The 72,089-nt window shown below is 41.8% G+C and overlaps 1 protein-coding gene across 4 annotated transcripts; it reads right to left on the bottom strand.

Moving 5' to 3' along the window:
• Positions 1-32,462: 32,462 nt before the first annotated feature.
• NUDT7 (nudix hydrolase 7) lies at positions 32,463-54,180 on the bottom strand. 4 transcript variants are annotated; one of them, XM_034940766.3, is made up of 5 exons: positions 52,085-54,180; positions 49,123-49,276; positions 39,173-39,286; positions 38,694-38,852; positions 32,463-33,138 (listed from the first exon to the last, which is right to left on the bottom strand). In XM_034940766.3, exons 1-5 carry the CDS (start codon positions 52,117-52,119, stop codon positions 32,770-32,772), a joined length of 831 nt encoding a protein of 276 aa, XP_034796657.3. In that variant the 5' UTR covers positions 52,120-54,180; the 3' UTR covers positions 32,463-32,769. The 4 variants fall into 4 exon arrangements, with proteins under 4 accessions (XP_034796657.3, XP_003820953.5, XP_057155973.1 ...); XM_003820905.6 differs by lacking the exon at positions 39,173-39,286; XM_034940768.3 differs by lacking the exons at positions 32,463-33,138; positions 39,173-39,286 and adding an exon at positions 36,205-38,028.
• Positions 54,181-72,089: the final 17,909 nt, after the last annotated feature.

Genomic DNA, 72,089 nt, shown 5'->3' with positions numbered 1-72,089 from the left:
TGAAAAGAAACAGGAAAAGGGTTCATTTTCAAGCAAGTAGGTATCTGGGGCTAATCCCCACTGGGGAATTCTGGAAGATGGTGGGAAAATGTGTATTTTGAGTTATTCTACGTAGCCACTGGTGAAGCTGGGATATTTATGCACCAATAATTCCCCTTCTTTCATGGGTTGAGGGCTGCTTTCACAGGAATTAACTTTTCAGAACCTCTGGCTTGCTCTACTTTCAGGCCAACCAGGCTCCCATAGCAAAAGCCCTCAGGCAAGAAGTAGCAGATATTCACAGTGAGCATCTTTAGCAGTAGAGAGTTGAGAGACGGGGCTATGGGTGGAGAAGTGATGGCACCTGCTGTTTGTAACACATTGATTTAAATTGTAATTATCATCATACAACTTGTATGACTGTAAGCCAGCTGTAATATCCTCATGCTTATGGCTCTTATAAATAACTCTAAAAAGCAAGGTGTGCTTACACACTACATTTGTAAAGCAGTAAAAAGTAATACAGGTGAAAATAACAATAACGCAATGTGAGGCATGGTGGTGTTTGGTCAAACAAAATCAAGGTTTGCAACACAAGTATGGTACCGACTACTAGGGGGCAGGTTCTGTAGAATCTACCCTGCCTGTAATATTCTGTAATAACTACACTCCCTCCCACTTTTCTATCTTTCAGCTGCTGCAAAAAGTCAATCCTGGAGCTCATTTGCTCTTCACTTGACATAAGTGCTTCCTTTGGTATTAATTTTTTTTTTTGTACCAGTGAAGGTTCTTACTTGAAACTGATTTAACATATTAAGGAAAGGGATCAATTGAAAGAATGTTGGGTAGCTCACAGATGACTGGGAAGTCTGCTTTGGATGCCTGCTGAAACAATGGAGGTTGAGAAACAGCTAGGACCCCAGCTGAAATCATGCCTGTCTGGTAAGGATGTTGCTTTTACCATTTCTGCTACCACCGCCATCACCAAACGGGGTACCATTGCTGCTTCATTGCCACGTTGCTACTAAAACCTCAACCATGAAGGTGGTTGTGAATCTGCAGTAGAACTTGAACCATAAGCCTGTATCCAAACTTGGGAGAGGCTGGCAAAGCCAATGCCTCATGTCATCCATATTAGAATGGGATGTGGGCCTTCCTACTTCTGGGACTCAAGGTGCGGCATACCCCAGACATAGTAAAGAGGTTCCGTTGCTAGGCAGCCAAAAAATGTGACTAATGTCTACTAAAGTGTCTTTCTTGTTAGTGTGCACAATTAAGGAGGCAAAGGAAAAGCTTGGTGGACAGGTCCTAAAAGATTACTGAAATGTTCAAATAAAAAAATTTTAACAGTTCAAATATAGGGAAATGAGAAGTGCTAAGTACATAAGGACAGTAGAATCTTCTCTCTGTGTGCCTGTGACCATGTCTTGTCTTAGAAGGCAGAAGTTATGTCTATACATTTTTTTTTTCTTTAGAGACAGGGTCTTGCTCTGTCACCTAGGATGGAGTGCAGTGGTGTGATCTCAGCTCACTGGAGCCTGGATCTCCCAGGCTCAAGTGATCCTCCCACCTCAGCCTCCTGAGGAGCTAGGACTACAGGCATACACAACCACACCTGGCTAATTAAAAAAAAAAATTGGCCAGGCACGGTGGCTCATGCCTGTAATCCCAGCACTTTGGGAGGCCGAGGCAGGCAGATCACAAGGTTAGGAGATCGAGACCATCCTGGCTAACATGGTGAAACCCTGTCTCTACTAAAAATACAAAAAAAAAAGAACATGAACTCATCATTTTTTATGGCTGCATAGTATTCCATGGTGTATATGTGCCACATTTTCTTAATCCAGTCTATCATTGTTGGACATTTGGGTTGGTTCCAAGTCTTTGTTATTGTGAGTACTGCCGCAATAAACATACGTGTGCGTGGTTGTGCGGGATGTACCCTAGAACTTAAAGTATAATAAAAAATATATATATATTAAAAAAAAATAGCCAGGCGTGGTGGTGGGTGCCTGTAGTCCCAGCTGCTTAGGAGGCTGAGGCAGGAAAATGGCGTGAACCCGTGAGGTGGAGCTTGCAGTGAGCCGAGATTGTGCCACCGCACTCCAGCCTGGGTGACAGAGCGACTCCTTCTCAAAAAAAAAAAAAAAAAAAAAAAAAAAAAGTAAAGACAAGGTTTCACTATGTTGCCCAGGCTGGTCTCAAGCAATCCTCCCTCTTTGGCCTCTCAAAGTGCTGGGATTACAGGCATGAGCACCTTGCCCAGCCTATGCCTACACATTTCTTAATGGATAAGAATAGGTCTTGAATGTGTATGTGTAAAGAAGGGGAATGAGCTGGCAAGAAAGGGAAGGAAACAGTTTATATTGAGTCTTCAACTCCCAATCATGAATAGACTGGGGGCATTGAGTTAATAGGAACCAGAAGAGAAGGCAATTTTTGGAATAGAACAGAAAATAATTCTACTTGGTAGGAGAAAGGAAATCAATAAAAGGTATATTGAAGCCCTGGGAACTTCTGCTATGAAGAAAGAACACATGGGTATAAAACTAAGAAAGACCAGGGTATTTAAAAGAATACCAAAGATTCTACAGAAGAAAAGGTACTAAGGGAATATTCAAAGACAATCTGGTTTTCTACGACACTTGCTCTGGAAATAAAACTCAAAGGAAGTTAACCACGACCTCCTGAGCAGCTGCTCTTCCTGACCTTGGTTAACACACTAGAGCTTCTTGGGGGCAGATGAAGATTTTATTATTTTTAATAAAAAACTATGGGGTCCCAGGTAAATTTATCTTACCAAGTTTTCTCTGATTATACACAAAATGAAATTATTCCCATAAGAAGAATATTGGAACAGGTGGACTGCATAATCTACTTGAAATTTTTTCCCATCTGTATTTTTGGGCATCTGGGTATTAACTGGGGATTTCATGGGAAGGCATATGCTCAGAAGTGGAAGTCATTTTGAGATAGACACAGCTCAGTTGAGAAGACCATCATCATTCCTAGAAAAGGCCCAAGACAGGGCAGCAATTTAAGAATGTTCCAGTTGGTGAGCAAGAAGTGTCTGAAAAAATAAACTTCAATAAATGAAACTTTAAGTGCTGACCTTTCTGCTGTTGCCAGCAGATTGCAAAATTGTGTGAGAGTGTGTTTGTGTGTCTTTGAATGCTACAATTCAGTTGGTTCTACCTATGGGGTAAGGGACCTGCGTGGAGTATTTTTGGAAGTGTAAAGTGGTACAAACATGTGAGAGAGTGATTTGGGTATATGAGACAAAAGCCTTAACAAGATAAAACTTTGGACCCTTTTTAGTAAAGCTATTCTTAGTAAACAATTAAATATATGTGCAAATATTTCAGCTCTAAGTATTTCCATTGCAGCAGTAATTAAAATACTCCAAACCTGGAAATCTAAACTTCTGATAATGGGAGTCAAGATAACAGATTTATTTTTTATATCCATACAATTGAAAACTGTGGGATCTTTGAAAATATTATTCATGGAAGCCTATTTTGATCAGGTTTAAAAAGCACCCCAAATAATATGATAAAAATAATATAAGTAAAATAATATATCTTACCTTTGAGGTATGTACATATGCATATGTATTGAGTATTAAGATTTGGAAAGATCAATGTCTTCATGGTGATTATCTCTGGTTGGTGATTTTATGGGTGTCCTGAAATTTTTATTTTATTTTTGCATTGCTGTATTTTCTAATTTTTCTACAGTTAACATACATGGCTTTTATAATCAGACATTTTTTAATGACCATGTTTTAAGGGGAAAAATATCCAGCATAGTTCTTCCTTTCCAGCTTTATCGATGAGAAAAGCAAGACATAATTTTTAATAAGTGAATAGCTGTGTGGTTTGCGATGTTTAATATATGTCTCATGAATGGACACAATACCCTTTGAAGTATAAAATCCTTTTATCTTAATTTTACCCTTATTTATAAGAAGCTGAGAGGTAAAGGGATCATATACAGCTTGAGAATAGAAAAGCTGAATTCAACCCAGGTGGGCTGGTTCCAAAACCCGTATTATTTTCTCCACACCAGCTGTCACCCAGTTCCCAAATGATCTTCCAGAGAAGCCCCTTTACCCCTGCTTTTGATTTCCCAGAGTTCTTGCCTCAAATTGGCTTTGAGAGGCCAAGGCTGCCTTTTAGGGGGAAAAAACCCACAAGAGTTTATAGTCTATCTTATTTTGAATACCCAACAAATATTAACCTTTGGAGAAGGATTATTTCTGCCCTTGCTCCTCTTCCTAGAACAGAGAGTGTACTGAGCCTAGGATAATAGCATCTAGTAATAGGACACAGGGTGAAGAAAGAGGCAGGCTCTTCTGGGACAGCACAGAGGGAGCGTTATACTTGGCACTGGACAATCTGGCCGCCTTGTAAATGCTTCACTGGCAGGGTCCAAGGTGAACCTGCATCCCCGTTCCCAGTGGCCCACCCAGAAGAAATTCAGTGAATTAACAAATGAGAAGTGGGTCAACCTTCCTCCAAGAGTGGGGTAATCTAAAGGATTAAAGGTACCAAGGGCAGTGGAGGAGGGAGTAGAGAGAATGTCCAAAGGGAGAAAATAGCTTTTAACTTTCTAACTGCAAAATAGGCAATACTAAGGCATAACGATAAACACTTAGATGAAAGGGCCTATCTCTATTCAGTTGCTGGGAGAGACCAAAGAAATAGGGGAGCCATTGGCTCTGGGCTTGGTCTGAGTTGGAATGTACATCTCAAACCCAAAGTATAGGATTGTTTGACACATGTCGAGTCTTGTTTCACATTGATCCCCAGTGTGTAAGTGACTGACTGATGCTAAGTTACCAATAGATTTTACCACTCGTCTCTTCTCATCCTGGTTTATTTTATTTTATTTTCTGAACAGGTGGAGCATTAACATGCTTCCAGAAGTCAAAACTATATAAAGGATATACTCCGAGAAGCATTCCTCCCTTCTGTACCCACTCCATCTTGTTCCTCCTAGCCAGCTCTTGAAGGTAGCCAACTTCATAGTTTTCTGGCTTTTCCTTTGTGTTTCTTTTTGGAAAGATGAGTGAATGTATATGCATTTTGTCTTTTTTTCGTCTTCTAACACAAAAGGTAGATTCTATATATTTCTTTAAGCCCTTTGCTTTACTTTTAACCTGACACTATCTCCTAGAAATCACTCTATAATCATTTTATACAAATTCTCCTTATTTCTTTCTTTTTTCCTTTTTCTTTTCTTTTCTTTTTTTTTTTAGACAGAGTCTTGCTCTTGTCACCCAGGCTGGAGTGCAGTGGCGCGATTTCGGCTCACTCCAACCTCCGCCTCCTGGGTTCAAGTGATTCTCCTGCCTCAGTTTCCCGTGTGGCTGGGATTATAGGTACCCACCACCATATCCAGCTAATTTTTGTATTTTTAGTAGAGACGGGGTTTCACCATGTTGGCCAGGCTGGTGTCAAACCCCTGACCTCAGATGATCCACCTGCCTCGGCCTCTCAAAGTGCTGGGACTACAGCCGTGAGCCACCGCACCTGGCCAAATCTTCCTTATTTCTTTAACAGCTGCCTAGTAATCCATTGTGTGTATGTACTGAACTTTATTTCCACCCAGTTTTTAACTCTTGACAACTATTAAAAATTCTTTTTAAAAAATAGAATAAAACACATCGATGGCCTGTGAGATTATCATCGCCAGCCTGCACATTTGCATAGAGTTGAACATGTCTTCAAGGGAAGGAGAGGGCTCTGGGGTTGGGATATTGGGATGTAGAAGCAACCAGTTCCTGGTTGGGTGTTGAGAACATTTCCCAAGACTGAGAAAGGGTCACGGGTACATGAATGGTTGGGACACACTTCTCACTCTTTCACAGTGCACCAGGGAGGAGACAGATACCAGAGGAAAGTGGCTGTGGGGAGGACGCTCATAGGGAGGCAGAGCCCCAGGTACCAGGACCCTCAGCCTCACAAAGCACCTGCACTCAAGCTGTGCATGGAAACAACAGATAAATCCTCCTTCAAGGAGCACATCAGTAAGAACCAAGAGCCTCCTGAACAGAAGTTCTGCTCTTGGGAAGACTTCTAGTGCCTTCACAAGTTGGAGGGAGATCCATTATTGTATTTCCTGCCATCCCAATGGAATTGGGAGGATCAGCGTAGACTATTCCTTTATATATTTGTGTATTTGTTTATCGCTGAGATGCAGAAGACTGTTAGCAGATTACATTTTATTCAGGGAAACAAATGCGACATTTCTTGTATCCTGTGTATTGAAGTTAGATTCATTCCTCCTTCCTATGTACTATCTTATTTGATTCTTACAAAACTACTGCTGAGAAGATATTATTCCAACTTTATAAGTTTTGACTCTAAGATCCTCAGAGACTAAGCTTCTTGTCCAAGACCACACAGCATATAAGTGGCAGCACTGGAGTTTGTACCCTATGTCCGACTCCAAACTCCCCAATTCATGTTTTCCAAAGAGTAGCACTTCTCAAAGTAATGGAACCCGTAATGAGTTCATGGTCACAGAAATCACACTCCTTCGGAGTGTTAAAAAATATACTTTGGCATGTTTTGTTCCTTCCATTCAAACTCAGGAAACTCAGGAAGTACACAGAAGTACAAAGTATTATGTGCTTTAAAGTCTATATAAGGAAATCTGCAAGTGTCCAGGAGTATTTTTGAACAATCGGATGAAGCAGTCATGGATATTTATTTGTCATGTTTTGTGAATGACACAACTCAATTTCACTTTTTGCTTGGTAGAGGGGGAAATTCACTCTAAATAGGAGAAGCAGCAATGAGAACTTCAAGAAGAGATATAAGGTAAATCAATTCAATTGACTATCAAAGTAGCTTTTTCTTTCTTTCTTTTTTTTGAGACAGTCTTTCTCTCTCACCCAGGCTGGAGTGCAGTGGCAGGATCTCGGCTCACTGCAACCTCCACCTCCTGGGTTCAAGCAATTCTCTTGCATCAGCCTCCTGAGTAGCTGGGATTACAGGCACCCACCAACACACCTGGCTAATTCTTGTATTTTTGTATTTTTAGTAGAGATGGGTTTCATCATGTTGGCCAGGCTGGTCTTGAACTCCTCACCTCAAGTATTCTATGCGCCTGGGCCTCCCAAAGTTCTGGGATTATAGGCATGAGCCACTGTGCCCAACCTCTTTTTTATTACTGTCTTTGATTAAAAGTAAAAGAAAACCTTTCACAATGAGCTTAAGGGAAAAGTGAGGTGGTGTTTGGAAGGAAGCTAAGGGCAGACAGGAGAGCAGAACAGGGAAGACGTCTGAAACCCAGACTGCCATTTTTTCAGTCTCTCTGGGACGATGTGGTGTTTTGTCTTTGCTTGTCTCTGAAAATTTGCTTTTCTCTTCCCTTTTTTCTTTGCTTCTCTGTGCATGTGTTGGAAAAGTATTATTTTGGCCTTCAGCATGTCTCCTCTTGGCTTCTTTCATGGAGGAGAAAGGAAATAAGTCAACCATCGTGAATGAGCACAAATGAGCTTAGTAGAAAATGAAGAATCTAAAAGAGACTTTCTCCTCCCAAGTTCTAAATGACCTTTCGGTGGGTGCAGAGCTGGCTCTTCAATGGAGGGGAGTTCAGGAGGCAGTGGGGGCAGATAGAGGCCTGGAAGTTCAGGGAGGGTACATTTGCAAATTGCCCAAGGTCGTGCTTTTCTAAGAAGCAGAAACAGGGTTTGAACCCAGCTGTCTCTGACTTAAAACCATTAGGCTAGAAGCAATCAGTTCATGGTTGGGTGTTGAGAACATTTCCCAAGACTGAGAAAGGGTCACGGATACATGAATGGTTGGGACACACTAGGACTGTATGACAGGAGTTACTTTCCTATTCCTGACTCTCTCGTGTGTTGTTGGGAACTTCAAATAAGGTAAATAGCTGCTAATAATATCTTGGGAATTAAGGCGTACCCACCATATGTGACAAGTTTGTTACTGACAAACCCACCAAGCGCCAGACACACCTACAGTAGCACAACCCAGATTCAGAAGACAAGTGAGGCTGAGTTGTGCAATGCAGGGACGGGGCCCATCTTGATTGAAAATATTGATATTTCATTTATCTTGGAGTTTTTGCATCAATTTTGATTTTTTAGAAATAACACATTTAGACCATTACTTATCTTGATTACTAAGGTTTTTGATGCCCCCTGAAATTTTGCATCTGAGGTGAGTGCCTCACTCTCCTGACCCTACTCTTGCCCCTTGAGCCTTTTATCTTAGCAGGTTTCCCAAAGTGTGGGACACATAAAATTAGAAGTTCACACATAATTTTAGGTGCTACCTTGCCGTGATGTTACATAACACGGGGCACTTCATGAGAAAGTTATTTTTCCTTTTTCTTTCCCCATTCTTTTTCACCTTTGCTCCAAGTGAAAAAGTCTCAAGTTGAGTGCTAGCAAATATTCTGACACTTTTCTGACATTTGCTAATCTACTCTTTGAACAGTAAGGATTGGACTTCAGGCTCAAATCCCCAGGAGGCATCCTAGGTATCTTTCTGTTTGCCTTCTAGATCCATGCTCTTCCTTTTTCCATGCCCTCCTCAATGCCCTGGAAGACCTATCTCCATGGAAACCATTGGAGCAAGTCAACAGGCTGATCTGGCCTCTAGTTTCTGGATTGTCCTAATAATCAGAGATACCAGCAGACAATTGGAAGACAGGAAGAGGAGAGCAAGCTCAGAATCCTTATTTCTCCAGCTCATTCCCTGTCCCATTTGGCTTTGTTCCTGTAAGGCAGGTTGTAACTCCCACTAGGCCGCCCTTCCTTTCCAAATATCTCCGACCCTGTGTGTTCCAATAACCACCCTCATTCCTATACTCTCATGCCTAGGGTAGTGTTGCCAGAAAAATACAGAACATCCGGTAAAATTTGAATTTTAGATCAATGACAAATCACTTTTGGTATAAATAGGTACCATACATTGCAAGAGACATAATTATACTAAAAAAAACTTTATTGTTTTCTGAAATTCAAATGTCACTGGACATCCTGTGTCTTTATTTACTAAATCTGGTAAACCTGGCCTCGTGGATAATTGCCCTCTAATGTTACCAGCTCTTTTTTTTATTTTCCTTAACTTTGCCCACATCATTGTTAATAGTTTCTCCATTAAACTCTCCTCCACTTCCCCATTTGACGATGTCATCTATTTTGTGATGTGCCCCAGACTCGTCACACTTCTATTAGTAGGCATCAATACTCTATCTGGCTAGAATTTTCTAACGTTGTTTTGTTTCTCATTTTTAGTTTACCTTCTCTTTATGGCAAGTGATATTTGTTTTCCTTTCATGGTAGTGAAATATATTTTCTTTTAAAAATAATTGGCTGGGCATGGTGGCTCATGCCTATAATCCCAGGACTTTCGGAGGCCGAGGCAGGTGGATCACTTGAGGCCAGGAGTTTGAGACCAGGCTGGTCAATATGGCGGAATCCTGTCTCTACTAAAAATACAAAAAAAAAAATTAGCTGGGCATGGTGGTGTGCACCTGTAATCCCAGCTACTCAGGAGGCTGAGGCAGGAGAATTGCTTGAGCCCAGGAGGCAGAGGCTGCAGTGAGCAGAGATTGTAACACTGCACTTCAGCCTGGATGACAGAGCAAGACTCCCTCTTAAAAAAAAAGTTTGAAAATAGCAGTAGAGATAGAACATAACTATTTCAAAATTCATAGAGAAGGTTTACACGTGGACTTCCTTTGAGAAATACTCAGAGACAAAAACCATGACCTCTGGAGGCCTGCTGACACTGGTTCAAATCCCAGCTCCATCAGATAAGGCTGTTGCAAAGATGGAAGGAGATCCTGAATGCAAGGCCCTCAGTAGGGTGTTGGGACTGGGATCATAGCAGGGCCGTATTTAAGTAAATGCTTGCACACACACACACACACACACACACACACACACACACCATCACCCACCCCAAAAGTAGAGTGTTTCACCCAAGGACACACAGCAAATGTGAGGACTGAGGCTGGAGTGCAGGAACTTGGCCCTGAGCCCAGTGTTTTTCCATAAGACTACAGGCCCCGTTGCCTGGTGTGCCAGGGAACTTCCACGTCAGCTGGCCCTGCTCCTTGCCCTGCAGCCTGTCTGGAGAGAGTGGTCAGTCCCCATGACGTGGTGTTTTGGGAGGCTAGAGTCAAGGCATCTGAGTCTTGCCAAGTTGATGTTTCAGAGGGAGTTGTTGAAGACAAAAATTTTTCATTGGGCTTAGTAAGCTCAGAGAAGAAAAGAAGAGGTCTTGCTTCACTAGTGAATGAATGAATGGATAAATAAATAAATTCAGGGAGGTGTGAGGTAAATCTCAACCTGCCAAACCCTGGCTGCAGTGCCCTATCCCCATGCCTCCTGTATACTCCCCACCAGCTGCAAGCTGACTTCATGTGGCATCTTCTCCCCTTCTGGGAGAAATTTCCCACTTTAGGAAATTAGGTCTGGCCTGGGCCCCTCAGCTCTCTGGAATGTTGGTTAACCTGCTTCTGAAGTGGTGTTCTGACCTGATCTAAGAATCTACTATGTGCAAAGCACAGAGATGGTGCCCAAGAATGAGCAAGAAGGATTGAGGATTCATAAATGTGTTCTCTAGTCAAGGAGAAGAAGCACATTTATGGAGCCACTCATGCTGCCATGGACAGTCCTAGAAACCTCACACACAGTCTTTCCCTCAGTCCTCACGATAGTCCTGAGATGGGGAAACTGCACCTCGGATACCAGTGGTGTTACCATCCAGTGTGCCCATCCTGTTAACTCACTCATCCTTACAGCTGCTCCTGAAAGAAGACACTGTTATTATTATTATTGTTGTTTTGAGATGGAGTCTTGCTCTGTCGCCCAGGCTGGAGTGCAGTGGCACAATCTCGGCTCACTGCAAGTTCCGCCTCCCAGGTTCACACCATTCTCCTGCCTCAGCCTCCCAAGTAGCTGGGACTACAGGGGCCTGCCACCACGCTCGGCTAAATTTTTTTGTATTTTTTTTTTTTTTTAGTGGAGATGGGGTTTCACCGTGCCAGGATGGTCTCGATCTCCTGACCTCGTGATCCGCCCGCCTCAGCCTCCCAAAGTGCTGGGATTACAGGCTTGAGCCACTGCGCCTGGCCAGAAGACACTGTTATTGCCTCAACTTACAGGTATGGATGTGGAGGCTTAGAGAGGTTAGTGACGTGTCCAAAATCACACAGATGCTACGTATTAGAGCCAGGATTAAAACCTAGCACTGCAGCCCCAAATCCTAGCCTCTTTATGTCAGATTCTGCATGGCATGTGGTTAAGGAATTTGCTCACACAGCTGGTGAGAAGCAAAGCAGGATTTGAGTCCATGCACTTTCCTCTATATAATTATGCATCTCAAGGGATTTATTGTGTTGTAATCTTGGAATCCACATTTCTATTGAATTGGGTTGAAGTACCATAAAAGTGCTGTGGGACCAAAACTGGGGTAAGAGAGGGAAGGAGGAAGGGAAAAGAAAGATGGCAGGTTGGCATCATAGGAGTTTATACAGAAGGCAGCGTTGAAGGATGGCCTGGATTTGATGAGATGGTCATATGGGCTGGACATTAACTGGGAAGGGACAGTGTGAATAAAGATTGGAGGTAAGGACAATGTGGGGACACAACTGAAGAATTATCTAGATTGTCTGCGTCTTTGGTGCATGCCCATATTGGCTGTCTCTGTAGGTAAAGTTTCTGATGCGTGTTCGTTGGGGTCCATTCTGTAGAGGTCTTCCTTCTGATGTTCGACTCCAGACTTCTCACTCATAGGCACCAACCACATGAATCTTCTACCATTTTGTCCTTAAGTCTTCATGAGCCAAGGATTTGCCAGGAAAGCTAAGAGCAGGCAGAACTGGCATGAATAGAGACTCAAACTTTCTCAGCCAAGAGCACTTTATATCAAACATCCCTATCTTTCCTGGGTAGGTGGTTGTAGTAATGGGCTTCTCAGGCTTGGCACTGATGTCTCAAGTGTCTCTGGAGCGGACAAACCTCTGCTTAAAGATGCATGTCTCTTAGGTGGCCAGACAGCTACATGCATTGGCTTCTTTGGAAAGAAATAAGTTAGTTTGTTTTTTGGCACAAAGCCTTGTTGTGTCAGGTCGTGTTTTCTGAAGCAAGAAACATGATGACTTTCATATTTGCCTTCTTTGATGAAAGAACAAAGCTGAGAGCTTTGCGTTTTTCCAACCTCTTTGCAAAGTGTGCCTTTCCAGAATTGTAAACAAGTAAGTAACTGATATCTGTCCAGTTTGCAAAGGGCTTTAGCACTTTTGATCCTTAATATAACTATTGGGAAAAATGGGTGTTAGTGTCCAAAGAGTCATTGATCTCTACAGACAGTTGACTAAACTGAGGCTGGAATTGGTTTGTAGAAATCAGGGATGAGAATCCAGCACATGCAAAACTTCAGTGCTTGGTTCAGTACATGTGTCATTGTGTGATGGTATCTCTCAGGTGCTATTTCTCCATCATTTAAATTTGGTAGCACATTACACTTCCACTTAGCACATTTCAAATGTAATAAGGGTTTAAGAAGTGTTAGCTACACAAGACAACAAGTGTTGACAAGGATATGGAGAAATCGGAGCCCTTGTACACTACTGGTCGAAATGAAAAATGGTGAAGCCACCATGGAAAAGAATATGGAGGTTACTCATAAATTTAAAAATAGATCTACCAGGCTGGGCGCGGTGGCTCTCACCTGTAATCCTGTCACTTTGGGGGCCCAGGCAGGCGGATCACGAGGTCAGGAGTTTGAGACCAGCCTGGCCAACATAGTGAAACCCTATCTCTACTAAAAATACAAAAAATTAGCTGGGCGTGGTGGCACATGCCTGTAATCCCAGCTACTCGGGAGGCTGAAGCAAGAGAATGGCTTGAACCCGGTAGGCGGAGGTTGCAGTGAGCCAAGATAGTGCCATTGCACTCCAGCCTGGGTAACAAGAATGACATTTCATCTTAAAAAAAAAAAAAAAAAAATAGAACTCCCAAATGATCCAGTAATTCTACTTCGAGGTATTTACCCAAAAGAATTGGAATCAAGATCTCGAAGAGATATTAGTATCCTCATGTTAATTGCAGCATTATTCACAATGGCCAAGAGGTGAAAACAACCAAGACCAACACAAACCTGAATCTGAGAAACACTGAGCAGGCAGCAGGCTGAGCTTATCTTGAATGAATCCAGGTGCCTTCCAGGCCTGCTGCCCTAAGAGCTCTCTTGCCACTTAATTCCTGGTGTCCCCTCTCCAGTTAAAAAGGATTGAAACAGCAACTGGCATGTTGATTACCACCAAACAGCTGCACCCCCAGCTCAGATCAGAGAGGCATCTGCTTGGAACAGAACATTTTGTTATTCTGGGTGCCTTTTTCTCCAGCAGTTCAAGCGTGATGGTGCATATGAGAGATATTGAGCAGATATTTATTCAAACACCTACCATAAACTGAAAAGTTAATTTAATTGCTCTGAGCTTTTGAAATAGCCTCCATACTGTTACCAGAATGACCTTTCTTCAATTACCTCTGACCTTGTCAATGACCTGATTTTAACCCTTTAATGGTAGCCTCCTATCTACAAGATGAACATCAGTGTCCTTGGTGAGTCATTCAAAGCATTTCCTAATGTGATTCTTACTGACTTCTTTGCTTTATCTTCTGATCTCTCTGGCTTCATACATACACTCTAGTTTACCTAATCGCTACAGCTCCCTGGATGGGCTTTGCTGTTTCATGTCTTCTTTTATGCACTTTCAAATGCTGTTTCTGCTGTTTGGAATGTCTCTCCCTGTCTTGGTCACCTGCTGCATTTCTAATCATTTTTCAGGACTTAGCTCACCACTTTTGTAAAGCCTTTGAGATTAACTACTTCCTGCCATTGGAAACATATAAACCTAAGGGATACATTCATTCATACTGGATTACGATAGGTTATAGTCAATTTATTTACTTGCCTTTCTCCATGAAGGCATCTCCAGGTGAGCATATACTAATTATGATAGCCACTAAATGAATACAAATTTCAACTTTTATTGAAGACCTACTAAGTGCCAAATTAGAGACCCAGGTATAACAGGCTGTATAATAGCCCCCCAAAACACCCACATTCTAACCCCTAGAACCTGTGAATGTTTCCTTAAAAGGAACATTGCAGATGTGATTAAGTTAAGGATCTTCAGATAGGAAGATTATCTTGGAATATGCAGGTGGGCCCTAAGTGTAATCACAACTGTCCTTTTAATGGATGGTAAGAGGAGGGACCACGTGGCAGTGTGAATACTGAAGCAAGGTGCTATACTGCTGGCTTGGAGATGGGGAAAGGAGGCATGAGCCAAGAAATGAAGCGCTAGAAGCTGGAAGGCAGAGGAACAAATTCTCCCCCAGAGCCTCCGGAGGGAGCACGGTCCTGCGAACACTTTGGGTTCAGCCCAAGAAACTGATTTCAGATTTCTGGCTGCCAGAAGTTCAAGAGAATACATTTGTATTGTTTTAAGCTGCTAAGTTTGCAGAAATCTGTTACAGTAGCAATAGGAGCCTAATACATCAGATAACAGATATAATAGGACAGGAATGACAGATGGTAATTATAGAGGAAGTGTGAAATAGAGCAGTGCTTCTCGAACTTCAGTATGCACAGGAATCACTGGGGATCTGGTGAAAGTCAGATGCTGAGTCACTAGGTCCAGGGAAGAATCTGAAGCTCCGCATTTCCTTGCAAGCTCCCGGGTGAGGACGTTGCTACTTGTCCAGGGACATCACTTTGAGTAGCAATAAAATAGCAATGGCCAAATGTAGATGAGACAGATCAAAACAAAGAGTTTTGGAGAGGCAGCTGTGATTCTTGATATAATTTCTGTTTTTTTTTTTTTAAATTTGTACACACTTGTTTTGTGGCCTAAGATATGGTCTATTCTAGAGAATGTTCCATGTACAGGTGAAAAGAATGTGTATTCTGCAGCATTTGAGTAAAACGTTCTGTAAATGTCAGTTAGGCCTACTAGATGGAGTGTGTAGTTTAACTCTACCGTTTTCTTTGTTGATTTTCAGTGTGCACGGAGTTTTAAGGACACAAATCAGATGGGCATGAGTGATGTGCCCAGGATGGACCTATGTTCATACCACCGATGACTCAGTGCCCCTCCTGGTCAGGTGTCCAGAGGCCTCTCACTTTTATTATGTCCATTATTCCCAGCAACCCTGCAGAGTAGGCATCCTAATGCTTGTTTGACAGATAAGGACATGGAGGCCTAGAGGATTAATGGCTTTGGCCACACCCACATGGGACTAGAATTGTGTAACTCCAACATATGTGGGTTACTTTTTTTTTTTTTAACTTTACTACCTTTTCGAAATCATGGATAATATACATGTGCTATGGGGCTTTGCAGAAAGATTAGTGATCCCAGCTAAATGGAGATTTTCATCCTCCAATGAAACATGCCCATATTGCCAGGGACAGAAATTGGACTTGCTAAACCTAGGCTGAGAAGGAACCACAGTTTTTATCAGGGCATCTTCTTAGGGCAAGTGACAGCCCAAACGCTCAGAAGGCAGAGTGAGCCCTGCGCAGACAAGAGGGCTGAGAGGGTGGAGAAGGAAAGGCCTTGCCTCCCTGTTGGTGGTAGAGAGGATGTAGAGGAAGGTGCATGAGGATGAATCAGCCCTGTAAGAGACCCCACAGGGTCAGATCAGAGAAGCTAAGGGCAGTCAGCAAATCCAAGGAGCAAGGAAAAGGCAAAAATAGGAGGAGAAATTAAGACTAGTTCCAGATCCAGGACTAGATCCAAAACCAGAGACTAGATCCAATGCCAGGACTAGATCCAAATCCAGGACTGGATCCAGAACGGGGACTAGATCCAGAATGGGGACTAGATCCAGATCCAGAGACTAGACTTGCATCCAGAGACTAGATCCAGACCAGGACTAGATCCAGAACCAGGACTAGGTCCAGATCCAGCACTAGAGTCAGAACCAGGACCAGACTGAGAACCAGGACTAGATCGAAATCCAGGACTAGATCTAGATCCAGAGACTAGATCCAGAACCAGGACTAGATCCAGAACCAGGACTAGATCTAGAAGCAAGACTAGATCCAAATCCAGAGACTAGATCCAGAACTAGGACTAGATTCAGATCCAGAGACTAGCTCCAAATCCAGGACTAGATCTAGATCCAGAGACTAGATACAGATCTATAACTACAGAGGGACAGCAATGGTATCAAGAGCCAAACATCAGCCACAAAGGGAGCCACATCCTTTATCCATCACCAGCTCTGCAGCCTTGGCAGGTCTCTTCTTCTGCTGCCTGAGAATGGTTACACTGATGCTGAGTGGCGGTGAGGAATGGAACGAATCTACACAAAGCTTCGGTCATTCTAAGCTGTGATGAAAGTGACCAATTCTCTTAGAATCACAGTGTCTGCTATTGTTCTTTATGAGTTAGTGGACTTATGGTCCCAGATGGAACAAGGTGACCTGACATACGAGTTTGCCACAGAGTTCCTGCAGCTTCTGAATGAACAAGCCCTATATTAGCAAGCTTTTTCTTGGTATTGTTTGGGTTATAGTTTTATGGCATAGAAGATAAAGAGAAATCTTTGCATTTTTTCTAAATTATTGAATATCATCAGAGGTTAGGAGGAGAAAGGAAAAGTAAACTTTGGGTAGCAAGTTTTAATCTTTTTGTTTGTTTGTTTGAGACACAGTCTCGCTCTGTTGCCCAGGCTGGAGTGCAGTGGTGCGGTCTCGGGTCACTGCAACCTCCAACTCCTGGGTTCACGCCATTCTCCTGCCTCAGCCTCCCGGGTAGCTGGGACTACAGGCACCTGCCACCACGCCCGGCTAATTTTTTGTATTTTTAGTAGAGATGGGGTTTCACCATGTTAGCCAGGATGGTCTCGATCTCCTGACCTTGTGATCTGCCTGCCTTGGCCTCCCAAAGTGCTGGGATTACAGGCGTGAGCCACCGCGCCCAGCTGGAGGATTGTTTTTATGGAAGTGCTGGTAGGGATGGGATGCATTCTTTCCTTTGGACTTTAAACTTGTGAACAGAATTCTATAATCCAGGTGTTTTGCGTATTGTTTCTAAAAATACTTTGGCCCTTTAATGATTTAATTTTTATTGATCAACTTTAGGGTAAAGGAGGATAACCCAATAAATTAATAACATATTGCATGGTTCATTTCTCATTAGCTCATCCAAGATCAACTGCAGAGGAGGACGAGGGAAATTTTATATGGGAACAATTATCTGAAAAATGTGAGTATCTCAAGATAATCTGATTGCTTAGTTTTAGCTAACCCTGAGGTCTAAATACTTACAGCAGAGAGAATTTATCTGATGAGTTTAGTCCAAGAAACACAACTTTATTTTCCCACTACTAGCTGAACATAAGTGCCAATTTAAGAGTGCTACATGCCCTACAAACATCGATGGCCTCATGTTCCAAATGAAAAAGTTCATTAGTGAGCTTCTCTCCTGATGTGTTATTATTAACTGGAAGCTAAAATTAATGAATTTTGTCGGATTGCCTCGAGTAGTGATAGGGAACGATAGAATTCTTCAGCAGTCGATTTCTATTCTATCATCTGCTTAGTTTTGTTGTTGTTGTTGTTGTTTTCTTTTCTTTTCTTTTTTTTTTTTTTTTTTTTTGAGTAGTCTTGCTCTGTTGCCCAGGCTCTGGAGTGCAGTGGCGCTGTCTCTGTCTCGGCTCACTGCAAGCTCTGACTCCTGGGTTCACGCCATTCTCCTGCCTCAGCCTCCCGAGTAGCTGGGACTACCGGTGCCTGCCACCACGCCTGGCTAATTTTTTGTATTTTTAGTAGAGGCAGGGTTTCGCCGTGTTAGCCAGGATTGTCTGGATCTCCTGACCTTGTGATCCACCCGCCTCGGCCTCCCAAAGTGCTGGGATTACAGGCATGAGCCACGCGCCTGACCTTTTTTTTTTTTTTTAAATAAATGTCACTCATAGGGGTCTTCTGAACTTAGTATGGCCTGGAAATCTCAGGGCACAATGGATAAATTGCATTATATTTCTCCACTGCTGTAAATGTATTTGATATTGGGGTTCCTTTGGTTGCAAGAGACAGAAATCCAATTCAGACATGCTTAACAAATCATGTTATCCACATATATAACTTGGAAATTCACTGATGATCAATAGCCAAAGGCAATATGAAAACATGCTGTATAGATGAAAAACACAGCTACCACCAAGCCCTTAACACATCTGATTTCTCTTCTTTTGGTCTTTCATGGGAAATGTAACATTAGTGGGGCTGGAATATAGGTTCTGTAATAGCAGTCCTCACTTAAGTAGCCTTGTGTTCTTGGGCAAGCATTGAAATTCACCAAATCTCCTTTCACTGTACAACAGAGCTTGCCATTCTAGTCTGGCACATAGGATTATAAGGACAAGTAAACAAGAAGCCAAGTGACAGAACTCTATGAATATATGTAATTGTCCATTTCATTTGTTCTTTGGGTCCTTTTAGACCCAACTGTTTCTAGTAGAAGTGGGTGGAAGAGGAAGCCATGGAGAAATAGTTGCCTACTCAATGTGGGCAGAGAATGAAGGTTTTCAAAATCGACAAGTCCCATGAAACGATGCACTCTTAGTGTTGTACTGAAAATCTGCAGAATGAGAGACACATGTCTTCTGCATATGATGGCTCAGACTATTTCTTAGTTTTAATATTTTCCCAAATAATTTCTCATATTTGGCTGTAATTTAAATCCATATTTTCAGGTCAGGATGCTTGTGATCGTTTAGTGGTCTTGAAATTTTGCACAATGATGAACGATTTTTTTCCTGTCTTGATAAGCAAGTCATAGGGGATGGTCTGGGGAGATACATCAAAATTGTTTAATACAAGCACGTGTTTAGAACCTCAGAGCCCTACAGAGGCTTCCTACGTTTATCTGTATGAAGATACCTGTTTTCTCCCCTGAGGCTGCACATAGGAACTGCTAAAGCAGTACAAGAAATACCAGCCACCGCAGTCTATCTTATATCATGATTTCCCTTTCAGTCTCAGGTTCTTCTGCCCAGACTCAGCTTGTTATCCCAGGCTTTATTCCTTTCAGGTTGATTTTGCCCAAACTCAGCTTGTTATCCCAGGCTTTATTCCTTTCAGGTTGATTTTACCCAAGGGGACTTGTGCTTCTGGCATCTTGTTTATAGCGGGATACCCTACAAAGCTCCAACATGCCTGCGCATGGCTGGACTCCAATGCTGGCAAGTTGCAGTGTTCTTCCTGGTACATGGCTCAGCCCCCATGTGAATCGGTTAATGAAAATAGATACCCAAGAGAGGGAGCAGCCACAGCCTCACATATCTTCCTTACATTTAGAAAACTTTCTCAAACTTCTCAGAGTGTTTTATATGTGGCCATTTTTTACTGCAGGTGTGAATATAGTAAACTGGGGTTAGAGGGGTGATGTTATGGCGCAGGCAAGCAATGGACTTGGAGGGAGAACGAAAGGGAGGGAAGATGGTCTCGCAGCCATGAATATTCTACTAAAGTGTGGCCTGGGCAGCTAAACTGATGTACTCCAAAGATGTGCCAACGATGGCCTCCCTCTGATCACCTTAGCTGAATTCAGTCTCTGAAAATTCTAGTTTCAGAATTTGAATTTTTGCTTTCTATCTTTTTAAATTTAGGGATTAGGTTTTTTGTTTTGAGGGGATTTTGTGTTTTTAAGTTAAAAAAAAAAAACTCCTCGTACTCAGACATTCCAAGTCCTTTTTTTTTATCCTTTCAAAACTTTGTTTTTAAAATTACTTTTATGGATTATTAAAGCAGTGTGTACACATTGTAGAAAAATTAGGAAAAAAGCCCCCCAAAAATAAAAACTACCAAAAAACAAAGAATGTAAGTGATAATTATAATCCCAACCTCCTCCCTGAGAAGACAATTTTTAACACCTCTATGAATATCCTTACAAATAGAGAAGTATGGATAAAACTGACAAAAATGAAATCATATATATCTTTCTATAATTTACCATAATTTATTTAAACTGTTTACAACTTGTTTGGTGTCTAGGTTGCCTTCAATTTTTCCTAATGTATACAAATATAAAGCTGGACTAATTAGCTGAGAATAAATTAGACAATCTTTAAAATAGAAAAAAATGAATAATTCTAGAACATAATTAAATATGCATGAATAGTACTAAAATTAGCCCATGATGAAACAAATCATCAGTATTAAAAAATAATACAAATTAAAGTAAAGTAACAGTGCTTGGGAATTTTATTTTTACCTAATCATTACTGTGATTTCATTCTTGTATTGACCTACTTCTTGGCAATAAAATGACCTTGACCATCTAGTTTTCAGCCAAATTAATTCATTCATCCACTCAGTACTTATTTATTGAATTCCTAATGGAAAATAAAATATAATTGAAAGTCCCCACACTCACAGAGCTTGTGTTCTAGTGTGAGAGATAGGAAAAAAAAACCAAGTATGTACCCAAAAAATACCAGATATGGAAGTAAAATATGGGTGCATGAGAGAGAATGACATCAGGGTTAGACTCTTCCAGGAAACGACAGGTGTACTGAGAACTGATGATAAAACAAGTGCCATCCATGCAAAAACCAGGGTGAAGACAATTGCTGGGAGAGGGGCATCTAGTGCAAGAGCACTATGGTGGGGGCAAGCATAGCGTTTCCAACAGGAGAAAGAAGCACAAGCTGAAGGAAGTTCAGTGGCCAAGATCAAGAAGGGTCAGAAGTAGGCAGAGTCCACAATGTGCCAGTTTTGTCAGCCAAAGACAAAGGTTGAACTTTATTACAGGCACAGGTGGCTGGGCGCACTAACCCACGCCTGCAATCCCAGCACTTTGGGAGCCAGATGAGAGAGGATCATTTGAGGGCAGCCTGGGCAACATAGCAAGACCTTGTCTCTACCAGAAATGAAAAATAAAGAAAGAAAAAAAATAAAGTCAGTCACAGTTGGACGACACTAAGACTTGGCCCAAGTCTTAGGCCAAGAAATGGCATGACTTTATTCATGACTTCAAAAGATCACTCTGGATGTTGGGTGAAGAAGGGCATGTAAGGAGCAAGAATAGGTGCAGGGGAGGTAAGGGGTTGAGGGGGATGATGAGTCTGGGACCAGGTGCTACAGGTGGAAAGGGGGACAGGATGCATTTAGGGTGTGAATCAGAAGCAGAATGAACAAACTTGCTGATGAAGTGCAGGGAGCAAAGAGGGAGAAAAACAAACTGAAGCATAGCGCCTCTGGGACTACTAAGAAGAATTATTTTGTCTGGTGAGTGTTTTTGGACAAATAGCATAACACGTTTGGGCACCTATTATAATATAAAGCATAGTACAAAAATTGTTTCTGATAATAATAATTGTACTTTCCATTTATTAAGTACATGCTATGTACTTAATGCTGATCTCTTTTTTTCTTATTGAACATAGAGGGGATAAAAATATGTATGTTTAATTAAATACTATTCCTCTCATCTCACTTATTAAATTGCCAAATAACCCATGTTTTCCATATGGCCTTTGCCCGTTTGAGGATTGCATTGCCAAGGAAACAGATTGTTAAGCACAGGCTCTGCAGGTAAATCCTATTAAATATGTCATAATTCAAACAAAATGCACAAAGCCAACTAGGCTTAGGTTTGGAATATTAGCTTCCAAATGTCCCCCTCCTAAGGCCTAACTATATACTTAATAAGGTTCAACATTTAGATGCCTGTCTAATTCTACCCAGAGCCCGGGACTTGTACATTCCTGCCCCAAATCCCTGATCTGAATGTCAGAATTTTTAATTAACCTCCCCAAATGGCATTTTCACATAATAAACTCTATGCATGCTGCTAGCTTCGAACAGTAGACAAAAAGTGATCCTTTTCTTTTCCTCAGTCAGATTTTTCCTTTGTAAAACATTAAGCAGAATGGCTTCATTACCTGGATATGCTTAAATGAGGCTGGGGAAAACCCAGAATTGGAGATTTCAAAAGCAGAAGGAATTGGAGATTAACTAGTTCCAATCCGCTTTATACATAAGGAACCTGAGGTTCAGCAAGATTGTGATTTCTGTCTGCAAGGTTACAGAGCATATTTATGGACAGTACTAGGGGCAATGCCTACCTCCCCTGGCTGGTGATGTCTTCCTTTGTCTCAGGGTTCTTCCTTTCACCACCCTCCTCCTAAAAGTCATCCTTGTTGTTCCTTCAGTATAAATTCTTCATTTCCTCCTCCCTCACCTACGTCCTTTGCTCCCCAGTCGTCTCTTCTGGCCCTCATGGCCTTAGCTCTACCTTTCTTCTGCTCATTTCCTAAATGCAGCTTATTCCTCCAAGTCCCACTCCTGATCTTATCATTCACCCCTCTCACTGCAACTCAGGCTCAGGCTCATCAAGCTCGTTACTGGATCAATGAATTCACCCACCAAATGTGTTTTGCACAGCATGTTTTTTTCAATTCAGTGCCCATGGCTTTTGCTAGAAGGCTGTCCTCATTTGACCCTTGTCATTTCATTAAAAAATATCCAGTGGAGTGAGAAAAAAGTGTAATTGAAACCAATGTACCACAAATAAACTCTTCTTGTTTAGGAAAATTCACTGCTAAGCTTATTGAATGTGGAAGGTGGGTCCTAGTGGGCATGAGATGCATGGAGCCAAATAGACACCATCCTCTGAAAAGGAAATGAATGTCACTTTGGTGGTGGGAGCAAAGAGAAAAGCAAAAAGGAAGAACAAGCATGTGGAGGAATACAGCATCAGCCTGATACCCAACTTGGTAGAATGGACAGGACTTTTAAAGAACAAGAAAAACATAATATTCAAATTTAAGTTTGGCTCTCTTATGTTGCAATCAAAGTTTACCTGGCTGATATCCCTGTGTCTCCAACTAAAGCCACTCAATGATTTACATACAAGTTACTTTAGGAAAAACAAGGAGAAGCAGTCTCTGTCCTGGATTTGGGTTAGCACTAAGGAAAAAGACCTCAAGATGCAGAATACAGAACTAACATTCACTGAAGCTGGAAATTGAACCTAAGGTCATTAGAAGAAAGGTACTCTCTGAAGGATTTGAATAAATCTTGGGGAGAATATCGAGCTTTCCACTGGAATTACAATGGGGATTTAAGGCAAGTTTTTGTAGATATGAAGGGGCATGGGTCCTGAACATATGGCTAGCATTGAGGCTAGAAGGGTAACGAAGAGCTAATTCTGCTCCTCTGGTAGTTCATAGTACATCAAGACAGCTAGGTATGGAAATAACTAAGTTACAAGGCAAAAACTGGTTAAAGATAGGAGCCACTCACTCATGTCCACTCTGGTAGAGCACTTTATATACCTTATACGGTAAATGCAGGAGGGGGTGATTTACAACAATGCTAGACCACCTTAGGTTGACCTTTGTCAAGCAGTCTGTTGGGAAGAGACTGAATTTTCCTTAGCCCACTGAATTAGCTATTTGAGTAGAAAGAGCTACTTCTCATTTAGTTGTACTCTTTTATTTAACAAATATCCATTGAGCATCTACTCTTTACCCAGTGTTGTGCCAAGTGCTAAGAGTACATTTGTGTATGGACCAAAATTGAGACATGACTGTGCCATTATGGAACTTGAAGTCCAGAGGATGAGGGGACATCAATCAAAGAATCAAAGGGATATCATCTTGTAACTATGTAACTATGACAGGAGTTATGAAGTAGAGGTACATGGCACCAAGAGAGCTTATAACAAGGAGAACTAACCTAGCTAAGGTGTCAGAGAAGGCATCCTTCAACAATAAGTATGAGGTAACCAGGCAAAGGGAAATGATTGAGGGATCAGCTTGTGCAAGAGTCCTGAGGCACCCATGGACTGAAACTGAGCCTCTACAGGCCAGTGCTGTAGGAGTGGATGAGCAGGGAGGGGGCTCATGGTACTACACATAACCAGATAGGTACAGGAGCCAGGACACGGCCTTGTAAGAGCCATCCATCTGTTTCATAAAAAACAATGGGAACCCATTTGAGTGCCTCAAGAAAATATGATGATATTTATATTGAAAAATAACTCTGGCTATAGAAGAGAGATGGTGCAGGGTAATAGTTACCAGATAGATGCAAAAGTTTTCAGACGTTTATGACAGCTTTAACTAAGTTGATGTCGGTAAAGATGAGAAGATCTAGATTTGATAGATATTCAGAAGATAAATTCAGTACGATTTGGCAATGGATTAGATATAGGAGTGTCTTAATTTGGTTTACCTAGAAACGTAAAGACAAAGATTCAAGTTGTTTATTTGGAATCTACAGGGCACATTGTTATGGGAGTGGAGAAATGAGACAAAGAAGGGAAGGAAGCCAATGAAAAGAGGTGTGAAACTTGCCACCACACCAGGCACCCAGAGTTTAGTTCAGTTTGGGAGCAAGTACAGAACACCTGTCTCAGAATTATCCCACCCAAGGGGCAAAGAACCTGAGCTACTGATATGCAAAATCCCATCAGTCATTGGTTGAGGGTTAATGCGGGGGACGTTAATTCCCTGACACTTCCAGTTGGCCTGCTGTGGCTTTGGAAAAAGCCTGCAGGAACACAGATGCAAATGTTGGCTGTTGGAAGTGATCTGGAGCTCACTGCAATGGTAGGGTCCTAAGGATGTGGGTAGGACACAGACTGTATCTGTACATGGGGTGATCATTACTTCTCCAGTGTCCTAGTGTCCTGGCCACACATGAGTCATCTAGAGCCACTCTGTCCAATAGAAATATACTGTAAGCCATGTATGTAAATTTAAATTTTCTAGTAGCCACATTCAAAAAAGTACTAAGAAACAGGATAAATTAATTTTCACCCTATATTTAACCCAACATCTCTAAAACATTATCATTTCACCATGTAGCCAATACTAAGTCTTTGAAATCCAGTGTGTATTTGACTCCTACAGCATCTCAATTTGGACTAGCCACATTACAGGTGCTCTGTAGCCAGACATGTCTTGTGACAGCTTCACAGTTATCTCATGGGCTAGCCCAGACCCAAAGCCTTCTCCAGGAATGTTGATTCAGACTTTGATATATTTTCTTTAGCTTCTGTTTACTGAACCAACAAAGAAGAGGTGCAAAGGACACATATGTTATCAAAGACATAAGTGAGTTGACTTGGGTCTCCATTGTCCCTCTTTGTTCCTTATAGAACCTAAAGGCAGTCTATAGAGGAGTCATGGGGGCAACTGTGGTGGGGGAGAGGTGAGAAGAGCCAAGCAAGCAGTAATCTGTCTCCCTCACACACTTAACTGTCAGAGCAGTTTCACTTCTATATGTGGCAGGCAGGCCAGGCATGGTGGCTTATGCTTGTAATACTAGCACTTTGGAAGGCTCAGGTGGGAGGATTGCTTGGAGCCAGGAGTTTGAGACCAGCCTTGGCAACATAGCAGGACCTTGTTTCTATTTATAAAATAAAATATAATAAACATGATGTGGCAGACAGTGAGTTTCCCATCATCCTCCTCTTCCTTGTTAGCTGGCTCTGCCTCTCATAGTGGAGGAGAAAATGTCAGATGCCTATTTTCCTAATTTTTCTTGCAATTAGCACATGGGCTTAATCTGTCCAATGGGTCATATAGCTAGTGATGAGAGCAGACTGGGTTTTCTGTCTTCAGTCTTTCCTACCATACCCTATTGCACTTCCAGAAGACTCTACATGTGGATAGGTCCATTCTAAGTTAAGAAAGAATAGAACCTAAGGTCCCCATAGTGTAAAAGGGTGTGAGAAAAGAGAAAAGAGAAGGATATAAAGACGTGTGTTTGTGATATGTTAGGACATTTTCCAGTGAAAGTTATAGAACTCTTTCTAAGCTTGCTCAAGCACGTTAGGGAATTTAACTATGAAGGGCGGGAGCATTTCATGGAAACCATGGAAACATCTGGGTCTCAAGAACAAACATCCAGGGATTCTAATGCCTTCGCAACACACGACTGACTTTCATTGCTCTTCCATTCTGGTCATTGACTTTGTTCTCCTCTCTTGTTGCAGACAAGCTTTCTCTGCTTCCCAGGGAAATGGTGGAACACAAACACCCACATACGCTCTCTTCCGGAGGGCAGGCAGACAGACTCCGGTGTTGCTTGGTACTAATCCCAAGGGAATTACTGAGGGACTAAATCCGATTAACTGAGTTTATGCTGGGAGGTCAGCAATGTCCTGTTTCCATGGTAATCCCAAGACAGAGGGCAGAGCTATTTCTCAAAATGAAGAGATGTTTCAGAAGGGGGCTGTGTAGTTTCCTAGGGCTGTCCTAACAATTTGCCACAAACTTGGTAGCTTAAAACAACCGAAATTTGTTATCTCACGGTTCTGAAGGCCAGAAATCTGAAATCAAGGCGTTGGCAGCATCACCCTCCCTCCAAAGGCTGTGGGGAGGACCCTTCCTTTCCTCTTCCAGCTTCCTGTGGCTTCTGGTGTTCCTTGGCTCGTGGCAACATAACTCTAATCTCTGCCTCTGTCTTCACATGGCTTCTTCCCTGTGTCTCTTGCAACTGTGTGTCTCAAATTTCCCTCTTTTTTTATTTATAAAGACACCAGTCATTGGATTTAGGGATTACCCTAAATCTAGGATGATCTCATTTCAAGGTCTTTAACTTAACTACCTCTGCAAAGTTTTTATTTCCAAATAAGCTCACATTCACAGGCATTGGAGTTAGGATTTGGACATATCTTTTCGGGACCACTATTCAATTCACTACAGGGGGCTAAGATGGGTTAATATATGTTTGTAACAAGTTTAGAGTTCTAGCAAAATGTTTCCACTATCTTCAGTTTATCATTTAGCCTGATGTTAGACCATACAGATTTATAGTTAGAAAAAATAATGTAGGCAAATTTTCAGAATGCTGTTTGGGATCCGTGAAATATAGCTGAAACTGAAGGCTGATGGAAGAAGATGAAATGAGACTAGAGTGAAGAAACACGTGAAGAAAGTGAGGAGAAGAAAATAATCGGAAGGAAAACTTCAAGTTTCACATAAATGATAAGTGAAAAAGAGAAAAAAAATTGACACAGAGATGTCATTGACATCCATGATGAAGTAGAGAGTAAGGGCTTGAAGATTTAAAATGAAAAATGAGGAAAGTTATAGTTGAGGAAATATTAAACCAAGTCTACACCTATAAAATAAAAATTTATGGGCTTGAGTATGAGATCTTAAAGAAGGATAAATTGCTTCAGGAAATATTTCTTCTTCTTCCAGTTGTATCTGATGAAATCCCTGACATGACAACTTAGAGCAAAGACATATTTCTACCAATTATTGGCTAACTAACTTTAAACTCTGACTTCTTGGGCTTACTCATCAGTATGTACATGGGCCAAAATATTTCCCAAGCATATGTTACCTTCTGGCATTGCTCAAAGTTTTTTGAAAATCGAACGGACTTTAGATCCGGTATTTAAGCAGATCATCCAAGTCATAGGCCATTGAATTAGGGGCCACCTATGGGTTGGCCATTGATCCTTGGTCCATTCATTTGAGGATAGGGGAACTCAGAGTGAGGGGTCTTATGGTGCATGGATCTGTCCCTTCCAGGGTTAGGTCTGGAATAAACACAGAGATACACATGTATTATACAGATATGCAAAGGAATGCAATGAAGTGGTGTCCATGCTATTAATATAAAGTAAGGGGTAGTTGAAGAAGTGTGCATGGAGAAATTGGCTCATAAATTCTGAATTGTGTTCAATGTGGCATGGCCCAGGGAGGTGGCTGAGTGGGGATGGGAGGGCAATGAAAAATTCTTAACTGAGGCCGGGTGCAGTGGCTCACTCCCGTAATCCCAGTACTTTGGGAGGCCGAGATGGTAGGATCACTTGAGGTCAGGAGTTTGAGACCAGCTGGCCAGCATGATGAAACCCCGTCTCTACTAAAAATACAAAAATTAGCCAGGCATCATGGCACGCACCTGTAATCCCAGCTACTCAGGAGGCTGAGACAGGAGAATTGCTTGAACCCAGGAGGTGGAAGTTGGAGTGTCCCAGCATCAAGCCACTGCACTCCAGCTGGGGCAACAGAGCAAGCTCCATCTCAAATAAATAAATAAAGAAATAATTTTAAAAAATCTTAATTGAGTATACACACGGGTCCCATTAGGAACCACACCAAGTATGTCACATCTGAGACAACTGGACTGGGAGATGATCACTCTAGCAATTTTAACAAAACTTCATGCTATTCTCAAATAAGAAAGCAACTGTTAACAAGAATGAACAGTTGAATAATATCTAATCATCTTGTCTAAGAGGTGGAGGAACGTTTTCCCTTCTCAGTCCTTTAACTGGAAAGCTGGCACCATGAACAAGTTGTTAAATTAGCAAGTATGCCAGCACTTTCATTTATTAATTGGTATGTTCCATTTTAATTAAAATCATCCTGGCTAATTACTCATTTCACTGTGTGCAGCACCAGCTGAATAAGCTGGAGGACATGATGAAGGAAAAAATAAATGCGGTACTCTCTCTAGTTTATTAACTTGGAATTGTTTTCCCTTTCATATGTGGTGACTCAAGGGAGACGTAAATTTAACCTTCTATTCTTGCCTCATCTTCAAGTTTGTGGTTATAGCAGAAGTATGGGCTATGAAACTCAGGCAGGTGGGTTTGGATGTTGGCTTTGCCATTTATGAACTGTGTGACAATGAGGAAATATTTAGCATCTCTTATCTTCAAGGTCTCCTATCTAAAAATAGGAATAATAATAGCATGTACTCACTACAAAGAGTTGATGTGAGGGTCAATGAAATAAAATGAAAGACTGGGTACATAATAGATAAATGTTAGTCTAACTCTGAACTAGAGAAATAATGATTATTGTTATTGTTATGATATAATGTTACAGTTATAATAGTACCATAATTAGTAGCCAACAGGTAACTGGGCACTTATTTCCCAGGCACTGTTCTGAGCACTTTGGTATGCTTTAAGTAAAGAGGTCACATGTGTTAACTCATTTAATCCCTGACAGTGCTAAAACAGAATTTATTTCTCCTACATTACAGAAGAGGAAACTGAGATCTACAGAGAAGGAATAACTTGCCCAAGGTCACAGAATAGGCTGACACTGGAGCTGAGATTCAAAGCTAGGCATCCAGACTCAGCACTCTTAACCGCTTTTTTTTTTTATTTTTTATTTTTATTTATTTATTTATTTTGAGACGGTGTCTTGCTCTATCACCAGGCTGGAGTGCAGTGGCGTGATCTTGGCTCACTGCAACCTCTGCCTCCCGGGTTCAAGTATTTCTCCTGCCTCAGCCTCCCAAGTAGCTGGGACTACAGGTGCGTGCCACCACGCCTGGCTAGATTTTGTATTTTTAGTAGAGATGGGATTTCACCATGTTGGCCAGGATGGTCTCCATCTCTTGACCTCGTGATCCACCGGCTTCGGCCTCCCAAAGTGCTGGGATTACAGGGGTGAGCCACTGTACCTGGCCATCTTAACCACTTCTTTACCAAGATTGCAGGGTTGCAAAGAAGACAGAGTTGAGCTGTCTGGATGGCAGAATCTAGAGCATTTATAAAATCTAGGGACTGGAGAGATTAGATGTTTTGGGATGTCCATCTAGCCCCCACTTAGCCCTTGCCTTTGAACATATTTTTGGGTTCCTGGAAACCTTCCAGGTGACCCATGTTAGGCCAGATAGAATTGGGGACTGAGGCACTGAGTGTCTGTTGTTTTTCTATGTCTGTGTCAATCAATTCAAGATATTTCTTGTAGCAATAATGACAGGATACAAAAGAGAAGGTTCACATCCTTCTGGCTTTGAGGTAGTTAGCTGTGTTTGTTCCTTACTGCCTTTTTTTTTTTTCTTTGACACAGTCTCACTCTGTCGAGTAGACTGGAGTACAGTGGCACAATCTCGGCTCACTGCAACCTCTGCCTCCCAGGTTCAAGCAATTCTGCCTTAGCCTCCCAGATAGCTGGGATTACAGCTGTGCACCACCACACCTGGCTAATTTTGTATTTTTGGTAGAGATGGATTTCACCATTCTGGCCAGGCTGGTCTTGAGCTCCTGACTTCAAGTGATCCACCTGCCTCAGCCTCCCCGAATGGTGGGATTACAGGCATGAGCCACTGCACCCCGCTGTCCTTCTTGAAGCTGATTTATTCAGTCGCTTCAGAGAGTCCCTGAGATCCGTACCTTGCCAATAACTTATTTTATTTGAGCCAGATATATTTAACTAAGACTCTGAACATAGAGACTATAAAATACACCACTAAGAAGGAAGGGGGCAATACCTCCTTTGCTAAGCATCCAGCCCCATAAATTCTGTGGCCATGGGTGTGCTCAGATTGACTTCAGCTGGACCAGGCAGGTCTGGGAGAGTTTACATAAACAAACAGTTTGGAAGGGAGGCTTTCTGCACTGTCGGAGAGGTCAACCATCTACCCGGCAATTATACTGCTGTCAGATTGTAAATACACATTTGCAAATGCTTCTGTAATTGTTCGGAAATAGTTCAGTCCTGTTCATGCAGGGCTGGTTACAGAATGTTAATGGGGTAACATACCCAACGTCTGCTTTCACAGTTGGAGCCAGATATCTGCCGTTTAAACATATATGGGTATAAAGCAGCCAATCAGGTATTTGCCTTTGCCAACTCTCAGAAAAGAAAAACTCAGCCGCAATGGACAGTCGCATGGCTGATTGATAGGTCTGGTGTGGGCGTCACATTTTCAACTATAACAAAGTCTTATTAAACATGGTTTGGCTCTCTAAAAAGCTGATAACAACAATAAGATGTGAAATCGCCATCACGGAATTGTGGTTAGGTTGCTTGACTCACTTGCCTCTCTGGCCTCATGAAGGATGATGAATATAATTAAACAAAAAAATCCATGCTAACTCTAAAGCATGATATAGGCAGATACCCACATAAGAAGTAGAAGATCTCAAGGGTGCATTACAGAATGTCTGTCTGTCTTTTGATTTGGGGCTTATGCTTTAAATCACTATTTTGCTGCCCTCATCATCTCGAAACATACATCATTATCCCTCCCAATTGGTAGGCATATAAGCCTCTTATATTCCTCAATTTCAGCTGTTTTGGATGATTGCTGAACCCCACCTCCCACCCAGGGAGGTCATCCTATGTGTTCCCCAGAACCCACATGTAAGGTGTCAGATTGGCCAGGCTCGGTGGCTCATGCCTGTAATCCCAGCACTTTGGGAGGCCGAAATGGGTAGATTACCTGAGGTCAAGAGTTCGAGACCAGCCTGACCAACATAGTGAAACCCCATCTCTACTAAAAATACAAAAAAAATTAGCTGGGCGTGGTGGTGGGCACCTGTAATCCCAGCTACTTGGGAGGCTGAGGCAGGAGAATCACTTGAACCCTGGAGGTGAAGGTTGCGGTGAGCCGAGATCACGCCACTGCACTCCAGCCTGGGTGAAGGAGCGAGGCTCTGTCCCAAAAAAATAAAATAAAATAAATAAAGTGTCAGATCATCCCCATTTCTAACTGCTTGCAACACTTCAAGTTCAGATGAATATTCTGGCTATTTTCAGGTGCTGGAGCATATTGGTTAGCTCTGCTATAGAAAAGTGACTCCGAATTACAGTGGCAGACAGATGATACAGAATTTTATTCTTTTCTGATGTAAAAGTACCAAGTGAAGAGCCCAGGTTATAAGGTTACTTTGCTCCACAGAGTCATTCATCGATTCAAGCTCTGACATCTTTCGGTTCTGCCATTCCCCCAGAGAATGTCCTCATCTGTATGGTCAAGGCTGGGTTGCAGAGAAGTCCATGTTGCAGCTCATGGAAAAAAACAACCAAAGGGACTCAAGGAGACTGGCTTATGTCTTAAATTGGAGATGACCTGGAAAGTCAACTTTCACCCATAACCCATTGGCCTAAAGTAAGTCCCAGAGTCAACTTGAATGGCAAGGGATCCGGAGTAATGCTGTTTATACCTGGAGTGCTGTGGACCCAGCTTAAACTCTACCGCCATATTAGACAGGGAAGATAGATTTTGATGGATGACCAGAAGTTTCTGTTACATGTAACAACAGATTAAAAAATATATATTGCCAGCTGGGTGTGGTGGCTCATGCCTGTAATCCCAGAACTTTGGGAGTCCAAGGCGAGTGGATCACCTGAGGTCAGGAGTTCGAGACCAGCCTGGCCAACATGGCAAAAACCCATCTCTACTAAAAATACAAAAATTAGCCAGGTGTAGTGGCAGGCGCCTGTAGTCCCAGTTACTTGGGAGGCTGAGGCAGGAGAATCGCTTGAACCCAGGAGGTGGAGGTTGCAGTGAGCTGAGCCAAGATTGTGCCACTGCACTCCAGCCTGGGTGACAGAGCAAGAGTCTCTCTCCAAAAAAAAGAAATAATTATATATATATATATTATAAATATATGTGTGTGTGTGTATATATGTGTGTGTATATTATATATGTGTATATATATTGCCTTCTGCAAATAAGGTAAATGCCACATGGTTATATATTCAAAAAATCTTTATTAAGGGCCTACTATGTGCCAGATATTCTTTCTTATATGTGTAAGAAAAATATTATTAACATATTGTGGGTGAAAATATGCAGCACTATGAACATAGTTTTCATTTTTGAATGGCTTTTACTTTTTCAGACAATAGAAGGCAACTGGAAAAGAGGCAAGGATTTTAACTACATACTGCAGAAAAAATATTCACACCTGTCAAATTCCAACAGCTGGCATTGTTGTTGTTCTATGAATAAGCACACACAGAATCCTCGTGAATAGTTCTCTGTCTCTTGCTCTAGTAAATCATAACCTGCTTGTAGCTTTTTTATGAACCTTCAGGAATAACTCTTCAGAGGATGCTAATACATCATTAAGATTAAATTGAACCTCAAAGGTGGGTTTTTTTTCCAAAATGATAAAGGCCACCAACACTGCAAGGTTTGCCGTCATTCCCTTGATCTGGTAAGTGACACCATCTTCAGGGTTTGTGTACTCAAAGATATGATTAATAAAACGGTGACCAAGACGTGTGACGTAATGCTGGTCATGGACCTGTGGATGCAGGAAATAGGCCAGAGGCACCAGGAATACATCCTTAACTTCAGCAGGATTCGGCTGGGCCTGGAAGTTGTGGTCTATTAAACCTACAAATGGAGTTATCAATGTATCTGTCTAAAAGCAGAAAACAAAATAGACAAATTAAGAAGTGAAGTGATACTGCTTCAAATCCTAAAATCATGCCACTTCTAGGTGAGCTAAGAAAATACACCGAACCTGGGAGAAGGGGAAGAAAGCTTACTCTGGAAACAAATTTATGTTCCCCCTAAAATGGGAGTCATCCTGCTCTACCTGAGGTGACATCTATGAGATGACTCTGAAAATGATTTCTTGTATGAACATAAAGTAGTACAATCTTTTGGAATGGCAATTTGGCAGTATCATAAAAATGTGTTCGCTTTGACCTGGGAATTGCATTTGTGTATCTGTATGATAAATTCCTACCAGTAAGAAAAGACACAAGTATAAACCTGAAGAATTAGTTTCAACAACAGCCCCAAATTCTAAAGTTATCACTCTTCAATTTATAGGCATTTAGGTTATATAAATTAGGGTTATATCCATAAAAGAGGATACTATGTAGCCTTTAAAAAGAATGGGATAGACATCTTTCCTTCTCAGTAAAGAAAAAAATGTGCTATACTTATGAACAGAAAAGTAAAGTGATATAATACTAGTTATGACATATTCCCATTTATGGAAAAATTTCATAGTACATACACATATATATATATAATTATGTGTCTTATATATAACTATATGTGAACTACTTTATATAACACACATGTATATATTACATGGGAGAGGGATTTCTATTTACAACCACAACTGCTTGCAAATGAACATGAGTGGCCGGGTGCGGTGGCTCACGCCTGTAATCCCAGCACTTTGGGAGGTTGAGGTGGGTGGACCACCTGAGGTCAGGAGTTTGAGACCAGCCTAGCCAACATGATGAAATCCCGTCTCTACTAAAAATACACAAATTAGCCGGGTGTGGTGGTGCGTGCCTGTAATCCCAGCTACTCAGGAGGCTGAGGCAGGAGAATTGCTTGAACTTGGGAGGCGGAGATAGATTGCAGTGAGCCGAGATCATGCCACTGCACTCCAGCCTGGGTGACAGAGAGAGGCCCAGTCTCAAAAATAAAAATAAATATATAAAAGTAAAAAAGCAAATGAACATGAGTGCTGTCAAATGAAAGACTGTTTTGTTATACTGGAAACCCTGAGAGGGAGGCCTAGGGCTGAGTGAGGATGTGGGAACTGGTAAGAGCTGCCTGCCTTTGTATTAGAAAGTGAGAAGAACTGGAATTCCTGGAGCATCCCAAGAGGAAGTGGGTGGAAAAAGCCAGAGAGGTAGACACATGGTGAGGCTGGGACCTATCCGGCCTGCAGAATGTTCTGAGGGACAGCCAAAGACAGGAAACCAAATTTAGGAACAGAGACAACTTGGACCATTAACCAAAATAATAGTGAAAGTCAACATTTGGACCAGGAGGAGACAAGAGGAACATAGACTTTGTATGTCCTTGGGGCAGGAAATTTGGGGTCATTAAGTTACCCGAGGGCAGAGGCAACATTCTACCAGCACGTAACACCACGCCTGGCATTGGGGAAATGCTTAGTCTCTGAATATGGAGTTTTCCAGGTGGACTCTGAGATAAGGACTCAGATGCAAGTGATTTTTTAAGAAAGTGCTCCCAGGGGAAACAGGTAAGGGGAAGAGGGGAGCAATACTCATAAGGGAAGAAGGCTGGCAAGGGCACCATGGGGTGTTCTGGAGGGTAAATTAATATGCAGTTTGTCCCACATGGAGACAAGGGAGCTGGGATTTCATGCTCCCCAGCCCCAGTCAGTCACTGGTTAAGGACTACCTTGCCAGAGGTGAATTCACAGGCACTCCCAGCTCTCTGTGCAGGACACATGGCAAGGTGGCTCCAGTATCAAGCGTACCAGTATTCAGAAGAAAGCTGCCAAGTGTTGTCAGAGGCGTTTGAACCAGAGCAACTCCATCTTGAATAGGGGCTGGGTAAGATAAGGCTTGGACCTACTGGGCTGCATTCCCAGGAGGTTAGGGCATGCTTAGTCACCAGATGAGACTGAGATACAAGTCATAAAGACCTTGCAGTAAAGAAGGCCATCAAAACCCACCAAAACCAAGATGGCAACGAAAGTAACCTCTGGTCATCCTCACTGCTCATTATACGATAATTAGAAAGCATTAGAATGTTAAAAGATACTCCCACCAGTGCCATGACAGATTACAAATGCCACGGCAATGTCAGGAAGTTACCCTACATGGTCTAAAAATGGGAGGAACCCTCACCTCTGGGAATTGCCCATCCCTTTCCTGGAAAACTCATGAATAACCCGCCCCTTGTTTAGCATATGATCAAGAAATAACCATAAAAATGGCCAACCAGCAGCACATGCTGTTGCTCTGTTACGGAATAGCCATTCTTTTTTTTCTTTACTTTTCTAATAAACTTGCTTTCACTTTATGGACTCACCCTGTGAGATCCTAGAACCCTCTCTTAGGGTCTGGATCAGGCCCCCTATCTGGTAACAGTGAGTTATCAGAAACTCTGGGGTTGTAAGAGGAATATGAAGGGGCCTGGACAGAGCCCCAACAATGTATGCTCAGTAAATATTCGTGGTTGCTGCTACCATTGGTGACCACAACTTACGGGCACCTAGTCTAGTTCCCAACACCCTCTGATTCCTTACAACAATCTGATCGCGAAGAAGCCTTAACAACTACAATTAGAGACGTGAAGAAACTTGCCCAAGGGCATATTCTGCTGATACTTGGCAGAAACTGGATTCGACCACAGATGTGTTGCTCATACTCCTGGGTATATTTCAGAGACCTTTGCAAAAAGTAGTACATAAATGTCTGACAAAAGGGAAAATTGGGGTGGGGGTTGTGGTGTCACAGCCTGCCTGGAAGGTTTATGTAGCGGGTACATACATAGGTGCATACATACATAGGTAGCTACTCTGGAGGCTGAGGCAGGAGAATTGCTTGAACTTGGGAGGTGGAGGTTGCAGTGAGCCGAGATCACTGGGACTCGAGATCACTTGAGAAAAGCCAATAGCACCCTCCCCCTCCCAGCTATGATCTCCAGACATTACCAAATTCCCCAGGGTTGAAAAATCACTCCAGGTTAAGAGCCACGTAGATTAGATTATGCTTATAATTTTCAATAAATGGCATTTTTGTGATACATTTTAAAAATTAGCAGGGGCCAAAAAACAAAGCAATCCTCCCTTGCGCTTCCAAACAAAGCAGACCTTTTTTTAAAGCCTTTGTTTAATCTTTCAATCACGCCATTTTAGAAATCTCCTGTTCCAGGAGTATCTGGCCCCTAGGAATCTCCCGGAGACACTTTCCTGTTAATGCTGCTGAATTCTATCCACCCACATGCAGAACTCAGTAGCACCTGGGGACCTTGGGAACAGAGTTAGTCTCATTTTGGAAACTTTTAATCAGTATAGCTAAATTAGTTAATTGATTTCTAAAGTAAATCCTCCAAATGCTGGTGGATTTGCGGAAATCAACTGTAAAGAGTTCCCATTAGAAAACCAAATGGAAAAGTAATTGACACATTTCGTGTGTAATCCCATGTCTCCATCTCGCTTTCATACACACACACTTAGAAAACATTTATTGAGTGGCCACTAGCTTCTTGCAAACAAAACCACCCTTGGGTGCTGACCTTTCTATTTTTAAAAAGGACCCAATTAAGACAGACATTGTCTCAGCATCACTGATCTTCAAAACACTGCCCCACCAAGACTTCAGTCAAGTGGAACATAAAGGATCATCTAACCCACTGGTTTTCTAAGTGTTAGGCAACAGTGGGACTGTTGTTTTGAAATAAAAACTTACCCGAAAGCCCAATATATAAAACATTAAGGCTGGGTGTGGTGGCTCACGTCTATAGTCCCAGCACTTTGGGAGGCCAAGGCAGGCGGATCACGAGGTCAGGGGATCGAGACCATCCTGACTAACACGGTGAAACGCCGTCTCTACTAAAAATACAAAAAATTAGCCGGGCGCGGTGATGGGCGCCTGTAGTCCCAGCTACTGGGGAGGCTGAGGCAGGAGAATGGTGTGAACCCGGGAGGCGGAGCTTGCAGTGAGCCGAGTTTGCACCAGTGCACTCCAGCCCGGGTGACAGAGCGAGACTCGTCTCAAAAACAACAACAACAACAAGAGAAAAACCATGAAAAGTTTATACCTACCTCTGATACTGTGTGATGAGAGCACTTCACCTCTGTGGTGTTCCCAAATTATGACCCCAGCTTAACGATGAGAAAAATATCAGACAAACCAAAATTGGGGAACATTCTACAAAATACCTGACCACTACATCTCAAAACTGTCAGGGTCATGAGAAGAAGAAAGTCTGAGAAACTATCACAGACCAGAGGACTAAGGAGACATGACCACAAAATACAATATGGTATCTTAGATGAGATCCAGGACAGAAAGGACATTAGTAGAAAAACTAGTAAAAAGCAAACAGAGCATGGAGTTCAGTTAACAGTAACATGCTGACACTGGTTTCTTTGTTGTGACAAATGTACACAGTGATGTAAGATGTCAACCACAGGGGAAACTAGGTCTATGGTCTAGTTTCCTATGGTTTCCATATGGTCATATGGAAACTAGGTCTACATAAGAACTCTCTGTACTACCTTCACGACTTTTCCATCAGTCTACAGCTATTCTGAAATTAAAATTAAAGGTTTTATTAAAACATTTATATGGTAAAATCATGCTGTTATCCAAGATCATACTTCTTAATACAATATTTACCCCTTCTAAAGTCAGTTAGTAAAACAATGAGGTTGTTGTGGTGAACCGATAGAAAGTAAGATCAGAAGCTGAGCACAGTGGTTCACACCTGTAATCCCAGCACTTTAGGAGGCTGAGGTGGGAGAATCACTTGAGGCCAGGAGCTCGAGACCAGCCTCATCAACATAGCGAGACCCCCATCTCTATAAAAAATAAAACAAAAAAGAAAATAAGATGTGGTTATATCAGCTCCAAAATTCATTTTTAAAAATATTTTAAATATGTTTTGATGTATATTATACTATCAAGGAAATCCTGATCCAACACAAATGCAGTTATGAATAGTAATAGTTTTTAAATAGCTTGCCTAGTGATTTCATGGTTCTATTCAATTAATGTATTACAGAGAGGCTTTATTCTATAGTATGTAGAAAAACGAATATCCTTATGGCAGAAGTAATGCATTGGTGGTCTCCAAGGGGCTAAAATTTGGTATCTAGCACATTGGAGTGTCTGTTATTTTTTCAACTGAACTCTCAAAACCAATGTATACTGGAGAAAAATAAATGTGAACTGAATGTTAATAATTCTGAAGCATCTCTCTAGGGTTCTATGGCATCCAGTTTGAAATCCACTGATGGGAGTTCAACCCTTTTATTTCTGGATGGGGAAAGAGGGGTCCGGAGAGGCAAAAGGGGTTGCCCACAGCCACTTGACTCATGAGGGGCAATGTCTGTAGGAGAACCTGTTCTCTTGACTTTATGTACAGTACTCTTTGGGGTTATGTTTGGAAAATGTGGAATCCTGAGAACAGTAGATCCACCTTGGGGTGGGGACGGTGCTCATGAGTGTCTGAGGAAACCCTTACATCAATAAGACATGGCACCAGGCAGCAGACAACTTCCACTTGATGAGGACGGAGACCCACTTCCTCCTGGGCTTCCCGGAGAGCTGTGGCTGCATCATCCATGTCTGTAGGGTCACGCTTACCTCCAGGGAAGCAAACTTCTCCAGGGGCCCTTCTTAGCTGGATATAGAAAGAAGAGCGCTACAATGTGGGATTCTAATTTTGGAACTATTTACGCATTCAACAAATACTTACTGAACTTCTATTTTGTACCAGAGACCATTCTTACCCAGGTGGTGGTATCAAGACCCCTATTGCCCAAAAATGTGTTTTCTTGAATCCTTTTTAAGAAATGAACCTTGAAAATTTTTCTCACTGCTAACTTTCATTCTATTTGTCCCCAAAAGATACCACACACTGTATTAATCTGTTCTTGCACTGCTATAAATAAATAACTGAGACTGGGTAGTTTATAAAGAATAGAGGTTTAGTTGGCTCACAGTCTCGCAGGCCGTACAGGGAGCATGATGCTGGCATCTGCTTGGCTTCTGGGGAGACCTCAGGAAACTTACAATCATGGTGGAAGGCAAAGGAGGAGCAAGCACTTCACATAGCTGGAGCGGGAGACAGAGAGAGGGAGGGGAGGTGCTACACACTTTTAAACAACCTTATCTCGTGAGAACTCACTCACTATTGTGATGACAGTACCAAGGGGGAAATCCGCCCGCATGATCAAATCACCTCCCACCAGGCCCCAGGTCCAATATTGGGGATTACAAGTGAACATGAGATTTGGGTGGGGACAGGATCCAAATCATATCACACACACACAGATTGACACTGCTAGGGGGAAAAAGCTGAAAGAATAATATAAGGGGCAATATTATCAACAGATAATTTTGTTGAGTCCTTTACTGGCTGCTTATTATGTTCTGGGCATGTTGTTTCATAAAGATTTTTCCCACTGGGTCCTCAGAACAGTCCTATAAGCTACTAATTTTTGAACGAGGTGAAATTCACGTAAAAGTAACCATTTTAAAGTGAAAAAAGGCAGAGACATTTAATACATTTACTGTGTTGTACAATCATCCCTACTATCTCATTCCAGAATATTTTCATCATCCCAGAAGGAAACCCCATACGACAGTTGATTCTCATTCCCCTCTCACTCTGTCCCTGCTTTCTGTCTCTGTGGATTTACCTAGTCTCGACTTTTGTGTCTGGCATTTTTCCCTTCACATATGTTTTTGAGGTTCTTCATGTTCTACGTGTATTGGTACTTCCTTTTTTATGGCTGAATAGTATTCTATTGTGTGTATAGATCACAGTTTGTTTATCCACTCATGCATTGATGGGCAGGTAAGCTACTCTTTTCTTTTCTTTTTTGACATGGAGTCCCGCTCTGTGTCCCAGGCTGGAGTGCAGTGTGCGAACTCGGCTCACTGCAAGCCTTGCCTCCTGGGTTCACTCCATTCTCCTGCCTCAGCTTCCTGAGTAGCTGGGACTACAGGTGCCCACCACCATGCCCGGCTAATTTTTTGTATTTTTAGTAGAGACGGGGTTTCACCGTGTTAGCCAGACTGGTCTCGATCTCCTGACCTCGTGATCTGCCCTCCTCGGCCTCCCAAAGTGCTGGCATTACAGGCGTGAGCCACCGCACCCAGCCATAAGCTACTCTTATACTATTATTATTTCCACTTTCAGACAAGGGAACTTAGGCTCACAGAGGTTAAATAACCTGACCAAATTCACTCAGTGAGCTGGAATGTAAACCAGTGTTTAATTTACGAGCCTGTGTTTTTAATCAGTACAACATACATTTATCAAAAGTTTAGTAAGACACAAAAAATATAGGCCCTGGAGCTATTAGCATTGTGTTGGCTTCTATGTTTATCTTTGCGTGTGTTGGTAAAGGAAAAGAGGTCTCCTCTTTCCCCGCATTGCCCCCTTCCTTGATTCCATTCCTTCCTGCCTTTAGGAGAACTGACAGTGTCTCTATTTATAGCATCCTAAAATTACCCCCTTTCTTATCTCTGTCTTTAAAATTATTTCTCTCATATCTTGGGCAGAAGTGGAGAGGCACAAACCCTCCACTGTTCTCTCTTCTGCAGGGCCAAATATCTCAGCAGAGTGACCTCAATTTCTTTTATGCCCACTCGTGCCTAGTACCCACTATCCTTTCTCTCCTGAATTGTCAAGGAGCCCTCAGGCTCAGCAAGAGTCCTGGGTCTGCCTCTTTCCAACTGTGTGCAATGGGGTAATGACAGTGTGCTCCTCACAGAGCTGTGAAGATTGTTCCATGAGGATGGAGCGGATGCACGGGAATGGTGCCTGGCCACATTAAATATTTAATAATGAGAACTTGTAAGGTCAGTCCTGGACATTGAGAAGCTCAATCAAGAGATCATGTTGCCATTTTTAGCACCTAGGCCATATATCTATGTAAGGATAAACTAGATGCCTGCAATGGCCTGAATGTTTATTCTCCCACGAATCCATATGTTGAAATCCTCACCCCTAAGGTGATGGTATTAGGAGGTGGGATCTTTGGGAGGTGATTAGGTCATGGGGGCAGAGCCCTCATCAATGAGATGAATGCCCTTATAAAAGAGGCCAGAGACAGACCCTTTGCCCCTTTCCCTGTAAGGACACTGAAAGGATGACTATCTATGAACTGAAACAGGGCCCTCACCAGACACCAAATCTTCTGGCTGCTTGATCTTGGACTTCCCAGCCTCCAGAACTGTGAGAATTAATATCTGTTGTTTATAAGCCACCCAGTCTAAGGTGTTTTGTTATAGCAGCTTGAGAGGACTAAGACAATGCCATGATAAACTTTTTGACATTTTGTAGTCTTCAGCCTCATTTGGGCAAGCCTTAAAAATTTTTTTTTAAGTCCTTCTGTGCTGATAAATCAGGAACACTGCAGAAATTGCTGCCATAGCTAAATCCTTAGACATCTTCACATCAATTACAGTTGTGAGAACAGGTGAAAAGAAGGCTGATGGACATATTTCTACTGTCTTGAACACTCACCACCGACTGCAAATATGTCTCACCAAATGCATAAGAAATACACCTAATGTTACAGCAACTCTGAAAAAGTGCTTTATTGTTAGAACGTTCAACTCCAAGGCAGCCAGGGACAGACGCGCCTCCAAGCAGTCATCAGGCTTGACAGAAACACAGACCTGATATGATGCTTGTTTTAAATGTACAGTCACGTGTTACTCAACAACAGGGACACGTTCTGAAAAATGCATTACGCGATTTCATCATCGTGTAAACAACACAGGGTGCACTTGCACAAACCTGGATAATATAGACTACTACAAACCTAGGCTATATGGTGTAGCTACTGCTTCTGGGCTACAACCTGTATACCATTTTACTGTCCTGGATATTGCAGGCAATAGTAACATAATGGTAAGTATTTGTGCATCTAAACACGGAAAAGGTACAGTAAAAATATGGTATAAAATATCAAAAATGGTTCACCAGTATGGGGCATTTACCATAAATGGAGCTTGCAGGACTGAAAGCTGCTCTGTGTGAGTCAGTGAATGAGTGGGTGGTGAGTGGATGTGAAGGCCTAGGACATTAAACACTGCTCTAGACTTCATAAACACTAGACACTTAGGCTATAGTATGTTTATAAAAATATTTTTCTTTTTCTTTCTTTTTTTTTTTTGAGACGTGTTCTCATCTGTTGACCAGGCTGGAGTGCAGTGATGGGATCTCAGCTCCCTGCAGCCTCTGCCTCCTGAGTTCAAGTGATTCTCCTGCCTCAGCCTCCCAAGTAGCTGGAATTACAGGCACCCGCCAGCATGCCTGGCTAATTTTTGTATTTTTAGTAGAGATGAGGTTTTGCCATGTTGGCCAGGCTGGTCTCGAACTCCTGACCTCAGATGGTTCCCTCCACCTCGGCCTCCCAAAGTGCTGGGATTACAGGTATAAGCCACCACCCCCCAGCCTTTTTCTTTTTTAAATAATAAATTAACTATAGCTTACTATTACTTCTTACTTTCTAAACCTTTTAATTTTTAATTTTTTGACTCTTTTGTAATAACACTTAGCTTAAAACAAATACATTACACAGCTATACAAAATATTTTCATTATATCCTTATTCTAGAAGCTTTTTTCTATTTTTAAGGATTTTTTTTTCTTTTTAAACTTTCTTGCTAAAAACTAAGATACAACACACAGAATAATCAATATCAGTGTCTTCTACCTCTACCTCTTGTCCCACTGGAAGGTCTTCAGGGGCAACAATAACATACATGGAGCTCTCATCTCCTACAATAACAATGCGTGTGTTTTTTGGAATACCTCCTGAAGGACCTTACTAAGGCTGCTTTATAGTTATTTTTTAAAAATAAGTAGAAGAAGAACACTCTAAAATAATGATTTAAAAGAATAGTGTAGTAAATTTCATAAACCAGAAATGTCATTTTTTATCATTATCAAGTATTATATATGGTGCATAATTGTATGTGCTATACTTTTAGACCACTGGCAACACAGTAGGTTTGTTTATACCAGCATCACCACAAACATGTGAGTAATGTATCGTGCTATGACATTATGACTGCTATGATGTCAGTTGGTGATAGGAATTTTCAGCTCCATTATCATCTTATGGGGCCACCATTGTATATATGGTCCATCATTGATAGAAAAACACTTTTGCAGCACATGACTGTATTTTGAAAGGTTTCAAAAATATCTCATAGCATACCAATTTTATTCAATTTGCCTTGTACACCTATTCCAATTAATAGGTAATAGGAATTGGAAAAGATCATTTTGGATTAGTGAGAACATTGCTCTCAAGAAAATGTTATCCTTGGTCTGGGCAATGATTTTTAAAATATGACCCCAAAAGCACAGGCAATGAAAGCAAAAATAAAACATGGGGTTACTTCAACTAAAAAGCTTTTGCACAGCTAAGGAAACACTCAACAGAATGAAAAGACAATCTGTGGAATGGGAGAAAATATTTGCAAACCATACATCTGAAAAGGGGCTAGTATCCAAAATATATAAGGAACTCAACTCACTATCAATAATAAAAAAAAACCAATTAAAAAATGGACAAAGGAACTAAATAGACATTTCTGAAAAGGTATATGAAAAAAATGCTTAACATAACTAATCACCAGGAAAATTCAAATTAAAACCACAGAGAGACATTACCTCACACCTTTTAGAATGGCCATTATCTAAAAAACAAAAGGTAAGTGTTGTTGAGGATATGGAAAAGAGGGAACTATCACACACTCTTGGTGGGAATGTAAATTAGTACAATCATTGTGGAAAACAGTATGGAGGTTTCCCAAAAAATTAAAAACAGAATTGCCATATGATCCAGCAATCCCACTACTGGTTATATATCCAAAGGAAATGAAATCAGTATATCAAAGAGGTATCTGCACACCCAGGTTCACTGCAGCATTGTTCACAATGGCCAAGACATGGAATCAACCTGAGTATCCATCAACAAGTGAATGAAGAAAATGTATATACAGAGAGGAATATTATTCACTCATAAAAAAGAAGGAAATCCTGTCATTTGTGACAACATGGATGAACCTGGAGGAAATTATGTTAGGTAAAATAAGCCAGTCACAGATGCCACATGATCTCATTCATATGTGGAATATTAAAAAGTCAGTCTCAGAGAAGTAGAGAGTAGAATGGTGGTTACTAGCCGCTGAGGTGGTTTGGGGGGAGGTTGGGGAGATGTTGGTCAAAAGATAAAAAGTTTCAGCCAGTCAGGAGGAATAAATTCAAGAGATGTTTTGTATACTATGGTAACTATAGTTAACATACTGTATTCTTGAAAATTGCTGAATGGATATAAAGTGTTCTTAGTGCAAAGATGATGACTATGTGAGATAGTATGTTATGTGTGGTGATATGTTACCATATGAGGTAGTATGTGTTTTAATATGTTACTATGTGAGGTAATGTATGTGGTGATATGTTACCATATGAGGTAGTATATGTGTTAATATGTTACTATGTGAGGTAATGTGTGTGGTAATATGTTACTATGTGAGTTAGTACATTGATTAGCTAGATTTAGTCATTCCGTAGTGAATATATACTTCAAAACATCATATTGTACAGGATAAATCTATACAATTTTTTCTGTTGATTTAAATTTCATTTATTTATTTATTTATTTATTGAGATAGAGTCTCGCTCTGTCGCCCAGGCTGGAGTGCAGTGGGATAATCTCGGTTCACTGCAACCTCTGCCTTCTAGGTTCAAGCGATTCTCCTGCCTCAGCCTCCCGAGTAGCTGGAACTACAGGCATGCACCACCACACCCAGCTAATTTTGCATTTTTAGTAGAGACGGGGTTTCACCATGTTGGCCAGGCTGGTCTCAAACTCCTGACCTCAGGTGATCCCCACACCTTGGCCTCTCAAAATGCTGGGATTACAGGTGTGAGCCATGCCTGGCCTAAATTTTTTTTTAAAGAAAATATGCTATTTTGAAGAAAATATGTATGATGACATGTTACTATATGATGTATATGGTGATATGTTACTATGTGAGGTAATATGTATAGTAATATGTTACTATGTGAGGTATTGTGTGTGGTGATATGTTACTATGTGAAGTAGTATGTTACTATGATGTGAGGTAGTACATTAATTAGCTAGATTTAGTCATTCCACAGTGAATATATACTTCAAAACATCATATTGTACAGGATAAATCTCTACAAGTTAAATCTATTTAAATCTAAAAAGATAAATCTATTTAATTTTGTTTTTAAAAAAGAAAATATTACGCTGTTTTGAAGAAAATAGGCACATTTCTAAAACTGACTAATCAAAAACTATTAGCACTGCAAAGGGCTCTAAGCACAAAAGCTGTCAGTTATTTTTTTGATAAATAGTATACATTTTTTATTCAGTAAAACCTTCTGAAATGCTACTCAGAGGCCAAGTAAAGCTGCAGCCTAATTTCCTAAGACGTCAATCTTTGCTTTGTTCCTGAATTTTCTCTTGCCTACTTCCAGTCCCAGAGAATGGGGTGCAGGGAGGAGGGTGGAGGAGGGTAAAAGAGGAGACAGAGGAGGGATGCGAGGTCAAGGGTGTGGAGGAGAAGAGCAGGACCGATAATGCAGAGCAGCTAATTCCTGAAAACTATAAAGTGGGTGGCTTTGAAGGCCTGAAGGGCTGTGCCCAGGTGTGCAATGGAGAAAGGGGTTTGCCAGCTCTTTGCTGGGCACCAGGGATCTAGGGTTCTGAGAGGAGTCCCTTATCCAAGGTGGACCCGGACAAGGAGATAACGAAAACATAGGTAGCATCCAACAGCATGCAGCACTATGGCATGCCAGCAGCCATGCTGGGCGTTTTACAGATCTCTTTCAGGCTCAGAACAACCCTGCACATGAGGCGCTGTTTTCAGGCCCATTTTAGGGATGAGAAAACTGAGGCAATTAAGAGATTTAAGAACTTTGCAGGCTGGGCGTGGTGGCACACGCTTGTCATCCTAGCACTTTGGGAGGCCAAGATGAGCAGATCACCTGAGATCAGGAGTTCAAGATCAGCCTGGCCAACCAACATGGTGAAACTCCCTCTCTACTAAAAATACAAAAATTAGCCAGGTGTGGTGGTGTGCACCTGTAATCCCAGCTAATTGGGAGGCTGAGGTGGGAGAATTGCTTGAACCCAAGAGGTGGAGGTTGCAGTGAGCTGAGATCACGCCACTGCACTCCAGCCTGGGTGACAGAGTGAGAATCCTTCTCAAAAAAAAAGAAAAAGAAACTTGTTCGAGGTTCCAGAGCTAGTGGGAGATTGCACATTTGAGAAGGGTTAACCCACTTCTTGCCCTGCTTTCCCCATGCACTGGGGGGAAATCTCCTACCAGCTCCCTGCTTGTGTGAGGGGCAGAGCTCCAGTAGAACTCTAGAGGGAATTTCTCACCCCTACAGCCACATAGTGTTTACAATCAGATTGAATTAAATTTAAATAGTTTTTAAAAAGTGACCTTAATAATCAACAGGCAAAAGCGGCTCTGGGTGAAACAAAAGAAACTAGAGACCCCCTTGGTTGAATTTGTGGTATTGTCTAGATTTCCTATATTATTGTTTGTTAGACAATTCTCTTTTTTTTAATTAATTAATTTATTTATTTTTATTTATTTATTCATTATTGAGATAGATTCTTGCTCTGTTGCCCAGGCTGGAGCGCAGTGGCACGATCTCGGCTCAGTGCAACCTCCACCTCCCAGGTTCAAGTGATTCTCCCTGCCTCAGCCTCCCCAGTAGCTGGGATTACAGGCACCCACTACCACGCCTGGCTAATTTTTTGTATTTTTAGTAGAGACATGGTTTTGCCATGTTGGCCAGACTGGTCTCGAACTCCTGACCTCAGGTGATCCGCCCACCTCAGCCTCCCAAAGTGCTGGGATTACAGGCGTGAGCCACCGCACACGGCCATATCTGATAATTTTAAAAAATCTATGTAAGTGCTTCTCCTGTGTTTATTGGCAGAGGTGGGAACAGACACTGGTCCCCTGGTTTCCATTTAAGTATTTCCCCTTGGAACCTGGATTTCTATCATGTCCTGAGTTCACGGCATTTCTGCCTGGCTCAGACTGAACACAATCCACACAAGTCTACTTCCACGTCCACAAAACTCCAGCTGATTCCTTGGCATTTTTTTTTAAACAAAATACTTTTCATTATTCTGCTTAAAAAGCCTGTTAATATGGCTTATTTTCTTTTTGTACTTGGATAACCTTAAAATGACTGCTTCACCAGCTTTTCCTTGGAAGTTCCCCACAGCAAGGGAAAGTGACTGCGCTCACGGGTGCGGGGGTGATAGAGTTTCGATATTTGTCCTTGCCCAAATCTCATGTTGAACTGGAGTCCCCAGTGTTGGAGGTGGGGCCTGGTGGGAGGTGACTGGATCACAGGGGCAGATTTCTCACACATGGTTTAGCACCATCATCTTGGCACTGTCCCCATGATAGTGAGTGAGTTCTCATGAGATCCGGGGCCATTTAAAAGTGTGTGGTATTTCCCTGCTCTCTCTCTTGCTCCTGCTCCCCGTCTGCCGTCTGCCATGATGGTAAACTCCCTGAGGCCTTTCCAGAAACTGAGCAGATGCCTGTGTCATGCTTCCTGTACAGCCTGCAGAACCATGAGTCAATGAAACCTCTTTTCTTTGTAAATTACCCAGTCTCAGATATTTCTTTTTCTTTCTTTATTTTTTTGAGACGGAGTCTCGCTGTTGCTCAGGCTGGAGTGCAGTGGCACAATCTCGGCTTACTGCAACCTCCGCCTCCTGGTTTCAAGTGTTTCTCCTGCCTCAGCCTCCTGAGTAGCTGGGATTACAGGTGTGTGCCACCATGCCTGGCTAATTCTTTTGTATTTTTAGTAGAGATGGGGTTTCACCATGTTGGTCAGGCTTGTCTCGAACTGCTGACCTCGTGATCCTCCCACCTTGGCCTCTCAAAGTGCTGGGATTACAGGCGTGAGCCACCACACCCGGCCTCAGGTATTTCGTTATAGCAGTGCAAGAATGGACCAATACAAGGGGTGAGCCAGAAACTCCATTCCCAGCCCATATTTCTTTAAAGTGACATCATTTATCTTAAAACTTCAGGTCATGTCTGACAGGTCACTTGACACTAACGATGACAGCTAAAACTTACTGAATTCTTCCTTGCCAAGTACCTGGGTTATATAGGTGCTTTACATTTGTTACCCTGTGAAATGTTCATAGCAGCTGTATGAAGCAGTTACTAATATTTTGTACTCATTTTACAAGTGAAAAGACTGAAGTACAGAGAGGGCAATTAACGAGGCCAAAGTCACAGCTGGCAAGGAGAGAGCCTGGATTCAACATGGACAGCTAGCTTTAGAGCCTAGGCCGTTAACTTCTATGCTCTAGTATTTTCACATTATACTGGGGGTGGGATAGTCTAAAACAGTGGCCCTTGGTGGGGGGCAATTTGGCACCCTCAATCCTGCCAGGATAGTAGGCAATTCTGAAGACATTTGTGGTGTGTGTGCTACTGGCATACTGGACAAAGGGACAAAGGTGTGTGTGAGCTTGTGTTTGTGTGTGCTACTGGCATCTGGTGGGTAGAGGCCAAGGATGATGGTAAACACACCACATTATACAGGACAGCCTCCACACCAAAGAATTATTCAGCCCCAAATGCCAACAGCACCAAGGTTAGGTAACCCTAGTGTGAAAGCGTTTTAAACTGCTTGCTAGCTAAATACCTTCATTTTCTTGTTAAACCTTCTCCAAGAAACACCATGTTATCCTGTGGCTTGTGGTTGTATGCCTCTGACATCACAATTTTGAAAGCCCTTTTGAGAATTTTGGCATCAAAGTGTGTGCAAGTGACAAAATCTCGTGAGGTCTTCTGATGTCCTGAGGTTTAAGGGCAGGAAATTTTTTGTCCACCTACCTTCTCTGACCGGACGGTGAACAACAAATGGAGTTTTCCTTCTTTAGCCACCAATGGCAAAAGGACGGAGTATTTGTTATATGGCAAGTGAGAATATTTGCCTCCAATATCATACTTTCTTAAGCGGGCCTTAGCATCATCTAGCAAACTGTTTCTAAAATAAAAACAAACCAGACAGACATTTTAGCAAGCAGAGTTATGGTAGAAAGCTTATAGTCCTGCCTCTGTTTCTGCTTTGTTGTGTATTTAGGAGTTTGCCATTTCTGGCTCTCTGTGTATTTTTCAATAACACGACAGAAATGATTCTAAATTGCATGGTTGTTCGCAAGATGAAAATGACAAAAAAACCTTCTAAGCACACAGTTTAGTACACAGGTTCTCTTTGAAACATAAAGTATGGTAAAATGTTTTTTCAATAATGCAACAGTTGAATTTTGAAACCCATAATTATATTCAGAGAAGACAGGTTTGATGAAAAAGTCATTGTTAAGGTTAGAAGGTTAGAAGTCTACCTTCTGTTAAGCTGGCCCTTATGTTCTCAAACTCTTATGTCTTCAACTGCTTATAATAGTGGTTCCCAAGCTTTAGCAGCAACAGAATCACCTGGAGGGCTGGCTGTCACATAGACTGCTAGGTTCAGTCCCAGACTGTGACTCAGTAACTCTGGTGTAGGGCCTGAGAATTAGCATTTGTATCAAACTCCCTCATGACAGCGTTACTGACGCTGTGGACAGGGGAACACATTTTGAGAACAATTTCCCAATAATATGCAAGCATTTGGATTTAAAACCACAAATGGTGCCCTTCCTATGTGGACTTGTTTTGGTCCTTTTGACAGGTGTGTTCTGCTGCTAGTTTGTATAGTGGGTTGAACAGTATCCCCTCACCCCTGAAATTCATGTCTACCCCAAACTTCAGAGTGTGATGTTATTCAGAAATAGGATCTTTTTAGATGTAGTTAAAGTGAGCTCTAAATCCAATGACTTGTCCTGATAAGAAGCAGAAACGAGCCGAGTGCAGTGGCTCACGCCTGTAATCCCAACACTGGGAGGTTGAGGCGGGAGAATTGCTTGGGCCTAGGAGTTTGAAACCAGCCTGGTCAACATAGCAAGACCCTGTCTCTACAAAAGAAAAAAAAAATAAAGCATAAATTAGCTTAGGCATGGGGCATGCAACTGTATTCCCAGCTACTTGGAAGGCGGAAGTGGGAGGATCACTTGAGCCCCAGAGTTCAAGGCTGCAGTGAGCCATGATTGCACCACTGCACTCCGGCCTGGGTGACAGAGTGAGACCCGACTCAAAAATAAAAGAAAATAAAAGAAGAAGAAAAAACATGGAGAGATGCACACAGGGAAGAAGACCATGTGAAGATGGCGGCAGAGGTTGAAGTGATGCTGCTGTGAGCCAAGGAATGCCAGAAACCACCAGAAACTGGAAGAGGCAAGGAAAGGTCACCCCCAGAGCCTTCTAAGGGAGTGTGGCCCTGCCGATACCTTGATTTTGGACTTCCAGGCTTCATAGCCATGAGAGACCATTTCTATTGTTTTAAAACACCCAGTGTGTGGTACTCTGTTATGGCAGCCCTAGAAAAGGAACAGTTGATTTTACTTTTTCTGTGGGAAGGCAGCTTTGCATAGTGGGCAGAATCAGCTATTTAAGATACCCAGAATTGGCTTCAAATGTATATAGGAGGCCTGGTACAGTGGCTCATGCCTGTAATCCCGGCACTTTGGGAGACTGAGGAAGGTGAATCACTTGAAGTCAGGAGTTCGAGACCAGCCTGGCCAACATGGTAAAACCCCGCCTCTACTAAACATACAAAAATTAGCCGGGCATCGTGGCACATGCCTGTAATCCCAGCTACTCAGAAGGTTGAGGCAGGAGAATCGCTTGAACCCAGGAGGCAGAGGCTGCAGTGAGCCGAGATTGCCTACTGCACTGTAGCCAGGGCGGCAGAGTGAGACTCTGTCTCAAAAAAAAAAAAAAAAGTGTATACAAATGACTTCTCTGAGTTTCATCTTCATTTGTGTCAGGCTTGAGGATATTTAAGAAGATTAAATGATGCAGTTCATATACTGTGGCTGGCACACAGCTGGTGCTCAGGGAATGGTAACCACTGTCATAAATCTCCCCATCATTAGATAAGCAGTTGTTTGCAGGAGGTACTTGCTATTTTTTGCCTCTTTCTAGATGGCAGGGTGCTCACCAGATGTGGTTGGGTAACGGCAGTGTATTTCAAAGACCAAATGGCCTGAAAAAAATCAGTGAATGCTGGCACAGGGATTGCACAGTGCATTTGACGCACGCAGGCCCGCCTCCAGAAAAGGAAACTGTGGGCTGGTGGCTTTTAACCACCCGGAAACCACAGAACTGACCAGACAAACCAGCCAAAGTAAAAGGCTGCAAAAACGTTATCTGTCCACTTTAGGGGCTGGCCGCTGGAATAATCACCAAGGTATCAACAGCAGTAGCAGCCACCCCGTTCTGAGCATGGTCTCACTTTTGACGTTTCTCATTTTATCCTCACAACAGCCCGGCAAGTGATCACAGGGTCACCTCCAGGCTCAGAGAGTTTACGAAACTGACAGACCCAAGGTCACATCTGAAAGTAGCCACCGGGGGACTTGAATCCGGGGCTGCCTGGTGCGGGTCTGTGCCACCGTCGGGGGTCCTGGGGTCCAACTCTGGAGACGCGGATTGCAGAACAGCCAAGCCGGCTGGGAAGGGGAGCAGCGTGTATGTAAACCATAGTGGCTTAAGCCGGCTCTGTTCCTGGCCAGAGCAGTGCAAAGTTTCGGGGACCCTGCGGGTTGCTGGAGGCGAGTGCTCCCCCATCCGGCGCTCGCAGGTGGACTGGCGGGAGCTGCAAAATCAGTCCCGGCCAAAAGGCCCCGGTGGCCTCCGCTACGATCAAGGCCGGGCCTGACCAAGCTCGGGGTGCCAGGGCCCGGAAAGCCTTTACCTGACTGGCTCCTGGGGAAGACCAAGTCGTGACATTGCCCTGGGGAATGTTTGTTTCCGGGCGGACTCCTCGGAGCTGCTCGGTCGGTCGCGCTTGCGCAGAGCAGCTCTGGGCTTGGGAGCCGCCTAAAGCCAGAGAGAGGGGCGGGGCTTAGAGCACGAGGCGGGGTGGTGTCTGGGGCGGAGACAGGGGGCGGGGCGGTGCGAGATCTGGGATCGGAGGCCGGGATCGGGGCGGGGCGGGGCGGGGCTGGGCTTATAGCCAGAGGCGGGACTTGAGGTGGGGAGAGGCGCGGGGCGGGGCTTAGGGCCGGGTGTTCCTGGTTGCTCAAAGCAGTTTCTGCCGGGCTCCTTGGGCTTCTATGGAAGCAAGAGGTATAGGAGGAGTTGTGGAATTTAGAGCTGGAAGAGTTAAAAAAAAAAAAAAAAAAATTCAGTGTTGGTGAGGTGATAATATTTTACACTTGCATCCGCTGTTGCTGGAAGGTTAAGCTGATTCATTCAACTTTTTTGAACTGCTGTCAGCACCTGTTTACCGACCACCTGTATGCACTGGGTGCAGATCCCACAGCTAGCGAAAAGACACGTGGAGCTCACAGTCAAATGGTAGAAACATAAATTAATCACACAGGGCTGGATGCAGTGGCATATGCTTGTAATCCCAACACTTTGGGAGGCCAAGAGGGGAGGATCACTTGAATCCAGGAGTTCGAGCCCAGCCTGGGCAACATGGCGAAACCCCATCTCTACAAAATAAAAATAAAAAATTAGCCAGGCGTGGTGGCACACACCTGTGGTCCCAGCTACTCAGGAGGCTGAGGTGGGAGGATCGCTTGAGCCCAGGAGGTCGAAGCTGCAGTGAGCCGTGATAGCACCACTGCACTCCAGCCTGACAGAGGTAGACCGTCTCAAAAATAAGAAGAAGAAGATAAGAAGTTTTTAATGCAAAAAAAAAAAAATCACACTGATAAAGCAGTGGCCTTTGGTCCTTCTAGAGCGTGTGAAGGAGAAATGTGACCCAATTAGGAGACAGAAGAGGCTTGGTAGAGGAAATAGAAGTGCAGCTCATCTTGAAAGCAGTAGTTCTCAAAGTGTGGTCCTCAGACCAGCAGAATCAGGATCACTTTGGTCCTGTTAAAAATGTGGACTCTGGGCCAGGCGCTGTGGCTCACACCTGTAATCCCAGCACTTTGGGAGGCCAAGTCGGGTGGATCACCTAAGGTCAGGAGTTTGAGACCAGCTTGGCCAACATGGTGAAACCCCATCTCTACTAAAAAAACAAAAATTAGCCAGTGGCGGGCGCCTGTAATCTCAGCTACTAGGAGGCTGAGGCAGGAGAATCGCTTGAACCTGGGAGGCGGAATTTGCAGTGGGCCGAGATCGCGCCATTGCACTCCAGCCTGGGCAAAAAAAGCGAAACTCTGTCTCAAAAAAAAAAAACAAAACAAAACAACAACAACAACAACAACAAAAACCAAGAAAGAAAGAAAGGAAAGAAAGAAAAGAGAAAAGAAAAGAAAAAAGACGAAAAGAAAAGAAAAGAAAAGGTGGACTTTGGGGCCCATGTCACAACTGCTGAATCAGAAGCCAGGTGTCAGGCCCAGTGATCTGTGCTGTAAGGGGATTCTGATGCTCTGTGCGGGATAGAGGACATAAATGAGGAAAAAGGCAAGGGAGAGTGTTCAAGGAAGAGGGCAAAGTTTGTGCAAAGACAGCAGAAAGGGGCTGGAGAACAGTGTGTGTGAGGGAGCCTGGTGCGAGCTGAGAATCCAGGGGTCAGTGTACGGCTGACTTCTCCCTTACAGGCACAGGACACACACAGTAATTTTAGGGACCTGTGAAAATGTTTTAATTGTAATTTCTTTTTAAATTAGAAGAAGAAAAGGAATGTAATAAAAGCAATATATAATAATGAATCCAGCTTGGATGACAGTCATTTTATGAATGCAGTCATAAAATATTCATTTTAAAATTATTTTATGGAGGAAGGGGTGCGCAAAAACAAAGTAGCTAGGGCCCATGAAAGTAATATTGTGGCTGGCCCTAGGTCACTGGGGCAGTTTGTGAAATTATTAATGAAATGAAATATTAATGAAATATCGCTGTGATATTTACAACATCCAGTGTTTACACACCGTGACATCAATGAAATATCGATGTGATATTTATAATATCCAGTGTTTACACACTGTGATATTAATAAAATATGGCTGTGATATTTGTAATATACAATGTTTACACACCGTGATATTAATAAAATATCGCTGTGATATTTATAATATCCAGTGTTTCCACACTGTGATATCAATGAAATGTCTCTGTGATATTTGTAATATCAAGTGTTTATGCACCATAACATCAATGAAATATCACAGATATTTACAACATCCAGTGTTTACACACCATGACCTCAATGAAATATCAATGTGATATTTATAATATCCAGTGTTTACACACCGTGATATTAATAAAATACGGCTGTGATATTTGTAATATCGTGTTTACACACCGTGATATTAAGCAAACATCGCTGTGATATTTATAATATCCAGTGTTTACACATCGTGATATAAATGAAATATCGCTGTGATATTTATAATATCCAAGGTTTACAAACTGTGATACTGATGAAACATCGCTGTGATATTTATAATACCCAATGTTTACACAAAGTGTTTACACACTATGATGTTAAATATCGCTGTGATTTTTATAATATCCCGTGTGAAATTAATGAAATATCACTGTGACACTCATAATATCCAGTATTTACACAGTGCTTACACGCTGTTACGTTAATGAAATATCACTGTGATATTCATAATATCCAGTATTTACACACAGTGCTTACGCACTGTGACATTAACGAAATATCGCTGTGATATTCATAATATCCAGTGTTTCCACACAGTGCTTACACACTGCGATATTAATAAAATATCGCTATGATATTCATAATATCCAGTGTTTGCACACAGTGCTTACACACTGTGACATTAATGAAATATCGCTGTGATTTTCATAATATCCATTGTTTACACACAGTGTTTGCACACCGTGATATTAATGAAATATTGTTGTGATATTTCTAATATCCAGTGTTCACACGTAGTGTTTACACGCCGTGATATTAATGAAATATCAATGCAATATTTATAATATCTAGTGTTTACACATCATGATATTAAGGAAATATCGGTGTTATATTTATAATATCCAGTGTTTACTCACAGTGTTTACACACCGTGATACTAATGAAATATCGCTGTGATATTCATAATATCCAATGTTTACACACAGTGCTTACACACTGTGACATCACTGAAATATTGCTGTGATATTTACGATATCCTGTGTTTACACACTGATATTAGTGAAATATCACTGTGATATTTACAACATCCAGAGTTTATACACTGTGATATCAGTGAAATATCACTGTGATATTTACAATATCCAGTGTTTACACACTGTGATATCAGTGAAATATTGCTGTGATATTTACAGTATCCAGTTTACACACTGTGATACCAGCAAAATATTGCTCTGATATTTACAATATCCTGTGATTACACACTGGTTACACACTGTGATATCGGCGAAATATCACTGTGATATTTACAATTTCCAGTGGTTACACACTGTGATATTGGCAAAACATTGCTGTGATATTTCCAATATCCACTAGTTACACGTTGTGATGTTGGTGAAACATCACTGTGATATTTACAATACCCAGTGGTTACACACTGTGATATCAGCGAAATATCGCTGTGATAGTTATAATATCCAGTGTTTACACACAGGGCTTACACGCTGTGATACTAAAGAAATATCGCTCTAATATTTATAATATCCGGTGGTTACACACTGTGATACTAGTGAAATATCACCCTGATAATTATCATCTCCAGTGGTTACACACTGTAATACTGGTGAAATATCATTCTGATATTTATAATATCCAGTGTTTACACAAAGTGTTTACACGCTGTGATACTAGTGAAATACCGCTCTGATACTTATAGTATCCAGTGTTTACACACAGTAATACTAGGGAAATTTCGGTCTGATATTTATAGTGTCCACTTTTTACACACTGTGATACAAGGGAAATTTCGCTCTGATATTTGTAATATCTAGTGTTTATACACTGCCACATTAGTAAAATTTCTCTCTGATATTACTAATATCCAGTATTTACATACTGAGACATTAGTGAAATTTCACCCTGATATTTATAATATACAGCGTTTACACACTGTAACATTAGTGAAATATCGCTCTGATATTTATAATATCCAGAGTTTACACACAGGGTTTACACACTGTGACACTAGTGAAATATCAGTCTGATACATATAATTTCCAGTGTTTACACAAAGTGTTTAAACACTGTGATACTAGGAAAATTTGACTCTGATATTTATAGTATCCAGGGCTTACACACTGTGATACAAGGAAAATTTTGTTCTGATATTTATAGTATCCAGGGTTTACACACTGTGATACTAGGAAAATTTTGTTCTGATAGTTATATATCCAGGGTTTACACACTGTGATACTAGGAAAATTTTGTTCTGATATTTATAGTATCCAGGGTTTACACACTGTGATACTGGGGAAATTTAGCTCTGATATTTATAAAATCCAGGGTTTACACACTGTGATACCAGGGAACTTTTGGTCTCATATTTAGAGTATCCAGGATTTACACATTGTGACACTAGGGAAAATTTGCACTGATATTTATAGTATCCAGGATGTACACACTGTGATTTTAGGGAAATTTTGCTCTGATATTTATAGTATCCAGGGTTTACAAACTGTGATATTAATGAATATTGCTCTGATGAGGATACCTGTAATATCCAGGGTTTACATGCTGTGATATTAATGAAGTATCGCTCTGATGATAATAATTGTAATATCCAGTGTTTACACACTGTAGTATTCATGAAATATCGCTCTGATGATACTTGTAATATTCAGTATTGACACCCTGTGATATTAACAAAATATCGCTCTGATGATACTTGTAATATCCAGTGTTTACACAATGTGATATATATGAAATATCACTGTGATGATGATATTTACAATATCCACTGTTTACACCCTGTGATATTAATGAAATATTTCTCTGATGGTATTTATAATATTCAGGGTTTACACACAGTGATATTAATGAAATATCTCTCTGATGATGTTTATAATATTCAGTGAGTGAAATATCACTCTGATATTTATAATATCTGGTGTTTACACACTGTGATATTAATGAAATATGGCTCTGATATTTATAATATCCATTGTTTACACACTGTGATATTAATGAGATATTGCTCTGAGATGTATAATATGCAGTATTCACACACTGTGATAGTAATGAAATATGGCTCTGATATTTATAATATCCAGTGTTTACACACTGTGATAGTAATAAAATATCGCCATGATATTTATAATGGCAATGGTGTACACACTGTGATGTTAATGAAATATCGCTCCGATAATTATAACATCCAGTGCTTATACACTAAAATATTAATGAAATGTCACTCTGATATTTATAATATTCAGTGTTTAGACACAGTGTTTACACACTATGATATTAATGAAATATCACTGTGATATTTATAATATTCAGTGTTTACACACTATTGATATTAATGAAATATCGCTCTGATATTTATATTATTCAGTGTTTACACACTGTGATATTAAAGAAATGTCACTCTGATATTTGTAATATCAGTGTTTACACACAGTGTTTAAACACGTTGATAATAATGAAATATGACTCTGATATTTATAACATCAAGTGTTTACACACTGTAATAGTAATGAAATATCACTCTCATATTTAAAATATCCAGTGTTTACACACTGTGATATTTATAAAATATCGCTCCGATATTTATAATATCCAGTGTTTGCACACACTGTTTACACACTGTTATATTAATGAAATATCTCTCTAATACTTATAATATCCAGTATTTACACTCAGTGATTACAAACCATGATATTAATGAAATATTGCTCTCATATTTATAACATACTGTGTTAACACAGTGTTTACACACTGTGATATTAATGAAATATCACTCTGATATTTATAATCTCCAGTGTTTACACACAGCTTCCATGTTATGAATAATATCACAGGGTGTACACCCACTGTGATATTAGCCATTGTATCAAAGATATTATAAATAATATCACAGTGGATGTACAACCAGGGTGTACACCCATTGGGGTATCAGCAGTAAAATCTAAAATGTTAGGAATAACATCACAGGATGTACACCAACTGTGATAGCAGTACTGTGATATTAGCAGTAATATAAAAGATATAAATAACATCACAGGGTATACACCCATTGTGATATTAGCAGTAATGTCAAATATATTAATAATATCACAGGGCGTACACTCACTGTGATGGTGGCGGTAATATTGAAGGTATAATGAATAATGTCACAGGGTGTATACCAACTCTGGTATTAGCGGTAATATTGAATATATTATGAGTAATATCACAGGGTGTACACCTACTGTGATATTAGTGGTAATATGAAAATATTATGAATAATATCACGGAGTATACACACAGAGTGTACACCCACTGCGATATTAGCAGCAATATCGAAGATATTATGAATATTTTCACAGTGTGTACACTCAGGGTGTACATCCACTGTGATATTAGCGGTAATATCGAAAATATTATGAATAATATCACGGAGTATGCACACAGGGTGTACACCCACTGTGATTTTAGCGGCAATATCAAAGATATTATGAATATTTTAACAGTGTTTACACACAAGGTATACATCCACTGCAATGTTAGCTGTAATATCGAAAATATTATGAATAATATCACAGGGTGTACACACAGTGAGTACGCCCACTGTGATATTGGGAGTAACCTCTCGAAGAAGATATTAAACATAATATCACAGGGTGGACACACAGGGTGTACCACCCCTGTGCTATTGGTAGGATTTCTCTAAGAAGATGTTAGGCATAATATCTCAGGAAAGGTACACACGGGGGATACACCCCCTGTAATATTAGCAGTAATCTCTCAAAGAAGATATTAGGCATGATATCAGAAGGGAGTACAAACAAGGTGTACCCACGCTGTGATATTAACAGTAATCCCTCAAGATATTAGGCATAATATCACAGGGTGTACACCCACTATGTGATACAAGCAGTAATGTCTCAAGGATATTGTGCACAATATAACAGGGTGTACACCCAGAGTGTACACCCACTGTGACAGTAGCAGAAGTATCTCGAATATATTGTGCATAAATTTACAAGGTGTACACCAGGGGTGTACAAACACTGTGAAAGTAGCAAAAATATCTCGAGGATATTATTCATAATCTCACAGGGTGTACACCCAGGGTGTACACCTACTGTGACACTAGCACACTCACATTATTTTGAGAAATATCTCGAAAATATTATGCATAATATCACAGGCTGTACACCCACTGTGATATCAGCAGAAAGATCGCGAGGATATCATGTGTAATATCACAGAGTGTACACGCGTAATATCAATGTACACCCACTGTGATGGATATTAGCAGAAAGATCATGAGAATATCATGCATAATATCACAGGGTGTCCACACAGGGTGTAAACCCATGGTGATACTAGCAGAAAGATAGGGAGAATATCATGCTTAATATCACAGGGTGTAAACACAGGATGTACACCCACTGTGATTGATATTAGCGGAAAGATCGCAAAAATATCATGCATGATATCACAGAATATACACACAGGGTGTACACCCACTATGATAGTAACAGAAAGATCGCCAGGATATCATGCATAATATCATAGGGTGAACACCCACTGTGATAGTAGCAGAAAGATCGCGAGGATATCATGCATAGTATCGCAAGGTGTGCACCCGGGGTGTACACCTACTGTGATGTTGGCCGAAAGGTCGCGAGAATGTCATGCATAGCATCGCAAGGTGTGCACATAGGGTGTACACTCACTGTGATATTAGCAGGAAGGTCACGAGGATGTCATGAATAGTATCGCAGGGTGTGCAAACAGGGTGTACACCTACTGTGATATCAGTAGAAAGGTAGGGAAAATGTCATGCATAATATCACAGGATGTGAACACAGGGTGTACATTCCCTGTGATATTAGCAGAAAGATCGCAAGGATATCTCGCATAATATCACAGGTTGTACAGCCACTGTGATATTAGCAGAAAGATCGGGAGGATATCATGCATAATAACGCAGGGTGTAACACTCACTGTGATATTAGCAGAAAGATCGCGAGAATATCATGTCTAATATCACATGGTGTAAAGCCCCTGTGATATTAGCAGAAAGATCGGGAGGATATCATGCATAGTATTGCAGGGTGTGCACCCAGGGCATACACTCACTGTGATATTAGCGGAAAGGTCGCAACGATGTCATGAATAATATCGCAGCGTGTGCACACAGGGTGTACACCCACTGTGATATTAGCAGAAAGGTCACCAGGATGCCATGGTTAATATCGCAGGTGTACACTTACTGTGATATTAGCAAAAAGATCGTGAGGATACTATGCATAAATATGCATAATATCACAGAATATACACGCAGGGTGTACACACAGGGTGTGCAGACATTGTAATTGATAGATATTAATAAAAAGATTGCGAGGGTATCCTGCGTAACATCACAGGGTGTACACACAGAATGTACAGCCACTGTGATTGACTGCTATTAGCGGAAAGATTGCGAGAATATCATGAGTAACATCACAGGGTGTACACACAGGGTGTACAGCCACTGTGATGGATTGATATTAGCAGAAAGATCTCTAGGATATCCTGCGTAGCATCACAGGGTGTACACCCACTGTGATAGTAGCAGAAAGATCGTGAAGATATCGTGTGTAATATCAGAGGGTGTACACCCACTGTGATAGTAGCAGAAAGATCGCGAGGATATCACGCATAATATCACAAGGTGTACACCCGCTGTGATAGTAGCAGAAAGATCACACGTGGTATTGGAAAAATGACACTGATAGACTTGCTTGATGTGGGGTTGCCACAAACCTTCAATTTTTAAAAGACCCAATATCTGCAAAGGATAATAAACTTCAGTGCATTGAAACAAGTTGTGCCTGTATATCCTGCCTATTAAAAAAATGGTTTAAGGTGATTGAACTGATATTAATGCAGAAGCTAAGTGGGGAACGTGAACTGTACAAGTGGTAATCGGGGGAGGGGGGCGGAGGCAGTAATTTTACCAGAAGCCAAGTATAAGGTGCTAAGATGTTCAAAGCATTTAAATTTATCTTTGAATTTCCAGATAGCCAAGGGAAGAAAACAAGAACAATTCTCTGGTTTTCATTCCATGTCTGTGTCCTGTTAAATGTTTCTACCTTGTATTTTCCTTGTAGTGTGTCCACAGATGATGGGCCCCTGTAGCTGCTGGGGAGGACCAGAGTTCTTACCCCTCTCAGTAGCATACAAGAGAAAGTGAGAGTAGATCAGCATCTAAGTCTTAAACCTGCCCTAACTTCTGAGGGGTGGGGCATCCTCTGTGTGTTTTACTAATGACGTTTTTTGGGAACTGACCTTACAAAGTCCACACTAGTTGCAGTCCTGGACCCAGTCCAGTACACTGGAGAAGGGCCTGCAGAGATTGTGGTTCGTCCCTGGTAGAATAGGATTTTAATAACTACGAAGTCCACAGAAAGGCAATGAGTAATCGAAGAGTTTTGAAGGGGAGGAGCCGGCATCGTTACTGAGGGGTATCACGTGTGGATTAAGTCCGGGTACTACAGAGACAGTTGAAACTGGATTCAAATCCGGCCTCAGATCTTGCCTGCAGTTTTAAACTGGTAGGTTAGATAATGGGGCCACCCCATTAGGGCTGTTTTAGCACCGGTTGAAATTATGTACATGAAATAGGATAGTGAGTTCTTGGTACATAATAAATGCTCCCTCAATGGCAATGTCACGTGTGCTGATTTACAGAGATCTTTTTGAGCTGATTGTTGCTCATCTTTTTACCTTATTATGCTTATAGGCATTCAAGTGTAACATGTTTCAGCTGAGTGTGAAGATAATACTGTTGCTCACCGATTTCTAGTTCTCCCTTTCTTCTTGGACATATAGGAGACTCCTCTTCCCTCACAACTAGGCAGAGTCATGAGACTTGTTCTGGCTAATGACATGTGAGTGAAAGTGATGTGTGCCTCTTATGGCTAAGACAGTGAAAAAACCACTGCGGGAGTATCCTGTTTCTGCCTTGCAACAGTATCCTTGGAGCCACACATTGAGGGAACTGTGTCCCAAGATGCTAGAGCTCTGTGAGCCTGGGTCTTGGGTGATTGGAGGAGGGCTCTCCTCCACCCATTCCCCTACTCTTGCTATTATATACACACATACCATGTTGGACATATAATGTGAGCGTGGCATGTAATAAAAATAAGCCACTGAAAATTTGTGTTTATTTATTTACTGCTTACCCCATTCTAGCTTAACTGGTACAGCACTTCAGTCAATGGATTTCCAGTATCCAGCAGAGGCAAATTTGATACAGTGGAAACAAACATCTCAATTTTCATTGAATTATAGTTAGGGGTCATACAATTATGCTAATAGCCTTGAATGCTCTATTACTGAGAAATTAGAACCTTCCAGCTAACAAACACCAAGATCATGTTAATCAAAGAATGAGGTATTTCTCTGAAATAATACGTGTTCAGCGTTTTTATTTCTATTATGTTTTTGCTGTTACATTTGGATCTTGGAAATGTTCCTTGTAGATAAGTGTGTGCCTTACAACAAATCTATGAGGTGGTACAAAGCCTACATATGCAAATGTGTGTATAGACATATATGTATGTCACATATTAACTATCATGTATAGCACAGACTAAAGGTGAATCTGGATGAAGGTGAGTCTGGAGTCTGGCCGGGGGTTTTACCACTTAACTACGCAGTCTGCCATCTTTGAGAAGTTTAGAGAGGCTTTTTTAGGAAGAGTTTTGCATTGGTCTCCCGAGCAGGTAGCAAGTATATCAGGACTTCCTCCCTCATTTAGAAGCGAATCAGAGCATCTAACAGAAAAAAAAAAAACATTATAAATGAAGGAGAGCAGAGAAGGAGAATACACTGCTGTCTAGAGCAGTGGTTCTCAAACTTCAATGTGCGTCAGCATCACCTGAAGAATTTGTGAAAGCGCAGATTCCTGGGCTCCACCCTAGAGTTCCTGATTCATTTGTTCTGGAGTGGGGCCTTGGAATTTGCATTTCTAGCACGCTTCTGGGTGATGCTGCTGCTGCTACCTGATTCTCAAAACCTCACTTTGAGAACTGCTGCCCCAGAGCTTTGCTTGTCCAAGCGTATTCTACGGATTAACAGCATTGGCATGAGCTGGGAGCTTGGTAGGCATGCAGAGTCCCAGGTCCCACCCAGACCTGCTGAATTGGAGCCTGAGTTTTACCATGATTCCCAGATGAGCTGTGTTCACAGTGAGGTCTGAGACACATCACATTGCAAGAAAGAGAAGTGCTTTCCAGCACAATATGAGCTTTTGAGAACCCAGCTGCTACTAGTAGTGGTTCAGCTTCCCTAGTGTCTACCAAGTTCTGCCACAGTCCCTTTCTGTTTTGTGATCATATTGAATAGGTTTTCATGCTCCTCTGATCCCCAAGTGGAAGTAAACTTCCCAGCTCTGAATGCCCATTGTAAGTTACCAATTTGCACGATACTGCAGTAGGGGCTATGATTCCTCCACAGTGTGTTGTACAGTGTGGTGTGTACCAGCTCTGAGTTTCAATCCCAGCTTCACTACTGCATTGCTTTGTGTCTTTGACAAGGTAGTCTCCTTAAGCCTCCTTGTAAAGGAGCTTAATTGTCAGATCTACCTTACAGGATTGTTGCAGATTGTTAATGTGCATGAAATTCTGGAACAATGTTGGACACATAGTGTTTCTTAAATGATAGTCGTTACTATGTTCTCTCTCTCATGAAGCTTTTCAAATCTAAGCTTCTATCATGAGTTCTTATCTACATGCCCAAACACACACTGTGACTCTACGGATGTCTGAGCTTGTGGATAAGTGTTTCATCCATCTCTATATCTTGATAGCACTTAGCACACAGTAAGATGCTCAGTAGATGTTGTCTGAATGAATGAACCCACAAGTACGTGTGTACATTGTGTGTGTTCTCACTGTCCCTATAAGGCTGGGAAGTGGGGCTTTCAGGAACACACACAAAATGCAAGACTGAGAAAGGTCCAATATAATCAAGCAGCAACTTGTTTTCCCGGTTTCCCGACTCTTGAAGGCTGATTCTTTGTCAGAGAGAGGCAAAACCAAGGCACTGTGAATCTCAGTGGCACAGTAGGGTTAGAAGACACACCCAGGATAGGACAGTCCAGGAGAAAAGGCCAGATACCCAGGGAGGTGGGGAGCTGAGACCAAAACCCAGCCCTGGGCTGGCTGCCTCACACTCTCTCCCAGGTGAATGAATTATGCTTAGCAGGTCTTGAAACTCACTTGCCACGCAGGTTGCCACATCTTTTCCCACACCTTCCCCTCTCCACTACCGCTACCTCCACCTTGTGTCATCTTGCTCAAATATTGATACAAGAAAATAAAACCCAAAGGAGGGTCATAGCCCACAATAAGCTGCCAAAACATCATAGGCTGTTAGACTGTCACTTTATCTAACTCTGGGCTCAAGAAACTGACTACATTGTTCACTCTAGTACCTGACAAAGACTCTCCTTGGGTAAACTTTAGTAAGGCTCCTCTTCTTGACTAGGCTTTGACTTTGGATAAAACTAAAGTGCTGTCTTTGGCCTGCCTGTCCCAGTTTTAGCTTGAATGTTACTATGTCAGTTTAGCAAGAACCATACCCTTGATATCTGATCACCCTCCGTACCTGCTCAATTTCCTCCCCCACAAGTTTTGGTATATAAGTCCTTGACCTGTCTCTAGTAAGAATCTCCCTATTCTCTATGTCTCCTCTTAGTAATTTTCTTTCGATTGATCCCCCTCAGTCTTCTCACTGGTGATCAATCCTCAGGTGTCTGTGCTATATTCTAAGTTGAGCCTAATCTCTCCTAAGATGATTATGATAGTCTTGACACCTGTTGTGATAGACCTGCGCAAAGTCTTACTAACCATTCCAACATGTGTGACAATAATTTTTTCTTTAACCATCCTCAGACCCAAGCACAGTGTGTGACTGTCGTAAATTTGTGTAACACACTTGCTGCCCCCACGTCCACCATTAGGCCTGACATAGGTGGTTTGAAAACCAGTTGTACCTCATCACCTTTGGCCTAGTTAAAACTTCCTCTCCTCCTGTCCCTGTTTGCAGTATAGCCCGCTTGTTCCTCATCCCACTGACCCTAAGCCCAACACACCCATGACTGCTGATCATGATAAAACACAATGGTCAACACCAGATTCATGTAAATAAATTTCCCCCTTCTCAAACATGTTTTCCCAAAACTAGCCAATCCATAGGCCCCTGGGAAAATCTAAGGGATGATGCCCCTGGACCTTAATAAATTCCTGCTCCCCGAGGCCCTCCCTCTCTTGCTCTCTGCCCATTGGTTGAGTTTCTTGTGGCCTCCAGACTTCCTGTAGCCTCCTGTTGGCAACTCCGACCTCTCTGGATCTGTAAATAATACAATTTTTGTTTCATGCATCATGATTTCACCTTCTCATTGTGTCTCACCTGCCCTTCACACCTGAACCTAACTCTTTTCCTGTTGAGGGCTCTCCTAGAAAGTGGCTACCTTGGCTCATGGCCACTCTCCAGAGAGAAACCTGAAGACCAGATTAGAGAATATGACAACAGCAGCCCATGGTAGTGTGACACATGAGACTGGGGCAACGCAGAATAGTATGATGTTTGGACTTAGGGAGTTCTTCCCCTTTCTAGCTGTGTGACCCTAGGCAGATCACTTAACCTCTCTGAGTTGCAATTTCCTCTTCTGGAAAATGAAGACAGTACCTATACTACCTATCTCAATGGGTTGTTTTTAGGATTAAATAAAATAATGCAAGAAATGTATTTAGCTCTGGTTCTAATACCAAAAAAACTATGTATATATTTATGTATATATGTATTCATTTACTTAGAGATGGAGTCACACTCTGTCACCCAGGCTGGAGTGCAGTGGTATAACCATAGCTCACTGCAGTCTCAAAATCCTGGGCTCAGGTGATTCTCCTGCCTCAGCCTCCCGAGTAGCTGTGACTACAGTTGTGCGCCACTACACCCCATTAACTTTTTAAAATTTTTTGTGGAAACAAGGTCTCACTATGTTGCCCAGGCTGCTCTTGAACTCCTGTCCTTAACTGATTCTCCCACCTCAGCCTCCCAAAGTTCTGATATTATAGGCCAAACAAGTATTTAGAAGATGCTACGAAGGAAAACCACAGGTTTTCATGTTCTACTTGAATTTGCAATTCACCCCACTATGCACTGGCTACATGATCTTGGGCAAATTGTGTCACCACCAATCCATTTCCTTTTTTGTAAAATGGGGTGACGATACCTATGTCAAGGGACTCGAGAGGTGTGGTGAGAAATAATTGGAATCATCCATAAAATGGACAACTCTCTATATTCATATTCATTCAACAAGTAATAGTGCAAACTACATACGGGACACTGGAGATAGAATGATCAAGCAGACCTGATCTCTTCCACCACATGACTTATGTTCTAATGACACAGACACATAAACTGATAATCAAGGAAATAAATATATAAGTTTACATTTTAGTAGGGGTTGGGCATGGTAGCTCATGCCTGTAATCCCAGCACGAGGTGACCAAGGTGGGAGAATCACTTGAGCCCAAGAGTTTGGGGCCAGCCTGGGGAGCATAGTGAGACCCCCCGTCTCTCTCTCTCTTTTTTTTTTTCTTCGAGTTGGAGTCTCACTCTGTCGTCCAGGCTGGAATGCAGTGGTGTGGATCTCGGCTCATGGCAACCTCCGCCTCCCGGGTTCAAGCAATTCTCTGCCTCAGCCTCCCGAGTAGCTGGGATTACAGGCACACGCCACCACACCCAGCTAATTTTTGCGTTTTTAGTAGAGATGGGGTTTCACCATCTAGGCCAGGTTGGTCTTGAATCCTGACCTCATGATCCACCCGCCTCAGCCTCCCAAAGTGCTGGGATTACAGGCGTGAGCCACAGCACCTGGCCGAGACCCCTCTCTTCACAAAAAAATACAAAAAAATTATCCTGTAGTGCCAGCTACTCGGGAGGCTGAGGCAAAAGGCTCAGTGGAGTCGCGGAGTTCGAGGCTGTAGTAAGCTGTGACTGCGCCACTGCACTCAAGCCTGGGTGACAGAGCAAGACCCTGAGTCAAAAAAAAAAAAACAAAAAAAAAAAACAAAAAAAAAAACAGTAAAGTGAAATAACTTTCAACAGGTATCAAGAAGGGGAGAAAATACAGAAACCTCTAAGAGTATAAAGGGAGGGGGCTAATTGAGAATGAGTAGATTCTAAGAAAGTAGAATTTAAATGGAGTTCTGTTAAATGAAGGAGAGAAGTACACGTGAAGTCCCAAGGTGCAAAGGAGCTCAGAGCATTGGAGGACCCAAAGGGACATCAGGTGGCTGTAGGCAGCGGGGAGGCATTGGGGCATAGAGATGTGGGAAGGGCCAGATCATGCTGGGCCTTTTCAGTCATATTACGAAATTGGAGATTTAAGCCTCCATTGCAATCTAGCATTACCAGCATTGTAAGCATCCCCTGAAGATTCTCTCCTTAAATTGCCTCCTAGTTGCCATGTTTTTGAAAACTGTTTATGTAACAGCTGTGGCAATGAAGCTTTGTTGTTCTGTGATTACTTGTCTTGCTAACATCTGTCGGTTCCTCCTAGAACTCTGTTTACCTAAGTTGGTGAGGCTGCTACCTAGACCAATGGGCTTTAATATGATAAATGGCCCACTAAAGTGAAAGGAGCAGGAATACAATGTTAATTTCCGTTCCATCCAGGAAAAAAGAAAAAGGTTACCAGCTGTGAAAAACCACCCGACTAGAAGCAGGTTTCTGATTGTCAGCCCGCTGAGAGATAATCTTGTCAGCATGACCTGCAGAAGTGGTAATAATTTGCAATTATGTACCAGCCTTTCTCTTAGGGCACACAAATAGTTTCTAAATATTTCCCTCAACTCAGTGAGGCAGAGATGCTGGGATGTTATCATTTTGCAATTAAAAAGTCATCTTAGAATAAATGCTTTAATAACCTTTCTCATGTTGCACGTTTGGGAAGCTTCTCGAGATTTTTTCCAGGAGGGAAATGGCACCTAGTGATGTTATGTGAACACATAAGAGCTTGGTGCTTTCCTGCTTGTTTTTACTCTGGGTTATTGCTTAAATTCTGAAGCAGCACCATTTTGCTTTCCTTTTGCGTTTAAGCTGTACCATCAGATGTATTAGAACAAAAGCCATTTAACCCAGACATTCCCCAGAACCAGTAATACCTTGGCGAGCCCTTTATAAAGGCCAAAGAAAATAATGGCAATGAGCTCCTTCTTTAAGTTATTCCAACAACTTCCTACATCGTTGAAGAATGTATCTCACTAACGGATTGCTGAGAAAAACACTTCCTTTTCCCATTTCAGAAATCCTGCCAGAGCTGAGACCATGCTTTCCATCACACACGAGAACCAAGTGTCTGTTACAAGAAGTTATGGTGATGGTCTCTGCTAAGAGCCCTGAAAAATGTGAGCTCTAATCTTGGTTTTGGAGGCCACTAACCTTGCATGACTTTGGCAAAACCACTTAACCTGTGAAAACTTTTTTCCCTTTTGTTTGAAATGGCTGCCTTCTTGTGATTGCCCAGAGGTTCTTCTTGCCCACTGCACAGATAAAACTAATTCACTGAGACAGAGGTATTGCAGCAGAGAAAGAGTTTAATTAATGCAGGGTTAGCCACATGGAAGATGGGAGTTTATTACTCAAATCAACCTCCCTGAAAATTCAGAGGCTAGGAATTTTCAAAGATAGTTGGGTGGGCAGAGGGCTAGGGAATGGGGAATGCTGAGTAAGTCCTCCATGCATCAACTTCACCTCTCTCAGAAGCATCACAAGACAATAAAAGGAAAAAAAATACCCTTTTCTTGAAACAAAAAGTCAGACAATTTATTAGCATCAGGGGAGTAAAGAATGATCTTCAGACATCTAGTATAAGTAACTCACCTTCTGATGGGGAAATTGGGACATTGACAATGAAATGGCAACGTGTCCAAGTTCACAAAGTTTCATAGACAGAATTGGGATTGGGATTTAGATCTCCTGTTCCAAGCCTGGAGAGGGAAGTTTGAGCAAATGAGAATACACTGTTGGGCTTTGAGCTGTTTAAACTTAAGCAATGGAAGTCAAGGCAAACACAACTTTCACAAAACTGAACAAGAAAGAGAAATCTCATGCAATAATAAAAACTGTGCACTAGAAATATGGCTAGTATGAATTCAGGCATGCTTTAAATATAAAATGCATACCAAATTTTGAAGACAGAAATTGTTAACAATTAATTACATGTTAAAATAATACATGAGATGAAACTAAATATATTAAGATTTCTTCTGTTTTTTTTTTTTCTTCTACATGCGGCTGCTAGAAAATTTAAAGTCACATATGTGGCCTGCAATTATATGGCATATTACATTTACATTTTTACTGAATAGTGCTGATGTAAGGGATTTAGTAAAATGCAGTTTCCAGAACCCCACTCCAGAAGAAGTAAATAGCATCTTTGGTTTTGAAATTTGAGAACCTTAATTTTAGGATTTCCAGGTAATTCTGTTGCAAAGTAAGTGTTGAGACTAGAATGTGGCCCCAGTAAGCTGGAGATGGCTGCGGGCTGCCCCTTTAGTTCACCACAGTCTGCACTATTCCCTGTTATCCCCTAGACATTGAAGCAGAGCATCCCTTGCCATTGACCCTACGACAAACATCAGCACAAGTGAATGGATACAGATGAGTGTAAAATATTTTTATTTACCTACATCTCAAACTTACTTGGGGGAAAAATATAAATCATCTTTACTTCCACATATACTCCCTCCCATTTTTCTTGAAAGACAGAATTCTCTTTAAGTGTATGAAAGGCAATGAATCGTGAGGCTGTAATCCATTTTGCTCCACTAGGACACAGCCAGGGGTGATCTACCTGACCGCTCTGGCTAAGGGAGTTATCCAGTTAGCTCATCTAACCAGAGTCCAGCTGTTCCCTCTGCTTGTGGCATGTGTGATTCTAGCCCCTTTATGACTCTGTAAAAATGCTGAGAAGTAAATTATGCTCTCAATCTCATCAGGATTTTTCAATAATTTTTTTATATCAGACGTGGCTGAAGCCCTCTTAAGTTTGGCCAAGATATTCTGCTTCTACCAAGAGTTAAAACTGGCTGATCTAAATTTTTTGGGCAGGGAACCGTGGCTCATGCCTGTAATCCCAGCACTTTGGGAGGCCGAGGTGGGTGGATCACTTGAGGTCAAGAGTTCGAGACCAGTCTAGCCAACATGGTGAAACCCCGTCTCTACTAAAAATACAAAAATTAGCTGAGTATGGTGGTGCAAACTTGTGGTCCCAGCTACAAGGGAGGCTGAGGCAAGAGAATTGCTTGAATCTGGAAGGTGGAGGTTGCAGTGAGATCACGCCATTGCACTCTAGCCTGGGCGATAGAGCAAGACTCTATCTCAATATAAATAAGTAAATAAATAAAATAAATTTTTTGAAAAACCAGACAATTACTTTGTCTTATATTTACAATCTGGGCTATACATTTGAGTGCCCTCTTAGTGATAAGCTGGGAACAAAATAAATTTCATGTGTTAGGTTAGGTTTAGGAGTGTCTTTGTTCTGAACCATAGACAGCATTGATCATTATCATTTTGCAAGGAGTCTCTGGGATAATCCTTTTCTTGGGAAAGGTAGGACTTCTAGAGAAAATCCCACTTGGGAGAAACACTTCATATTTACTTATTGTCACTAGACGATCCTTAGTGTCAAGGGAGCCGGAGATATAAAACTGAAAGATATGACTTGATTGTAACACAGCAGTGGAATCCCAGGTATCAGTGTTGTGTTTGAAATGTTGAGAGTATCTATTCATTTTCTTTTGCTGCGTAAAAAATGACCACAAGCTTAGTGGCTTAAAATAACATTTGTAATTTTTTTTGTTTGTTTTGCTTTGTTTTGTTTTGTTTGAGACAGAGTCTCAATCTGTTGCCCAAGCTGGAGTATAGTAGCGGAATCTGCAACCTCTGCCTCCTGGGTTCAAGTGACCCTCCCACCTCAGCCTCCTGAGTAGCTGGGACTACAGGCATGCACCACCACGCCTGGCTAATGTTTGTATTTTTAGTAGAGATGGGGTTTTACCATGTTGGCCAGACTTGTCTCAAACTCCTAACCTCAGGTGATCCTCCCGCCTTAGCCTCCTGAGTAGCTGGGACTACAGGCATGCACCACCACGCCTGGCTAATGTTTGTATTTTTAGTAGAGATGGGGTTTCACCATGTTGGCCAGACTGGTCTCGAACTCCTAACCTCAGGTGATCCTCCCGCCTTAGCCTCCTGAGTAGCTGGGACTACAGGCATGCACCACCACGCCTGGTTAATTTTTGTATTTTTAGTAGAGATGGGGTTTCACCATGTTGACCAGACTGGTCTCGAACTCCTGACCTCAGGTGATCTTCCCGCCTCAGCCTCTGGAGGTGTTGGGATTACAGGCATGAGCCACTGCTCCTGGCCATGACACTTGTTATTATCTCATAGTTTCTGAAGGTCAGGAGTCTGGGCATGGCTTAGTTGGAACACTGCTCAGAGACCCACAAGGTTGCAGTCAAGGTGTTGGCAACATTGCCGTTCTCAACTGGAGCTTGGGGTGCTTTTTCCAAGCTTATTCCAGGTGCTGGAGGAATTTAGTTCCTTAGGGCCGAAGGTCCCCATTTTTCCAGGAGCT

The sequence above is a fragment of the Pan paniscus genome, chromosome 18 (assembly GCF_029289425.2).
Source record: "Pan paniscus chromosome 18, NHGRI_mPanPan1-v2.0_pri, whole genome shotgun sequence".
In the NCBI taxonomy this organism is placed as follows: Eukaryota; Metazoa; Chordata; class Mammalia; order Primates; family Hominidae; genus Pan; species Pan paniscus.
Note: the sequence above shows the minus strand (reverse complement) of the source record. Positions and strands in the feature narration are given on the sequence as shown.

Excerpts from the sequence above, each read along its gene's own strand:
- NUDT7 (XM_034940766.3), bottom strand. The coding sequence starts at position 52,119 with ATGTCACGACTTGGTCTTCCCCAGGAGCCAGTCAG. Across the intron at positions 39,287-49,122 it reads TCACCGTCCGGTCAGAGAAG|CTATGTGAAGTGCTTGCTCC; the intron begins GTAGGTGGACAA and ends CTCCCGCTCCAG. Across the intron at positions 38,853-39,172 it reads CCTGTACGGCCTGCGAGACT|CTAAGAAGGGCCCCTGGAGA; the intron begins GTGAGCCAACTA and ends TTCTATATCCAG.